Here is a 72,089-nt window from a genome sequence, read left to right on the forward strand (position 1 = left end):
TAAAAACAACAGAACATGATGATGGTCAGTCACATCACGCACCTGCAGCTATTCTGTGTATAGAGGAAATTTTATAAAATAAATAGGCATACACGAAATATGTTGCACTTAAATAATTAGCATATTAACAAAACGAATTTAAATTGATATGACGATTTTCAGTTCTTTTCTTGTGACGTGCTCCACAAACGCACAGAAACTGATTGCTGAAACACCGCACACTTGTGAATCTGATGCGCCTCATATCCAGACTTACAACGTTTCACATTAAATTACATATTTGTCCAGAACCATTGGTAATGTAAATACTGAATTTAACACTAGACACTACACTGCAAGATAGAATAGATTAGAATAAAATAGAAACTTTACTGTCATAATAAAACTATAATGAAATTTGTTTAGAAGCTCTCAAAGACCAGTAGCCTCAGAAGAATAAACAAGAAAAATAGAATTTACATAGTATATAGCAAAAAATAATATCACTGCAGAGCAGTATATATACAGTGGAATTAAATAATGCAAACAACAGTGCAAAATAGAGTTTAACCAAGCATAAGTCATTTAGCAGCAATGCTTATAAACCTACAATAATATTCCTGTTAGGAAGAAACAGGAAAACGGAGCATTGATAGAAATAGCATACATCACTTAATAGTAACTCCTAAATGTGCAAAAAAAACAAAACAAAAAACAAGTGATATATAGACTAGCCAATTATATTTAAAATATGTTTTTAAATATATGTTTAAATTTAAGTAAATCTTGCATAAGGATTAGACCTTAGTTGGTGCTAGATTGTGCATACATCTACAGTATGCATTCAAACACTGCCTGCATAACACATCCTTAAAACATATCATGATCATTGCCATAAACAAGAGCTGAGGAGGAGAAATCACCTAGGTTTCAAAATGAAAGCTGCTACTTTGTAAATATTTAAAAAGAAATCATAATAAATGTATCATAATCTTCATTCCTTTATATACTCTTCTCCTGAGGTGACGTGAAGTGCTTGCTCTGGCAAGATAATCCTAATAATATCCTTTAGTGTGTGATGCACTAGGATTTTTAATTCCTGTAGTGTGAGCATGTTTAAGATTTGAGAGAAGAATATCTGACAAGATTCTCCTTATGTGTGTGCTGCAACCAGATTTCATAATCTGCCAGGATTTAAAAAATCCTGTAGTGTGAGCCAGGCATTAGTAACTTTCAATCACAGGGCACTGCGTAATGTTACAGCAGCAAAGTCCTTGATTCATACACCAGAATGAGAGTATAGTGCTAACTGGGGCTGGGCGATATGGAGTGAAAATTATATATGCTATATCTCGATGGACGATATATATTCCAGTGGCTTTGCATGGAAAAATACCCCCCCCCCCCCCCCCCCCAAAAAAAAAAAAAAAAAAAAAAAACTACTGAAAAACAAATGTCAAAATCCACAAGGGCTTTTTTTATTGAAGTGCAAAGAGGTAGGAACAAAGTGCTTCTGCAACATTTAAAAAAATATATACAAAAATTATACTTTAACTATAAAATAAGAAAATGCATATTTTCGTCTTTTTATTCAAAAATAAAACAACTGAATTTTTTTTCTGAAAACCCTCAGGAGATAAGGGTATTTATCCTGGACTAACATAGGTTTTAGGAGTAAATGGGTTAAATATGAGAGAAAACACTGTTGTTGTTACACAGAAAACTTAAGAACAGGTGCACTTGCACACCGCATCATAGGGAGAGAGCTAGCTCTCACATCAAGAAAACGTGTGTTTGGGTCTGTGTGTGTATGTAGCACTACTGCTAACCTTTGTTTGGTCATGATAAACTAGATAAGTCGTCTTCTCTGTCAGTAACATCCGTGAAAAAAGAAAGTATACGGAGAAACGGACATTAAAGCACTGCCACCTTTTCACTGTCATTGAGAGAGAGATGCGCGCTGTCGAAGCGCCTCACGGAACGAGAGAGGTGTGCGCTGAATGTTCGCAACAATGAATTTAAGCCGTTTTAAACAGTAAAATATACATGTAAATGGGAATCATGGAAGATCTATTCGTGGTGGCCAGTGTTGATTCCATGACGGGTGCCGCCATGTTAAATGAGAAAACACGCGAGGGGAGGGGGAACAAAAGCAAGGAGGCAGGGGCGAGCACAGCACACAGAAAAGGCAAAGAAGCAAAGTGGCGAAATCAGAATTTAATATAAACATCATATCGATATATACGATATGTCAAAATCCATTTCGAGTCCCAATAATATATCGTTATAGGTCGAATATCGAGATATCGCCCACCCCTAGTGCTAACCATATCTGCCTAGAATATCACAAATTAATTTTCCGTCGGTCTTAGTACATGATGTAACTACAGAAGTTAAGTTTTACATAGGAAAAATATTGAAACTCTGGTTATTTTTAAACATGCATTGCTAATGGTCTAATCAGATTTAATGGATTATGCTAAGCTATGCTAAAAGTGGTAAAGCCAGACCCGGAGAACGGCTGAATGGATTCCAAAACTGTAAAAATCAAGTGTTTAACTCTAAGGGAGCGGGAAAATGTGGAAACTGTGTTTTTTATTTTATTTTTTTAAAGTGGAGTGTCCCTTTAAACTAATCCATTACACTTTAAAGGTGCACTCTGCAAGAGTTATTCATAGTTAGTCCTAACCCTAAATTTTAATAGTTTATTTTTTTTTAAATATTTCCTTCTTTTGTGATTTCAGATTATAGAAAAACCTGTGCTTGTGGATCTACATCGGATGACCATGGCAACCCAGGTGTGGAAATAGTAGACTGTTTTTAATCTGAAATCTGTGTAATATAAGATGGACAATTCTTCTGACACCATATGAATGCATACTGTCGTCTTGCAGAAGCTAGATAATTTTGATTATAAAGTTATTGAAGTCCATTGAGTGGAGAAAAGTCCTGAAATGTTTCCTCAATGAAATGTTTTTATTTTGCCAGTAAAACATTTTATTTGACACAATTATTTTATTAATTATCATAATGTAGCTGTTTTTTCATGGTTTGCTTGTATTTCTACTGTCCAGTTAACATTAAATACTGGTTACAATTGACTAAAATGACTGTTCTGTTTTAAAGGAGGTACCCTATACATTTTTTATAGTTTTTATTTTACTGCAAGAAATAACATTTCTTAGTTACTATACATGAGATTGGCTATATTTTAACACAAAATTAATGTTGGTAGACATGGCTGTTTTATATAACGACAACTAAATACCTTAATTTACAGATTATGTATGTAGCTACTTTTGAGGTATTTTAACATACTATGATTATTTTTCTATTGTCCAATCATTTTGTTAAAATATATTTGTAATATTTTAGTCTTTGATTTTATGTACTTATTGGGTTTCATACATTGCTCTTAGTTGTTTTGTAAAGATAAGCTATATTTAAGAGTAAACTGTTTTTTAACAATGTATTTTCACATACTTATTACATTTTTATACATGTCTTTTAATAAAATGGCTAATAAAAACCATACCTTTACAGAGATTAACCTGAAAAGTAGTTGTTTTTCATGCATTTTCACATACTGATTACGTTTTTATGAAATTTTCCTGGTTATTTTACTAAGATAAACTGTGATTTAAAAGAATATTACTTTATAAATACAGAGCAACTTAATAAAGTAACTATTAAAAGCCGTACATTTACAGAGATTAACCTGAAAAGTAGTTGTTTTTCATGTATTTTCACATACTTATTACGTTTTTATACAGGTCTTTTTAGGTATTTTAAAAGAATATTACTGTATAAATACAGAGCAACTTAATAAAGTAACTAATAAAAGCCGTATATTTACAGGGATTAACCTGAAAAGCAGTTGTTTTTCATGTATTTTCCACATACTTGCTACGTTTTTATACAGGTCTTTTTAGTTATTTTAAAAAGATAAACTGTATTTTAAAAGAATATTACTGTATAAACACAGAGCAATTTAATAAAATAACTAATAAAAGCCGTACATTTACAGGGATTGGCCTGAAAAGTAATTGTATTTCATGTATTTTCACATACTTACTACGTTTTTATACATGTCTTCTTAGTTATTTTACAAAGATAAACTGTGTTTTAAAAGAATATTACTGTATAAACACAGAGCAATTTAATAAAATAACTATTAAAAGCCGTACATTTACAGAGATTAACCTGAAAAGTAGTTGTTTTTCATGTATTTTCACATACTTATTACGTTTTTATACAGGTCTTTTTAGGTATTTTAAAAGAATATTACTGTATAAATACAGAGCAACTTAATAAAGTAACTAATAAAAGCCGTATTTTTACAGAGATTAACCTGAAAGGTAGTTGTTTTTCATGTATTTTCACATACTTTTTACGTTTTTATACAGGTTTTTTTTAGTTATTTTATAAAGATAAACTGTTTTTTAAAAGAATATTACTGTATAAATACAGAGTAACTTAATAAAGTAACTAATAAAAGCTGTATTTTTACAGAGATTAATCTGAAAAGTAGTTGTATTTTGATGTATTTTCACATACTTACTATGTTTTTATGCAGGTCTTTTTTAGTTATTTTACATAGATAAACTGTATTTAAAAAGAATATTACTGTATAAATACAGAGTAACTTAATAAAGTAACTAATAAAAGCCGTATTTTTACAGAGATTAACCTGAAAGGTAGTTGTTTTTCATGTATTTTCACATACTTTTTACGTTTTTATACAGTTTTATAACAGTTATTAACAGTAATATTCTGTAATTTAATGAATTATGACTGTAAAAGATTCTCTGTATTTTAACGGTTTTTGTATGTTATTTTGAAAAACATTTTTTTCCCGTAATTTGACAGAATTTCTCTGGCAACTTTGCTGCCAGAGATTTACCGTTTTTTTACGGATTTTTTTTTTTACAGTGTATGTAAGTATTTCCATGTTTTTATTTAATTCTTTTTTCTCTTTCATCCCCTGGCTAATGTAAAAACAATGTTGAATATGTTTGATTCAATAAAAAAAAAAAAAAAACGCCATGACGGACGGCGGAAGTGCTATGTTGTAGACGGACGGCAAGCCGAACAAGTACGTGTTTGTGTTCGTTAGGGTCATAAAATGGTTATTTCGTGTTGCTGATGCACCTACCATTACAGAAAAGTGGCATAAATACATTATTTTTACATGAATGTTATTGTTTAATGCTGCAGTGACACCATAAATCATACACTGTAAATAATTTTCGTTGTTTTCACAGTGTTTTACTGTTTTTCTCGACAGTTTCTTACTGTATAAGTTGTTTACAGTTTGTTACTATAGATTTGTTGTTTCCACAGTATTTTAATGTATTTTCAACAGTTTTTTACTGCATAAGCTTTGTACAGTAGGCTACTGTAGTTTTCCAATGCATTATGGGAAATATTACTCTGAATACAGTATTACCAACCAACTGCAAAACACAATGACAAACGTCTATTTATATCTTAAATGCTTAATTTTTTTGTGAGATATTTGGTTTAATGTCTGTTTTCACATCAGATGCTCGGTGTGTTCCTTTAACATAAATCAGGTGCCTTTTCTGAGGCTTTAATGAAATCACCAGCCAATTCAATAGACATACCATCAGTTCTTAATATTGTTGCCTCTGGGTCACAAAATGTATTTTTAAGATTAGTTTCGGCGATAATATATATGTATAATCTTCAAATAACAGTCGATTAGTTAAAAAAGCGCTAATTTTAGAATTTGATTAAACAAATGCGGAGGGTTCAGGCGCGAGTCGGTCACGTGATGTGCTCCTCAGTTCTGTCAGTAGGGGGAGTGGGAGAACGCGTGTGTGTCGTCATATCTGTTCTGCTCATCTAGCGCGTATTTCTTTATTAATATCTGCTGGGTGAATATTAATACGTATATGCTAACATTAATTTTGTTACCACAAAATGACAGCGAGCTATTATACAAGATATTGTGTCGTCGTGTTTGTCTTCACTCACTTCATCATTATCTGGTAAGTGCTATATGCAATATCTGGTATGAGACTTTATTGGCACTAACGTTAAAGGGTTCTTTCGGCTAAATTTTACTTAATTTCTGTCATAACAGCAAACAACTTCTGCAACTACACAATGATTGTCTGCCTGTGTGCAAAATAAAGCACGTTCACTGTGTAAAACCCCGCTCAGGGCATTTTCAAATTAACGGTCAGGGCAAGTCTGAGCTTATCGTGTTGTGTTGACAGAGACTTTGCTGAGGTAAGTAAGAGAAAGAAATTAATGTGTTAAATAAATAACGTTATAAACTTGAATTATGTTGTGCCAGAATACGTTGTTTAATGAATATCTGTGGAATAGGTTTAAAATAATACATTAATGACTGAACGTGAACTTGACTGAACATTATGGCAGCTAGAAGTATTGAAAAGACGTATAATAGATTTAACAATGTTTTATCTTCTTTATTAGTGTATGTAAATCTGGGCTACAGTCCACGACAAATTTTCTACGGTAGTTTTACGCCTGCATGCTGGTCCTTTCGTCTATCGCGGGGATATCATCACTTCAGCGGACATCGCACTGAAGAGATCCTGTGCTTGCGTGGCGGTGTGTTTGTGTGCTCACTTGGATTGAGACCAGCAGTGCTTTTTTAAACAGTGGGTGAGTACTAACTTATTATTGTGTAGTTTCATAAAAGCCTTACTCTTTTCAGTCACATAACTTTTGTTCATCTGCTAATAATAGGACTATCCATACACAAAGATGTATTGTGGATTTAAGTAATATCTGCGAATATTTATGTGAAAATGTATTAGTGTTCTGCTGACATGAGATCTGAAAATGTGTTCTAGGACCTGATATGGATTAATCCAATGATCAACGTATTCCTTTGTATCCCTGTTTTGTATACGCTGCCATTACATGATGGTCATATGTCCCGGATGATCGGGAGAAGTCACGTGGTTCAATTATTATTTTTTTTTTACGTGGTTCAATTATCTGTTAATAAAATTTTTTTACCATGCATTTAGCATCAGGCAAAGCCTGCAATCAATCTATTAAGACAGAAACAATATCTTACTTATTATTATGTTGTTATGACAATATCATGTGATCATCTGAGTTAGAACAAAATCTATTCATTTTCAGGTATAACTGTGCAAGTGCCCTGAATCATTCTGTTGAAATGTTATGTGTTTAAGATTCTTTATGACATCAAGATGTGGTTTAGGAAGGACCTTCATCTAAATCTGAAGACAGGACATACTGGCTCAAAAAGGTATAATTTTTTTTATACCCAATTTGAAATGTTGAACAATTACTTTACTTTACTTTACTGTACTGGACTGGTCAAGCGTTTGAACAGGAACTGCCTATACACTTGAAAAATGCACAGAACTGGAACAGCACATCAGTTCGGAGCACATTAACAAGGATGAAATTTATCCAATAATTATTTTAATATTTATAGGTAAGCAACTACTTGCTGAGTGTATTTAATGAGTGTGTATTAATCTCTTACAGCTCCCATACTTAGTACAGTATATTTTAATCAGTGTGGCAATAACTTGTGTTTTATTTTTATGTTTACACAGGTGTTTCTGATATGGAGAAAAACCCTGCACTGCTCATTTCATTTCTTCATCTTGAGAATACAGCAAGTTTACCTTTTGTCTGGAAAATGTAAGTTTTGAGTTTGGCTAACAATAGAGGTTAGATTTTGATGCAATTTATTACTCATCTCTTTAACTTGTATTTTTAGTTACTCAGTACATGTTATTTTCACAGGATTCAGCAAAGCTAACACCAACAACAATTTTTCATGGCACTTTAAACCACCTTGATGTGAGGAGCCAGCATCAGAATGGATGGTGTCAATATCCTGAAAGTGGAGGTAACAGAGGTACTGTATCTCTTTTTTGTCTCCTTCAGTGTAGCATGTCCAAACCCATCATTGCACACTAAACGTTAAACATTTTTGGTGACTACAAAAGACAGTCTATAACACTTCTAAAATTGTACAAACAATGTATTTCTATAAATTGTTTTGCCATAACAAACCTTACTTAGTGGTAATTGGTTCGTAGTTTTGTGTAAATTTGTTCATTTAACATCTTAAGTTTGGAATGGTCTATACGGAATTAGTTTTGTGTTTATTGATAATAATTATTATAGTTAACACATTTATTTATTTCATACACCAGTTATTATTTATGGGTAGGGGTGTGACGGTCATTATATAACCGTGAGACCGACGGTTATAGTTGAACACCGTCATTAGAACTCTATAACCGGCAAAACCGTGTTATTAAAATATTTTTAAAAACATTTTTTATCAAAGAATTTTAAAATACTAATTAAAAACAATTGTTAACAGTCTGTGTTACACGCCCCATCATGTTCTCACGCAGTGAAAATACAGAGCGGAGCAACACTGACAACGCGCTGACATACAGGACAAACCAGGTTACTTTTCGGTTACTTTTGAGATTAAACATATTAAACAAAGTCTCACCTTTCAAATCATCTCTTCCGTCAGTACACTCCGCTTTTCAAGTTCAAATCCTCCCATGCTAACCTACTAACTCTCCTGAACGCACATTCACTGCTTGCTGTTAATTGTAAAGAAACGTAGAGCAAGTAGCTAATCAGTGTCTTGTTTATTCAAACGCCGGGTGAGCACTGTGCAGCGCGTCTGTGGAGAGCGTTTGCTGCGCGTGGCCATTGTGCTTTTACACCGGTTGCGTTTGCAGCGCATAGTGTGCAGTTTAATAACAATCTGAAGTTCACATTACTTTCTTTTACCTGCATTTATGAGCAAAACCTCTTCAATACGCTTTAAATCCACATTGTTTTTGTGCTGTTCTGTACTGACAGATATATATAGACACAATTACAGACATAAAAAGCCCATGGCACAAATTTGTTTCTCTAAAGATTATTAAGATAGATGATAGATAGAGGATTAATTTATGCTGGGCAGAGAGTGACAGCGCAGTCTTCTTGCAATAGTGTGTTTTTTAAATATTTCATTGCTTTCTGTTAAATTGTTCAACATTATTACTGTTTGAAACACACTTGGCATAACATTCATGATTTTATGGTAAAATGACACTTTCCCGTCAATCCACGAGCATTTAAACGAGCAAAACACACCCCACCGACAGTTATGTTACGAACCGTCACATTTGACTCATGTCATAACCGACATCACCAATTCTGAAACCGGCACACCCCTATTTATGGGTAATATTTGTGTCATGTTTTAGTCACTGAAATGTGTAAAATCGTGCAAAAATATTTAATAGTCTACCTGTGGTCTATTAAATATTATTTATTCAAAATGTAATTCTACTTCGCAGTGGTGGCTGGTGACTTCTCTCCTAAGTGGTGCAAATTCAAAATATGTGTTCAGAGTGTAATGTGTGTTGCTCATCATGTCAAAGTATGCGTTCGTTGTGTCATGTTAACCATGTGCATCTTGCCTTATGTGAAAATACGTGCCTGCTGTAAAAGCGTCAGAAGGGTTTATGATTTTATGACACTCACTTTCACAAAATACTCGCAAGACACTAACTTAACACTAAACTCTGATTACACATGAGATTTAGCGAGATCGTTTATAATAAACCCCTTTGAAGCATCTGCAGCAGACACGCATTTTGACATGATGCGTGATACACATAAGTTTACATGACGCACTAAATACATGTTGTGACAAGCTTTGCATCGTGCACCCTTGAAAAAGAAGTCACCAACCAGCACTGCGACTGGGTTATTTAAGCTTTCAGTAATGTTATTGTAACATTCTCCGTAATATTTTCTCTGTTCTCTCAAGGTGGATCTCGAGACTTGGCCATGTTCTAGATTATAACTGGTGAGCTCAAAGTACATTATTGCTAAAAACAAGCATTTTAGATGATTAGTTAATTTTTTGACTTATTATTAATTTGTTTTATCATTTGTTACAGGATTATCACAAGTGCTGTCGCCCCTGCTTTATATGACGCCCCCACCACCTACACCAGGTGTAGGAAATGTCGGTCCTGGAGTGCCGTTGTCCTGCAGAGTTTTGCTCCAGCTCTAAACAAACACACCTGAACAACTAGATCTGAAGAGTCACCAGAAAACTACAGGTAGGCGAGGTTTTATCAGGGTTGGAAATGAAATCTGCAGGATTTCGGCACTCCAGGACCGACGTTGCCTACTACTGACCTACACCTTCATACTGCCACCACCACCCATACTACCTACAAAAAACTGTATTGTAATTATGCTTTTCACTGTATTGTATGATGTGGTTTTCTCATTTAGGGTAACTACACTATGGCAACAATTGGATACATTGATTGCTGACTGATTTTGTTATTTTTTCTTTACTTTTTGTTTAAAATCGAATCATTTTTTTGTTATTTTTGTTAATATTGTTACAAATATACAGTTAAAACTGCACAATAAATTTTCTGCTTTTAAAGATATAGTTGTTGTCTTTATATTTAACATCAACCAATAAAATAACATTATTTAATTTAATCTTAAAAAATACAGTAGTATATATTTTACACTGTAAAATAAATAACAGTAAAATTGGAAAATACAGTAGTATATATTTTATACTGTAAAATAAATAACAGTAACATTTCCAGTATAACAGTAAAATGCTGTATGTTGGATCTTACAAAAAACAGTATAATACTGTACTTCATTTTGCAGTATCCTTTAAACTACTGTCATTCTTTCTACAGTAATTTTACTGTTGTTTGAAATACAGGAACTACTGGATAATTGTTGCCAGTAAGTTACTGTTAATTTGACAATAAACTTTTTACAGTGTAGCTGCTAACTCCCACGCATCGCAATTGACCCCATTATCACGCCACACATCCATTTTCACGATGTAAGTAGCTAAACCAGTGCTCGCAGTACTGACACTTTTATATTTTAGCGTACCTTCACTGTCTTTTGCGTGCCACCACTTCTCATGTTGCTGGTACTTTGCTGCAAAGAGTCAAAGAGCATTTCACTTTATGTGGCGCTGCGCAGGAAGTTAGGCAGCGAGGACATCAAAGTACCGCGAGAGCAAGTCGAAATGTTACAAAAGGGTCCGCCTTTACCTTTGCTCTCGCGTTACTCTGATGTCATACGCCGATCAGTCAGCTCCGCACCAGTCGAACACACAAAGTGTCAAGGTCTGGATGAAATCATGAAAAGCAGAGACCTGCCCGGATTCCACGCACGCAGATACCCTCAGAAAACAGCAATTTTAATCAACCATTACTCGCGTGTGCATGTTTGCAAGCAGTACAAGCCTGCGTGATGTTTGCGGTGACAGGTTTTAATAAAAGAGAAAAAAGTAAATTGATTTTTGACATCTATAAACAATAATATATACAAAATATAATTATATGGTCTTGACATACACATTATCTGTTGCTTTAGTTTAATATAAACTACTCATTTGGTTTATTTGATTGTGACAGTCCCTCTATCACCAATCACAAATCATCACTTTACGCTTCTCTTTCTCAGTGGATAAACTGAATCAAGCTGCTGTTATCTGCAGTTATACATTTTACAGAGACCAGTAGCCTATTCATTAGATTTTAAGAACTTTTTTGGCACTTTTATCAGAAGGAAAGCGTAATAGAAGTGTATAAAATAATAGTAAAGACTCTAATCTCAGGCATTTAAACTCAGTAAAAGCTTTTATTTCAATTTAATTTCTAAAATATGATTCGATTTGTATTGTGAACCATTTTAACGCAGTCTTTTCCAACTATTTAACACAGAAATAGCTCAAATCCACACTATTATCAATTGGCAAATGGTTAGGACTTATATAAAAAAATATTACAACAAACCCCCACCCCCCCAAAAAAAATCTCACTCCAAGCTGAACTCAGAAGTTGGCAGCTCTGCAGACTTTTAAAAGCCTTAAGATCAGCAAAAGTGTATGGGGATATCCCGTTTACCACATAGTGGTACAAATCATGCGGGCTGAAGTCGGGCAGACTCTGCGTTTAATGGGGTCCGTGAAAATCGAAGGAGGAAGAAGGTAAGGGTCGGTATCCAGTCCCGCTATCTCTAACTTCTCTAAATAGCGCTTTTTGTGAGGACCTACCAAATGCCCTACCTCGACCGATAACGGCACAACAACTTCCTTAATATAAGAAGCCATGTATTTTAGTGTAATATATATTTAAACTGTTTAAAACTAATCAAAAATCCTGCTCGTCTATTACTAATCAACCTAGTGCGTCAGTGATTTTGCCGTCCAGCATGGCGTCGTCACGTGGTCTAGGTCACGTGTTTGCAAAGGGTCTATATAAAACACATGAAGCTATAGAAAACACATGAAGTGACCAGGTGTAAAAAGGCCCTAACTGACATAAAACCACATGTGGCCCTAGATGTCAAGCAGTCTGTTGTGAGGCACACTGCTGATGCCTTGCTAACTTTTTCCATAATTTGTTTATGAATCTTCAAAAACATTTCTGGAATTATTGTTTTTTGACAGGGTTTGCCTGCTGGGCAATATATAGGAGGGGTTTAAGGCCTTTGTGAATGTTTTGAATCCTCTGTCCTCTCCAATAGAAAAAGGCTGCAGATCCAAATCCTTGCCAGGTCCTCATCCACTGTCTTTTGTCTAAGTGGGTCAAGTGCAGAGGTGTAAAAAGTACTCAAAAATGTTACTCAAGTGAAAGCACAAGTACTGAGTGTAAATTTTACTCAATTAAAAATAAAAGTATCTGGCCAGAATCATACTTGAAAACCAGAGATTCTTGTTAAAGCTTTTAATCTCTAAAAACATGAAGTGAATAAAACACATACAAGGTTTTATCCTGCTTTACAACTGTTTGTATTTAATTGTATTTATTTATACCACGAGTCTGTTGAATGCTTGATTCTGATTGGCTGAGTGAGAAATGTTCCATGGGTGTTGATTATTTTTCTATAACCACACACCTAACTTTTAAAATGTCTTAAAAATAGGCACAAGAGCAATGTTTGTGATAACCATGGTATAAGCGGAATAAATGACTTTGGCCCTTTGAATTATTCAAAAATAATGCACACCCGCAGTGTAACGGCACTCCGTTTTGCATCGTGCCGCATTACCACCTAGGGTGTGCATTATTTTTGTATAATTCTGCTGCCCGTCGTCAGTTATTCCTTACTTATCAAACTACAGTATATGACTACCTAATTTCAGTATGCAACATGCTACTCAAAGTTGTTAAACCTCAAATTTAACTTAAGCAGAAGCTAATTTTCAAAATTCAAGCTCTATCAAGCTTTTCACAGGCAGCCAATGCAGGAAGAGGTGTATTAGACTTTGCACACTGTCATTTCAAATCCATCACATTTAGAATGTGTGAACGGCCGAAAACCACATGAAATCCGTTATTTCTAATCCGTTTCAGGCTAAATCCAGTGGTGGATTGAAATGGTTTTTCAAATCGCATTTCCGGAAATCCTTTTCAGTCTGAACGCCCTGATCACATTTGCAGAGCTGCCAACTTCTGAGTTCAGCTTGGAGTGAGATTTTTTTTTTTTGGGGGGTGGGGTGGGGGGGTTGTGGTAATAATTTTTTATATAGACCAATTTAGAGTAGACGTCACAGTTACGTCACTGCAAGATGCGCGCGCAATGCGGTTGCAGAAAAACAGTGGAAATGAATTAGACACGAGTGAAAAGAGCAAGATAACTCACTAGAAAATGTCCTGTTGTGCTGTTAAGTGTCAGAATAAGAACGCCAAAAAAGAAGGCTTTCATTTTTATAGAATACCATCGTCAAAGACATCATTTGAAGATAAACGTAGGTGTTTATGATTACAATAAGCCCTTAAACGGACAGAATGGAGCGAGGAAATCATCTGGAAATCTTTTAATAATTAGAATAGAAAATAAGTAGAGAAGATGTCCGGTGTTCTGTCGAAGTTTGTTCCCTCCATGTGTTTCTATAGCGTTTTTATCACGTTACAATTATAATTTATTAAGGAAGAAATAATAGAAAACAGGAAAATTATGAAATATTTAATAAACGCTATTATATATGATAGTATTGCTTTTATATGTACTTTTAGCGATTCAGACTGTAAAAATAATTGATTTAGCAAAAAAGAACAATACATATACATTACATACATGCATATCAGTAGCCAAGCCATTTAAACTTTTTATCTATCTAAAAAATAAACGTAACGTGATTAAAACGCTATAAGAAACATTGCACTAAAGGGAAACATAGGGGAATCAGACTTCGACAGAACACCGGATCCATAAAAATCACGGTTTAATGCTAAAACACTTCACAACCCTACTGCGGAGCAGTCACTTTCTGCAACCAGTTTGGCTCCGCCCACAAAAAACGTCATCTCTGTTTGCAAACACGAAATTGGTCTATAAGTCCTAACCATTTGCCAATTGATAATAGTGTGGATTTTAGCTATTTCTGTGTTAAATAGTTGGAAAAGACTGCGTTAAAATGGTTCAATACAAATCGAATCATATTTTAGAAATTAAATTGAAATAAAAGCTTTTACTGAGTTTAAATGCCTGAGATTAGAGTCTTTACTATTGTTTTATACACCTATGCTTTCCTTCTGATAAAAGTGCCAAAAAAGTTCTTAAAATCTAATGAATACTGGTCTCTGTAAAATGTATAACTGCAGATGACAGCAGCTTTGATTCAGTTTATCCAGTGAGAAAGAGAAGCGTAAAGTGATGATTTTTGATTGGTGATAGAGGACTGTCACAATCAAATAAACCAAATTAGTAGTTTATATTAAACTAAAGCAAGAGATAATGTGTACGTCAAGACCATATAATTATATTTCGTATATATTATTGTTTATAGATGTCAAATATAAATTGACCTTTTTCTCTTTTATTAAAACCTGTCACCGCAAACATCACGCAGGCTTGTACTGCTTGCAAACATACACACGTGACGCGAGTGATGGTTGATTAAAATTGCTGTTTTCTGAGGGTATCTGCGTGCGTGGAATCCGGGCAATTCTCTGCTTTTCATCCAGACCTTGACGCTTTGTGTGTTCGACTGGTGCGGAGCTGACTGATCGGCGTATGACATCAGAGTCACGCGATAGCAAAGGTAAAGGCGGACCCTTTTGTAACATTTCGACTTGCTCTCGCGGTACTCTGATGTCCTCGCTGCCGAACTTCCTGCGCAGCGCCACATAAAGTGAAATGCTCTTTGACTCTTTGCAGCAAAGAACCAGCACCATGAGAAGTGGTGGCACATAAGACAGTGAAGGTACGCTAAAATATAAAAGTGTCAATACTGTGAGCACTGCTTTAGCTACTTACATCGTGCGTTGCTCTTTCACCATCGCGCAGCCGCGCACTCGCTCTCTGTAGTTTGTAGCTGGCGCTTCGGCATTTGTAGACAATAACTCCACCTTCTTTGATTTGATTCGCCTTCGCATCATTTTGACTTTGACGAGCGCTTTATGCTGTTTGAGGCACGCCAGATAGAGATAGGCGTTTTACAGTATTTACAGTTAGGTATTTTTATAAAATTATTTAATGTCTTTTATTAAACTCAATGGGAATCTAAATGGTGGGCACGAGCCTGCGTGAGAAAATGGATGTGTGGCGTGAGAGCGTGAGAATGGGGTCAATTGCGTGAGTCTCACGGCGAATGCGTGAGAGTTGGCAGCTATGCATTTGTGTAGCTTTTTGGTTATGCCATGCTGTTGGGTCATGTAAACATGTCAGACGTCGAGGCAGATTGTTGTGTCAGCGTGACGTCATTGCAATAGAAACAGTGCAGAGGATCATAAAACGGCAGAATGCTACATGACATACAGATCAGAACAGTTGTGATACACATTATGGACAGCGAATCTGTCAAATTGGATATGCAGCAAAATCAGATTTGGACTGACAGTGTGAACAAGGTCTTAGGCTACGTTCACACTGCAGGGCTTAATGCTCAATTCCGATTTTTTTTTTTTTAAATTAGCTTTCTTTGCAAAGCCGTTCACATTTCCAATTAACCCTCTGGGGTCTAAGGGGTTTTTAGGGCCCTTGGGAAGTTTTGACATGCACTGACATTTGTGCTTTTTTCAGTTGCTTAAAAACATATTAATGGCAAAAGTCTCATAACACTGGGTTCATCACAAACTGGGCTACAATATTATATAATCAACATGTATTTACATGTTTGTATTTTTGAGAGAAAAATGTTTATGCGTGGTTTTTGAAAAAGCAAAATTTTTAAGTCACTGATATAGCTCCACAAAACTCATTCTAAACATGTTTTCCCAAGACTTTCCAAACTGGATCTAGTAGTCTAGAGTTTTTTCTTCAAAATGATGTGAAAATCATATGGCCTACTCAATCACATAAAGCAAGATATTGATTTACAATTTCTAAGACACTTTTGCTTGGGAAAGGCTGTATGCATGGAGGCGGGAAAGCTCCTGAATAATCAGTGATTGACAGCTGAGAGACAAAAGAGTTGAATAATGAGCCACTAATGAGCCTTGTGTGGATGTTCAACAGGAATAACTTTCTCTGTAGTAAAACCATGATAAGGTTTACTTTTCAATATAATGTAAATACACACACACATTATATATATTTATATATATTTCTATTGAAATATTTTCTATTAATTTCACAAGTATAAGTTACCTTTTAAAAACCATAGTAGCTTAATCATGGTAAAGATACTGTTTGGCCATCTTAACATGAACACACTTCAACCCAGGGTTAGTGTTTGTTTGGCCAGCGAGAGGTTTACTTTTGTGCAGTAAAAAGCTCAAAAGAACAACTGCCTATCGTTGTCTGGACTCTTATTTGTGTATTTGTAATCATTATAGTAGAAACACAACAAGGGACACGCGTGGTAAACGTATCAATGTTTGTTTACAACCGCCGCCATTACCTCACGTGTTGATCATGAAAGCAGTGAATGTGTGCACACGCGAGTGATCCTGTGTTTAATTAACTTGCTGTGCGGAGATATGCGCTTAGACGCAACTAAATAAGGATTGTACTGTTTGGAATCGCGCATTATATAAGAATACCAAAAAGCGCGTCGAGTTTCCTGACTCGCGTGTTTGTGTATGTGCGTTCCAATCGCGTGAACTGTTTGACGGAAGAACAAAGAAAACACTCGCGTCTGGAGATACTGACACACATACGCAAGGAAATAAGGATTTATGTCATGTTTGGTGCAATCGGAGGGAACAACAAGGAATGGAGAGACTGGATTGTGGATTGCATATCCATTGACTGCAGGAGGCACGAGTCATGCATATGGATGTTTCTGCTCATTCACTTCAATGGCGCGGGGGTGTGGCGATCCGATCTCATTACAGATAATGAGGTAACTGGCGAAATACGGTACTTCTCCTCCTTCTCATACAGTTTACACCGAATGACAATATCTGTTTTCAATTTCACTTATATCATTTAAAAGGAGACATTCCAAGCATTATGTAGACATTTATCTTTTGTTTCTACACCAAGTATTCGTTAAGTTACAGTTTATTTTTCTGACGCGTTTCTGAAAGGACTTCACTGAGGGAGAGAGAACAGAACGTGCATCATGTTTATTTTCTTAATTTTGCGAAAAGCACAACATTCTGTTTTTATTGGGAGTGGACAGAAAAAAACTAGACACTTTAACGTTTGAAATGATGTATAAATCATTTCTGTATGTCAAAAATCAGCAGAGTAATTTAAGTCTCTTTGCGGAGTGATTGAAAAATAAAGAGTTTGCGGCGCCCGCGCCACCGTCGACCCCAGAGTGTTAAATGCAACCTTTTGTAATCTCCTGTGTGAACATGAAATGACCCAGAAGTGACCCGCATGCGCAGAAGAGTACTCAATGGTCAACGACGTCGCTCGTTGTTTGCGGAAATAGCTAACGTTAAACATGGATGTCAACAACAGTGTAGTCAACAACGGAGCTCTTTTTGCAATATCAAAGTTATTTTCCCAACGGAGCCAGCACAATAACAATCTTCTCGTTTTAAGAAGAAAATTAAAAAGATGTAGGAGGCGTTTTGTGGAGCAGTGTAAACCGTCCGGTTCCGATAAGAGCCCTCGAGTTTGGCCTGAATAGAGCTGTCACCCCAAATATTATTTAAATCTGTGACCTCCCTTCCCTTCCATTGACTGGTCTCAGCAGTGGCGTCCGCCATGGTTGTTGTTTATCTTCTCGTTCCCACCTACTTCAACGCAGAATTATGACGTTTGTAGCGTATCAATGACGTACGGGTCGGATATATTTGGCCTCCGTTCAGACGGAGGTCGCATTACAAAAGATCAGATACGTACTGTATCGGATTCAGGACCACATACCCAAGTGGCCTGGGTCACATTTGAAAAGATCGGATCTGTGTCATTCAGACTGTCATGAAAATATCAGATACATGTCGCATATGGGCAAAAAAATCAGAATTGGGTCGTTTCAGCCTGCAGTGTGAACGTAGCCTTAGTCTTGATAGAGAGGCTGCAAATACTGTAGCAGGGAACGTGTCACGCGGGAACACACTTCATGTGTTGTCGGTTTCAAAGGAGCGAGAAAATTTTCATCATCAGATGAACTGTTAGCCAACTGTTGGTCCAAAGAATCCAGAATGAAATACATTTTAGTTAACTGGCCATCAGCACAATTCAGTTGTTTTGGTAAGAGCAAGGGAAAATCGAATGAATTGGTCTCTAAAAAAGAAGTACTTTTTGTCTGTAAATAAAATTGTAAGGAGTAAAAAGTACTTTTTTTCTTAAAAAATTTAATTAAGTAAAAGTAAAAGTATTGATTTTTAATTGTACTCAAGTTAAGTAAAAATCCCCAAAAATAATACTTAAGTACAGTAATCAAGTAAAATTACTCATGTACTTTACACCACAAAATGTGTTAGATTGATCTGCCCTGCTCGTCGTCTGTGTGGCACAGTTGTATGATAAGTGCTGGTGGCAGTTGAGATTCCAGGCTCCTCTGCTTGTTCAGTTTCCCTTTGTGTCAGCTGCTGTTGTTGGATACTTCACCTTTAGATGTCTGTTAAGGTTAGCTGTAGATCAGAGCTCTATGCTAACCTTTTTCCCAAGGAGTACATGTGCTCCTAAATGAAAAAATTTTGGAGCACACAAAGAAATATAGGAGCACAGTGAAAAAAGTTGATTAAACTGCTCAATGTATACGGATATTCTATTCCCGCGCTATATGCAGATTTTATGTAGGCCAGAGATCATGCACCAAAAGCAGCAGATATTAGCTGCATTTTATTGATCATAAGTTCAATTTTAAAATAAGCAATGGGAGAGAGCGACAGCGGCACTGATAGCCTAATATAATTTCATTTCTTTACTATTAATGAATATGTTTGTGTGCTGAGCATCTACAACAGGGCTATTCAATTAGGTTGTCATAGGGGCCAGTTCATGAAAAGCATCTCAAATGAGGGGCCAGAGATATATCAGTGATGATGACAACATTTTCCTACATTTAAACATACTCATGTTGTATTTTGAAACTGCATAACAACAAAATCAGTGCATTGTACAATAGTTTTTTCTACAAACATGTATTTTCAAACTGCATACAACAAAACTTGTGCATTGTAATATGACCAAGTAGGCTTTATCTACATCCAGACATGTTTGTATTTTGTATTTTAAAACTGCATAACAACATAAGTGCATTGTAAGATACCCGAGTAAGCTTTATTCTACATTTAAAGGGGTACATAAGAGCCATATCACACTCATTGAGAATTTAACTTATTTACTCGCTTAAGTACACATAACCAAAAGTTTATAATATGGAACATAACATTGTTTTATGCAGTTTTTTTTCAAAGCTATTTATTTCACTACCTCTATTTAAACTACAACAGCCATCTTAAAGGGACACTTCACCCATTTGCATTAAGCTTTGTATAGTTAGAACCCCAGTCATGTTTTTGAATGGTCATGCATAATTTTCTCAGTTGCTGCTAAGAATGAAGAAATACAGATTTCAATGTTGCACTTCCTTCTTTCAATGATGTAAAAATCATCATTTTGCATCATTGAAAGAAGGAAGTCCAATATCTTTGTTGAGGGAGTGAGACTACAAACACCCCTTTTCTCGGTCAAATAGGCACCAAATTCACCTACAAATATAACACACTTTCAATAAAGATTAATGTTTCTATGGGTGAAACTGTGCTCCTAAATTATTTTACAAGTTCGCACATAACTATTTTTAGGCGCAAATGCGAGTGAAATACTCACACTGTAGAGCCCTGTAGATCCTCCTTTAAATGACAGCTCTGCTTTACACATGGTACACACAACCTGTGTTGGAGACACCTCATTAAAATAACTCCATAATACACTTCTCTTTCCGGTGCCACACATTTTGAAGTCAGCCGTCAAATGCTGCTGTACTCAATGCTCAACAGATTGCCTGATGCAAATTACAATGCTAATCTGTCTGTTACATTTAACAAATAGTGCATTATTACAGTTTTCATTACAATAGTTCAGTGTAATTTGCAAATATACCAAACATGAGCACAGTTCTATCGTGCAACAATGTAATTTTTTTTCATTCACGAATGAAATGACCTTCAACTCGTACAAATGAGATCTTTCTCTCTCGTTCATTCAAAACAGCGAGCGACCCGACCCGGTCAGTGATGGGCGCATTCGTTCAATACATTAAATTCGACAACACACATGCTGCGTCACATCTTAAACTCGAAGGCTATTGGCTCCAGGTTTAATCATTCTTTGACAGGGAGGGTGAAACAGTTCACAGAGCTGACCGGTTGGTTCACTGATCTGCGCAAGTGCGCATGCGGCCATGTGCTGATTAGCACCTTGCTGCTATGAGGGGAGGAATTTCAGTGAACGAGAAATATTGAGTCAATTGATTTTGTGAACGAGAACGATTTGTTCCCCCAAAAGATTCGTTCAAAAAGAACCATTCGTTCACAAACGTAACATCACTATCATCTAGCATAGTTTTAAAATATGATCGGATCACGAGCAGCTTTAACTGATGCTCTACAAGCGATCTGTCACGACACATCAAAGAGCCACAAAACGGTATTTATTGTTTAAATTTCTTTTTAAAATGGCAAAATTTTAAAGGTGAGACTTTGTTTAATATCAAAAGTAACCAAAAGTTACCTGGTCTGCATAGGGTGAATCAACTCCAGGGTAAGGCTAAGGATTCACACAGTTTTTTTTTATTATACTTTGCATTAATTTAATTGGTTTTTCTTTATAAACACGAGCTAGAATGACGTCACCATGATTTAAATGCAGAATAGTGGACCATTCAGAAAGGTCCGGAGGTGGGGCATGCATTGCAGGTTTTCTTTGAGGTATCCTCGCATTTTGTGCTGCGCTTAAAAGCAATTCACAAGTACTCTCACGTTTAAGACGCAAACATGTGGTCTGTTCCTACAGAATCAATCTTAAAATGCAAAACAAATTATATAGTTTTTTTCCCAAAACCTCGAAGGTACCACCTGCCATAGCAACAATCTACATCCCAAGCATAAACGCTCGCCATACATTTATTTAAAAAAGCTATACGTTCAGAAAGTAATGTTACTTTTAAAATAAATAAGGTATAGTGAATAGGTGATTTGGCATGGCAGCCAATAATAATAAATAGCCATTGCCTTACTTAACCCTCTGGGGTCTAAGGGGTTTTTAGGGCCCTGGGGAAGTTTTGACCTACACAGACATTTGTGCTTTTTTCAGTTGCTTAAAAACATATTAATGGCAAAAGTCTCATAACACTGTGTTCATCACAAACTGGGCTACAATATCATATAATCAACATGTATGTACATGTTTGTATTTTTGAGAGAAAAATGTTTATGCGTGGTTTTTGAAAAAGCAAAATTTTTAAGTCACTGATATAACTCCACAAAACTCATTCTAAACATGTTTTCCCAAGACTTTCCAAACTGGATCTAGTAGTCTAGAGTTTTTTCTTCAAAATGATGTGAAAATCATATGGCCTACTCAATCACATAAAGCAAGATATTGATTTACAATTTCTAAGACACTTTTGCTTGAGAGAGGCTGTATGCGTGGAGGCGGGAAAGCTCCTGAATAATCAGTGATTGACAGCTGAGAGACAAAAGAATTGAATAATGAGCCTTGTGGGGATGTTCAACAGGAATGTAACTACCTCTGTAGTAAAACCATGATAAGGTTTACTTTTCAATATAATATATATATATATATTTCTATTGAAATATTTTCTATTCATTTCACAAGTATAAGTTACCTTTTAAAATCCATGGTAGCCTAATCCTGGTAAAGATACTGTTTGGCCATCGTAAAATGAACACACTTCAACCCAGGGTTAGTGCTTGGTTGGCCAGCGAGAGGTTTACTTTTGTGCAGTAAAAAGCTCAAAAGAACAACTGCCTATCGTTGTCTGGACTCCTATTTGTGTTTTTGTAATCATTATAGTAGAAACACAACCAGGGACACGCGTGATAAACTTATCAATGTTTGTTTACAGCCGCCGCCATTACCTCACGTGTTGATCATGAAAGCAGTGAATGTGTGCACATGCGAGTGATCCTGTGTTTAATAAACTTGCTGTGCGGCGATATGCGCTTAGACGCAACTAAATAAGGATTGTACTGTTTGCAATCGCGTATTTTATAAGAATACCAAAAAGCGCGTCGAGTTTCCTGACTCGCGTGTTTGTGTATGTGCGTTCCCGTCGCCTCGGCTGTTTGACGGAAGACAAAGAAAACACTCGCGTCTGGAGATACTGACACACATCCGCAAGTAAATAAGGATTTATATGTCGGACATCGATCCCGTCACACTGACGAAGCACACACACTCGCGTCTGTCTGGAGATTTAGGCGCGAGTAAACAAGTATGTGATGTGTGTAATCGCATCTTTTATAATGATACCACAAAGCGCTTCAAATATGAGGCATTGTGTGTTTGTGTGTGCGTTTGGACGTCGATCGAGTCACACTCGCGTCTGGAGATAACTTTAGTTACAGTCACGAGTAAACAAGTAGATGTCATGTTTCCAGCACTCGGATTAAAACTCAACACAGCAGTGAATGACTGCAGAGACGGAATGTCCATTGACTGTGGGGTTGACTAATGAATATGGATGATCTCTGCTCTTTTCTTCAATGGAGCGGGGCGTGGCTCATTATAGATAATGAAGCAACAGAAGAAAGACGGTACATCTCTCTCTTCTAATACAGTTAACAACGAATTACAATATTTGTTTTCGATTTCACTTACATCTTCCAAAAGCAGACATTCCAAGCATTATGTAGACATTTATATTTTGTTTAAATGACAAATATTCGTTAAGTTAGAGTTAATTTTTCTGACGTGTTTCTGAAAGGACTTCACTGAGGGAGAGAGAACAAAACGCGCATCATGTTTATTTTCTTAATTTTGCGAAAAGCACAACATGGTGTTTTTATTGGGAGTGGACAGAAAAAAACTACACAATTTAACGTTTTAAATGATGTATAAATCATATCTGTATGTCAAAAATCAGCAGAGTTATCTAAGTCTCTTTGGGGAGTGATCGAAAAATAAAGAGTTTGCGGCGCCCGCGCCGCAGCCGACCCCAGAGTGTTAATGAAGCAAAATCCTGCATTTGGACCATGTATCATCATATGTGTTAATGATATCTTCAAACTTTAATGCTGTTGTAAAGTCGACTGCAAACTTGAATTTCACGCGTTGTTGTTGTTCTGATCTGTCTTGGTCTTGAAATATGTGCAAATGTCCATGTTTGTACATGCTTAAAATGTTGGCTGCCTGCAAAAGTTAATATTAACTTATGCTCATTACTCATTACAAACGGCCGCTGTTTAGATTTTGGGACAGAGAAAACAGTTTTTGAGCATTTTCATGTAACAGCAGCAGAAACAGCTACCTTTCAGATAGTGATATGCGTGGAAATTTTTTTAATCTTAAATTACTTATCATGGAGTCCATGGCCAGGGGAAGGCTGAGCCTTACACACGCTCCGCCTACGTCTGTCCGGTCTTGAGAGTTTTCAGTCACCTCTCTGCTCCGTGATGTAGGCTACGAAATTTATGTTCCTCCTTCTCCGACTGGGGGTGGGTCTGTGAGTCCAAGAAGACTCAGAAGGACAAGGTATACGCGGGCCTTCCCGCATCCGAAACTGTTGTTACAGGACTCTCCACTAAACAACATTCACAATGGCAATAGACAGTGTTTGCACACAACGTTGTCTTTTTTTCTTTTATTTTCACTTTCTTCCCAGAACAGAAAGCTAAAGAACATTTCCATCACCATAATGTTTGATTAATGCTCTTTGTTTTCTTGTTGTTCATTCTAAACTTTGTTTGCAATGGTGGATCCACTACTTTCCTTCACTTACCCTGCATTTTTGAATGTCTTGTAGATGATGCGAATCTGTGCTACAGTTGTAATGCAGGACTGTAAATAGCCATTATTCAGGTGAGGATGTATCATTAGCCTAATGCTTAGCTAAAATGCTGAAAATGTTACTGTTGAAGTCAACTGTTAAGACATAAAATAAATGTACTATATATCTGTGAATTTGAGTATAATGTGGGTTTATTATCAGTAATGAACGATGGGCTCCGAAGTTTGGCCCAGATTATCCTGTAATGTGAGACGTTTAAAAATCTAAACTTTCACCTTCAGATATGCTCTCAAGCAAATGGGGGCCGCCCATTTGTCACGCAGTGTTGCATTATGGGACGTGGGCGCCATGTTTAGAGGCACCGCCAACCGATATGCCATTTAATTGTGCGTGTGTTAAGCTAAAACTAGGTAAAATTGAAGAAGAACGGAAGAAATTGAGAAGTTGAAAGAAAAAGAGAATGGACACTATTAGGAGAAACGTCTCGGTTACGGATGTAACCCTCGTTCCCTGAAGGAGGGAACGGAGACGTCACGTCGTGACCGACGAATTGGGAACTCGCTTAGAGAGACCAATCTGCTTCGAATACTACTAAAACGCCAATGAACTTGGCATTGAGATATTTGCATAATGCTGGCGCCGCCCCGCCAGGTGCGTATATAAGCAGCAGGTGCAAATAGGGAAATTAGCTTCTTTTTCGCTGAGAAAGCCGGAAAGTGTGACCGGCCGTAACAGCAGGTGGCAGCACCTGTGGCGACGGGACGTGACGTCTCCGTTCCCTCCTTCAGGGAACGAGGGTTACATCCGTAACCGAGACGTTCCCTTTCAGTCGGTCACTACGACGTCACGTCGTGACCGACGAATTGGGAATCCCTACCAAAACGCCACTAGGGGCTGACCTCTTCCAGTGTCTGCAGAAAATCCTCCAAAATCCCCTCGGGGAAAATGGAGAAATAGGATAGGGCAGAAAGGCCGAGCACTAGATGTTCCTTTAACCCACAGAAGTGCCAGCGACTGGGAAGCGCCCTACCTGAGCGGGATAGGAACGCTGCGGAAGCCACCGCCCCTCTTAAGGGCTAATGGTGGACGATAAGAAATAAAGACAGCCGTGGCTGTATAAGCAAAGCAGTGCTCTGCTAAGGGAAACGTGGGCTGGTAGGATTAACCCCACGGAAAAATACTCACAAAGGAACCCGGTGGGACACAATGTGGAGCCCGAGCCAACACGTAGGTCCGCGAGGATACAGCTAGTGAAGGCTGACAGCCAATGCTCCGCAACAAAGGCTGCCAAGGCAGCGGAGGAAGAACAATTCAAACCATTACGCATTTTTGCTCTGCAGGCCTTCCATACTGACACAGTTATGAAGCATCAGTTGGAGGCTGCAAGCCGACCTGCGAGACTGTTCTCCGTGCCCTCCCTGGTGAGGAAAGAACACGAGAGGATACAGGCTCGATACGAACACTGTAAAATCTAATGAACGTATTAGGTGTCGCCCAACCAGCAGCTCTACGGATGTCTGTTAGCGAGGATCCACGAGCTAAAGCCCAAGATGAGGCAACGCTCCGTGTGGAGTGCGCTCTCAAATTAAAGGGGCAAGGAATGCCCTGCAGATTATAAGCCAGGGCGATAGTATCAACTATCCAATGAGACATCCTCTGCTTGGTGACAGCCTTCCCTTTCTGCTGGCCACCGTAACAAACAAAGAGCTGGTCTGAGGTCCTGAGGCTTTGCGTGCGGGCCACGTAGAATCGCAGTGCGCGTACAGGGCACAACAAAGCCATGGTTGGGTCTGCGTCCTCCGGGGGCAGCGCTTGCAAGCTCACCACCTGGTCTCTGAAAGGAGTGGTGGGAACTTTGGGCACGTAGCCTGGTCTGGGCCTCAATGTTACACTCGAGGCAGCAGGACCAAACTGAAGGCACGAATCGTCAACAGAGAATGCAGGTAAATCCCCTACTCTCTTCACTGAGGCCAATGCTAGCAGGGTCAGAGCTTTCATTGACAAAAGCTTCAGACTCGCAGACTACAAAGGCTCGAACGGGGGGCCTGAAGGGCTTTCAGCACCATGGACAGGTCCCAAGGAGGAATAGAAGGAGGGCGCGAGGGGTTTAGCCTACGAGCGCCTCTAAAAATCTAATAACCAAATCATGCTTGCCAGCTGATCTGCCGTTGATAAGTGAGTGAGTGACGAGCAGAAATAGCGGCGATATCAACTTTAATGGCGAAGGGACAGCCTACCATCTAACCTATGTTGAAGATATAAAGCACAATGTTAATGGGGCATTCTCTGGTGTCCTCGCGTTGCAAAGAGCACCAGGTGACGAAAAAGGTTTCATTAAGCGCGTAAGCCCGTCTGTGGACGGTGCTCGAACCGCGTCGATGGTGTTAGATACCGTTTGCGATAAATCACCTAAACCTTGCGCGCGCTCAACGACCATACATGGAGATCCCACGGGTCGGGGCGCGAGTGCCAATGTGCCCCTTCCTAAGAAAGAAAGTCCTTCCTCAGGGGAATCCGCCAGGGAGGGCTGTCGCGAGGAGCATTAACTATGAAAAACCAATTCCCAGTCGTCCAGTACGGACGATTAATAAATAGGCTCTCCTCGTCCTGCCTGACTTTGCACAGTGTCTGTGCGATTAAGCTCACTGGAAGGAATGCGTATTTGCGCATCCCCCGAGGCCAGCTGTGTGCCAATGCGTCCACGCCGAGGCTGCCCTCGGTTAGTGAATAAAATAGGCAACAGTGGGTATCGTCCGGCGACGCAAACAGGTCTATCTGCGCACGACCGAACTTCTTCCAAATTAGCTGGACCGTCTGGGGGTGGAGTCGCCATTCACCGGGGTGCGCAGCTCGAGAAAGCGCGACCGCTGCTGTATTGAGCGAGCCCGGAATGTGAATGGCACGAAGGGACCTCAGATGCTTCTGACTCCAAAGGAGGAGATGACGAGCGAGATGCGACAGGTGACGAGAGCGCAAAACCGCCTTAACGGTAAATAACGCAACAGTCGCAATGTTGCCGGTGTCGGCTAATACATCCTTCCCTCGCATCTCCATAGCGGAGCGTACAAGTCCCAGATATACAGCGCACCGCTCGCAGCAGTTGGGGTGCTATGCACACCCCTGAGACTGCAAGCCCGTCATACGTGGCGATCATCCTGTGCTAGGGGCATACATGCTACAGAATGCCAGGAGACCCTTCAGGGCGCATTGTCTATCGGAAATGCCGGGTCTACCACGGGGAAAGTTGAAATGACATGCAGGTGTAATGTTTACACGGTGTATGCCGGTGCGCCACGCTCTCCTCGAGACTCGATCGTAAGCCAACGCTGAAGCGGTCTCATATGAAGCAGCTCGGGCGGTGTCACAGCCGCAGCATGCTGTCATATGTCCAGGAGCTTCTGAAATTGTTTCAGAGGGACCGCGTACTTCCCTCGAATTAAACCGAGGCAAGTCAGAACTGACTGGTGGCGCGCTCTTGTAAAACACGCCAATTAGTCGATCGAGTCTTATTTCCATACTGAGAAAAAGGATCCTCTGCACGGGGCAAAGTGCTCTTTCCCAGTCGACCTGAAGACAAAACGAGCGAGATGCCGAAGCATTAACTCTCTGTGTTCGCGTACGTCTGCCAAGAACGGGCTATTATAAGCCGACGTACATAAAAGCAGAATGCGAACAACGCTCTCTCTCTGATATTTTAATGCCGACTACATGGAGACACGGAGAGAGAGAGACAGCTCAAAGGGTGTACTTAGTATTAATATGCCCACCCCAGGACGCAGAGCGAAAAACGGTCTAAAGCGAGGGGAGATGGACACATAAAGTACACGTCTACAGGTCTAAGGCTGCAAACCGATCTGAATATTGAAATACGAGCCTTGGCGTTATCATCCAAAAAGGACACCTTTGTAGAGCCGGTGCGTAAATCAAACCGATCGTAACCCGCCGTGTTTTTTGGGTACTATGAGATAAAGGCTGGAAAAACCCTATCATCATCATCTCGGTAAGAGGGACCGGCTCGAACATCCTTCGCCAACAGGATATCGACTTTTGCACGCAGTACATGTGCATCGGACGCTTTCACCACAGTGAAACGAAAGCCCGAATTTGGGGTGTGCCGGATTCGTAACCGAGGCGGATCGTGCGTAAAACGAAACGGGTTGGGAACTGAAGCCAAGCACCCAGGCACCGTACGAGGAGAAATAACGACACTACCGAAGTACCCGCGGTGGGGCAGCGAAGCGAGACAGGTGGGACTGCCGGTGCGTCTGCTGTGACAGCATAAACATCTACAGTATGTGTGTGTGACACTGACCTGAGCCCGCTGAGGGTAACGGTCGTCTGGTCTCCTCTACGGAGAGCGCAGACTCCGATGAGGGTGCTGGTGGTCCGGTCTCCTCAGCGGAGAGCTCGGACTCCTCAGGTCACCCGCTGGCGATAGAGGAGAGGTAGGGGAGCTGGTGTGAACCCGCTCACGGCTCTCTCGATCCTCCGGAGACCTAGAGAGGGAAGAGGAATGCACTCTTATGTGTGGTTAAGTGGGTACCGGCCGAACAGCCGGTGGAACATATGCAAACCAAGGATTTTCCACCCGACCCTCTATCGGGGGAAGGAGCTCCATCTCCTGAAGAGTGATCTTCTGCCAATCCGGGTCACCCTTCACTGGCCACTTAAACTCCCGATTTTCACGGGAAACGGCTAAGCGGGCGGGGCGAGCTGCTGACGACCGGTTCCCCTGCGCTGCCGAGATGGGGTCCGAGGAGGGGAACGGAGGTGGTCGCCGCAGGACGCCGACGGCGAGAGGCAGACTGAGGAGCCGGCGTGGTGGACCAAGGGCAGCTCTCTTCCGCCGGGGCATGACCTAGGAGATCGCCTCTGTCTGCGCAGCGGAGCTGTACGACTCCCCTGGCTCGCCGAAGAGGCCGGTCTGTGAGACAGGAGCATTCAAGTTGTTCTCGTCTGCGTCCGTCATGTCAGCCAGACACAGCCAAAGGTGGCAATCTTGAACCACTGAGGTGGACATCGCACGACTGAAGGTTGCGGCCTCCCTGGTAAATCCTTTGTGAGCCTGCAGCAATGTTATTACGTGCAGGGCTGAAGCCGCCTCTCCGGCATGCCTGATGGGCAGCGTCCGTAACCGGACGACTGTCTACAAACACGGGAGGGAAGGGTTGGGTGGTCCCTCCAGGAACGCATCCCGCTCCACTGAAGGGGTCCCCGCCCTTAGCGGCTCCGTTGGTAAGGGAGGTGAGGGGTGAAAGCTGAACGGCCGGACGACCGCAAATCACGTCAGCTCTTCGTGCCGTCGGGGAAGAAAGGCACCGGAGGAGAGGACCGAGAGGCCCGAGCAGCTCCGAAGTACCAATCATGTGGGCGGGACGGTTCGGGCGGAGAGGGGTTAACCTTTCCAACTCTACCGTTTCCGCCGCTCGCGGGCACGGCCGCCATCTCCGGAACGACTCTGCCTCGGAGGAAAAATGGACACCCCTCTGATGCTGCAGAAGTGACGGGACCAGGAGGAGGTCCAATGGATTCGGCAGACATCGTAGAACACGACTCTGCAGTCTCCACCGGAGCCTTAACCGGCTGAGGATGAGAAGGCCGGTAGGTGGAGGACGCATCCTCCGTCCTACTCAGCGTAGTGACGCGAAGGGCGCCCTGCGAGCGCTTGACAGCCGCACCATGGCGGCGTCAGCACTGCAAAGGCGCGGACAGCGTTCCCGTAGAAACGACAGTCGTCTCCGCAATCCAAGAGGGTTATGCTCTCACAGAACTCTCCACGAACGCAGCCCCGGAGTGCTCGATGCCTGAGCACGAAGACAGCGCTCGTGACCGTCACTGGAACCCTTATACTTCTCGCATCCAAGATCGCACGGGCGAAAAGCTATCTTGAAAAGGACGCTGATCTCCGCATATATGAGAGAGTGGCTGCCTTTAACAAGGCACAAAGCTCTCTCGTATCACTCTTTTAGGGAAATTCACTCAGATGCTTAGTTGATGAGCGCACAGGAAGGCAACGCACACACTAAACTCAAAACAATAAACAGATGTAGAGCCGTGGAATAAGCGAAGCGTCCGCTGTGATACTGCTAGTTCAACCAACTTCAGCAATCAAATCCCAACAGAGTAAAGTAGCTTCTCTGTAGCAGATACTGCCGGCTTTCGAAGCGATAAAAAGCTAATTTCCCTATTTGCACCTGCTGCTTATATACGCACCTGGCGGGGCGGCGCCAGCATTATGCAAATATCTCAATGCCAAGTTCATTGGCGTTTTAGTAGTATTCAAAGCAGATTGGTCTCTCTAAGCGAGTTCCCAATTCGTCGGTCACGACGTGACGTCGTAGTGACCGACTGAAAGGGAACTAAATGCTACTGCCAAAAAACTTTATTTGGACAAACTGTCCGAGATAAACAACATAGATGCATATGATTTAGCAGCCCAAGACTGGATTACGGATCCAGACGCACTACCTCCGCTCACATATCTGGTCAATTACCTTGTTTTTGGTTGAGTGCGTACACTTTGCAGGAGTTTAAGAGCTATAAATCCCTTCAAGCTCATAGTAAGATGGCACGTCTTTTTTCGGAGTTTTATGACGGTTGGCTAAAGTTAATATGCCATTTACTGTCAACTTATTAATACCTACGTATCTAAATTGTTCTATAAAATAGATTATAAAACGGGCAGTTCTGATTCTTCATTCTGATTGGTTGAAACGCGTTCTAAGCCGTGATAAAATACACCGGTAACCTCACTGTTCAGACCACATTACATAAGTATCACTGCGCCACTGTTGCTGCGTACTGATTTATGAAAATAAACAACAGTGTCTTTAATCATATTTTTAATTTGTCTACGATTGCACAATTAATGGCGATATCCAGATAACTGTCAATATAACTGTCAATATTGTTGAGTCATCTCGTCGATAAAGAGAAAACGTTGTCTGAGGAGTTTATAACTCAAGTTCATACGTCCGCTATTATCCACTAGATGGCGATCTTACCCAACTTAAACACTGACACATTCACTCAACACTGAAAACACAGCGTGTAAGTTTTGATGGCTTTGAATCTGATCTCTTATATAAGTTATTCACATAAATGGAATTATCTCCGCTTTTAGCTAAAAAATTTGAGAGGTGATAAGAGAACAAATGAAGGTAGGATGAAACGTTTTTTTGTTTGTTTTTGTTTGAAAGCGGATGGTCTGTTCTTTCATTTGATATTTTATGTTTATTTAAAGAAGATATTTTTTCTGCAAGGCATTAAACTAAAACTGGGTGGCAACTTAAAAAAAAAAAAATGCTGACGGGGAAAGAGTTCAGCATGCTTCCAAGCATATTTGATCATCACTTCAACAGTTGCACAATATAAATGTTAATGTATAAATTAGATGAATGGTGATTTATAAAATAAACACCACAGTCTTAAATCATATTCTCATTGTGTCTTTGCTGCATCTGTGTTGGTTGGGAACTGCGCTCTGTTTCAGTCACACTTGATTCTGAAGAACTACTTTGTTTGGCGGAAGAGTAATATTTGTACTAATATAATTACAACTTATTTGTGTTTTATTTTAAAAAATCCCGCTAACGTTATGCATATGAAGTAACCGTTTTATAAACGCAATAAACCCCCTCGAAGCAGTGGTGTTACAGTGCATTTTATAACAGCTAAGGGGGTTTTAGGCACTCCGCGACGCCCCTTAGCTGTTATAAAATGCACTGGTAACCCACTCCTTCTTGGGGTTTATTGCTTTATTCTTTCTCTAGTGTATTCTGTGCAATGAATAAACATCTGTTCATAAGATGGCACTTCTGTTTTGGCAAAGTTATTAAAACAAACAAAATGCTAAATAATCAGCTAACGTTATGTTATTTTAAAGAGTCATAAGCAATGGGTTTGAGCAGTTGCATTTAATAAAAAAAATCGGCAAAACAATCGTCAAAATTGTCTAAAGATTTATTTTTATAACTCGTGTGGTTATGTTAATAAGAAGTGAATAAATACATAATTTACATTTACAAGTTAGTTTGACATTGTTAGCATAAAAACAAGACAGTTCTGCTTTTATTAATCACAAATTACGAAATGACTGAAAAATGCAACGAATACGCTATCGCTGATGCAGGGATGTTTTGAAAAGTAAACGTTTTTCTTCCATATGCGGCAGGCAAACCACGCAATCCAGCGTCTTTTCGTTAGCTCCTCCACCGGCTTTCCTTGTTGTTTTTTTTCAAGAATGAAAGCTGAAAAAACGTATTCCGCTGTTCAGATTCCTCCCTGAACGTTCGTGTGACATGCTATGGCAGTTCTTGATCGAGCAGTACTGACCGAACATATCGACGTTTATTAAAATCTCGACAGAAAATCCAAACACAACCTCTAACACACAAACTCAAATATAGCGGAATAGGACGTGATCCTGCAAATATAGCGGAGTACCCATAATGCAACACAGCATGACGACACCTCCACATTCCCTTGGGTTAAGCTAAATTAGATGCATAAAGAATTTCAAATGCAGTCTGACCACCCAAATTAAGACAAAATGTATTACCAGTTATATCAGTATAGATCATATCATATATTTAGGTGCATGAAAAACATGCTAGTAAGGCATAAATAGATTAACTTTGAATTAATATATTAAAAGTGGAGCAGGGATGTAAAAGATTACCTAAAAGATAAACACAAAACCCCTCGACAACCACTTTAAATATTTATTAACAACAGCAGTAAATACTGTCAAGAAATGTACATGAATTGTACTGTCAACTTGTTTATGCAGATTGTATTTTATATGCTTGATCGTGGTTTCTGTTAAAAGTGATTTAAGACTTTTTTTGATTTAAGACCATTATTGTTGCCCAAAGTAGCCTACATTAAAATGATGCGAGAACCTCTCAGCTTGCGGGTTTCCTTTGATTTCGTGTGCATTCAGGTAGGCTATGCCCTGAGTTTCTCTCCGCTCTTGCCCTGAGAGTGTGCATGCAATTTATATCTCTTCACTCACTTCCATGCAATCGTTTTATCTTTCCCAAAGTGTGTATGCGCTCAGACTGCGTCCTCTTGTGCATTCGCAAATCCAACAGCTTTTGCGCGCTCTCTGGAAGGTGGCGCTTTGGTCCGCAACGCTCTGCTGATCGCACGCGCGTCTCAACAAACAGTCTCTGTGCGTGGCGCTGGGTGCAGAGTGCTCATGGGAGTTGTAGTTTCCAGTGTCGCATTGCTTATCATTTAGCATAACTTTTAAGAAAACTACAATTAAAACATTCTATTCAACATGCCAAAGTGGCTAGTGGGATTGGCTGTCTTACCCGCCACAGCCGAAATCTACCCCCGTTTGGCGGGTGTTAATGTCAGCACGCACAGTTAGCTCTTGAGAGACCTGGCTGTGTGCACTGTGAGCTCCCCGTGCACTTGTTGCACTCTTCGGCCTCGCACTCTTCGAGGTGGGTGCTCAGACTCGCTCCCCTCACAGCTCTGGTCATGTTCAAAATTCAACTCTCTTCCTTAAATCAAAATGAAATAAAATAAAATACAATTATTACTTACCTAACTCTCTTTCTCAAAAAACAATATAATAAAGATCTTCAAAATAAATGGTGCGATCCCCCTACATACCTTGTCACAAGTTTGCATTGCAGCATCAGTGTCCAAACATTCTGTGGCCATTTCAATGTAGCAGCAATCCGCTCAAGCGCAGTGAAATAAGTATCTACTTCACTTTCCTGAAACAATGGTACGAGTGAAATTTGTCGGCTAGCATCAAATTCAGAATGGTTTACCTGTAGATTCCATCGAGGTGCAGGAATAGGGCTCGTGGTGGAAACATTAATGGGTATCTGCACTAGCATGGTCACACCGAGCGCATCATTAGCAGCTGAGGGTCGACCAAGTGATTTATTTCTAAACTTAAGCTTACTTAAATCTATGTCAAGTTCCTTTAATCTGATTTCCAACCGAGGTTCAGTCGGAGAAGGGAGATCGAAGGCATCCATGCTGTCCATCTCCAAGGGTTTGCGATACTCCACCCTCTCACCCATGGTAATAAGCACCTAATCTGCAACACCCGCTTCACTCCCCTCCGGCAAAACTCAATTTACCACCAAATGCTTAAGAATCACGTGCTTGAGTTTTCGTTTCACTGCACCACGAGGAACTTTAATCTGGTATAGGTCGACGATCGAAAACAACTCATCCTTACGGCAAATATCCAATTGTTTAACAAAAGAATGAAGTGCTAAATTTTCCAACACAAATTTTGAGGACATTCAGAATTATTTTATTTTTATCATCATCATCATTATTATTATTATTATATTAAACAAATTCACAAACTCTCTTTAAAAAAATGCTATCAATGTTGCTTTTTAAGACGAGCCTCCAATTTCTGTTACGACCATCGATGGGTCAGTCACAACAGAATGGGCAAATTAGACTCTTGATTCAGAGAGATTACAATTCATAATCTTTTATTCAATAGTAGAAAATGATTAAGGCTTTAGGGGAGGACAAGCTCAAAATAATAAACAAAACAATCTTCTTCAAAATACCTTTATTTTCTTTCATTTTGGTATAAGTAAGAGAAAGTACAATCATTACTTACCGAACTCTCTTTCTCAAAAAACAATAGAATAAAGAGATTCAAAATAAATGGCGTCGATCCCCCTACATATCTTGTCACAATGTGTTGGTACGTATTTAATAAAAGTGTGTATACAATTTTCTGTCTAACAAGTCAAAATCAGAGTCCGTAATCATATTCATTATCAGGCATGGGTCAAGCACAAACAAATCTATCAATTCAAAATAATAAACAAAACAAAACAAATCCACAGGCTCAACACACTCTGAACCCAAACTTACAATCTTTCATCTGATATGACAATCAACAATAAATGTAATGTATTAATACTTGTAGGATATACGAATGACCAATAAGAAAGCACAACGCAAACAAAGTAATCACGATGGCACCAAAGGCCTTAACCCTCTGGGGTCCAAAAGGTTTTTAGGGCCCTGGAGAAGTTTTGACATGCACTGACATTTGTGCTTTTTTCAGTTGCTTAAAAACATAATAATTGCAAATGTCTTATAACACTGCATTCAGCACAAACTGGGCTACTATATTATATGATTAACATGTATGTTCATGTTTATATTTTTGAGAGAAAAATTGTATGCGTGGTTTTTGAAAAAGCAACATTTTTAAGTGACTGATATAAGTCCACAAAACCCATATTAAACATGTTTTCCCAAGATTTTTCAAAACAGGATCTAGTAGTCTAGAGTTTTTTCTTTGAAATTGTAAATCAATATATTGTTTTATGTGAATGAGTAAGCAGAATGATTTTCACGTCATTTTAAAGTCACTTTTTAGTTGGGAAGGCAATATGCAAGGAGGCTGGAAGCTCTTGAATAATCTGTGATTGACAGCCGAAGAACAAAACACTTGCATAATGAGCTGCATAATGAGCCTTTAGGTAGTAAGACGACACCATTTTTGTTATGTGTTTGTTTGTGAGAGCAACACAAAAGAAATGCCTTCCCATGCGTGATCCTGCATTAAATAAACTTACTGTGCAGAGATATACGCGAATAAACAGGGTTTTTAGATGTGTTTAGATGCGTCTTAATACAAAGTGCGTCAAATATGAGGCATTGTGTGTTTGTGTGTGCGTTTGGCCGTCGATCGCGTCTGACGGAAGCACAAAGAAAACATTAGCGTCTGGAGATAACTTTTATTTACAGTCGAAAGTAAACAAGTAGATGTGATGTTTGCAATCGCATCTTTTATAAGAATACCACAATGCGTCAAATATAAGGCATCGTTTGTTTGTGTGTGCGTTTGGACATCGCTTCACACTGAGGAAGCACACACACTCGCATCTGTCCGGAGACAGTTGACTGGTTGACTAATGAATATGGATGATCTCTGCTTTTCTCTTCAATGGAGCGGGGCGTGGCTCATTATGGATAATGCAGTAACAGGAGAAAGACGGTACATCTCCCTCTTCTAATACAGTTTACAACGAATCAATATTTGTTTTCGATTTCACTTACATCAGTTAAAAGCAGACATTCCAAGCATTATGTAGACATGTATCTTTTGTTTCTATGACAAGATTCGTTAAGTTATAGTTAATTTTTCTGATGCGTTTCTGAAAGGACTTCACTGAGGGAGAGAGAACAAAATGCGCATCATGTTTATTTTCTTAATTTTGCGAAAAGCACAACATTCTGTTTTTATTGGGAGTGGACAGAAAAAAAAACTAGACACTTTAACGTTTTAAATGATGTATAAATCATATCTGTATGTCCAAAATTAGCAGAGTTATCTAAGTCTCTTTGCGGAGTGATTGAAAAATAAAGAGTTTGCGGTACCCGCGCCACAGTCGACCCCAGAGTGTTACTTAGTGATCCAGGCCGTCCTTTTATCCGGAACAGGTGGAGACAGGGCCGTGCACAGACCATTTAAGTGGCATGTGCTGAAACTAAAAAAGGGCACCCTGTCCAAATAAATATGACATAATAATCGTCTTAAAAGCTTTATATTTATTTACTATTAATGATTGAAAAATTCACTATTAATGAATGAAAAAATGACATTTTATGATAGCTTGGCATTATACAGTGCAAAGGATATCTGGCCATCTAAGTTGGCTTTAACAATTTACCTCCTGGATGGTTGTCTGTATTAGGCCTATTTGTAGTCATGTGTTTGTGAACTGCTCTTGTGTAATCGCTCTTATTTAATTGTATAATATATTAATTTTAATTTTTTCCTCTGCTTTGCATACATAAAGTTTGAAAAAAAATATGTTTGAAGAATAAAGCTATTCTGTTTGGTTTTATGAGCTAATTTGTACTATTTGGTTAACATGTTTATGTATGCCATTGAGAAGAGGGTGAAATATAGGAAATTAAAGATCAAAATAGGAGATTATACTATACTATAGCCATACCATAGCATATTCAACATGTATCTGCCTACCTGGCAAAAACTGTGCTAAGGACCAGGAACCTTGGTCTTTTGAAGGTGCACTAAGCACGGAAGGTATGGAAGGTATTTTTGGACTTTTTTAAATTAATTAATTAAATTATAAAATAATTAATTAAATTATAAAATAAAAAATAAAATCGCAAAATATGTCCCAAATTTGAAAATGAAATGCTAAAATAAAAATGAAATAATTTAATATAATGTTTTAATTTCATTTTTAACGTGATGAAGCATCATTCCGGCCAAATAAAAAAATTTAATTAAATTGATGATTTGACATTTCATTTTCAATATAATCTTGAGTCAAGACTGACAATATTAAATTAAAAAGGCAAGCTTGAAAAGTAATCTGTAAATACATTTTTTAAAAGGCTTTCAATTCATGCCCAAGCAATAATAGGGACAAAATTAAAATGTAAAGTTTAGTTTTAATTTTATGTTCTGTTTTTTTTTTTTCATTTTCGTTTTAATTTTCGTGTTCATTTTTATTTTCAACTTGTATGAAAATTCAATGTTAATCAGTGGGTGGGGCTTACTTGCTTAAAAAAAGGGGATTGGCTGAAGCAGTGTTGCCAACTCAGGGACTGTGTTGCTTGCCAACTTAGCGACCTTATTGCTACATCTAGCGACTTTTAGACCCATTTAGCCAAACTTAGCGACTGTTTGGATGAATCTTAGCTTCACATCTGTACAGATAGGCTACTGTGTCGATTGTACTGGCCCACGAGTGCCGGGTGTCGCTGTCCCGGTGAAATGTGCGTCTACCCTCTGTGCATGGAGCTGGGCAGTGAGCAACATTTAGACTGTACGAGCTCACGCGTGGATTGTTTACATTTCAAAGGAGGAACAAACATTAAAAGAAGCTGGTCCGCTGTTATGTATGTGCGTATTTTAACACATCTGATCCGGTGAGGTGTCAGTCATTCTCATATGCATACACATACAGTGTCACGCACTGTGATAATCGTGCAATACATGCGCCGAAATCCGGGAAAGACTGGTGTATCATATACTCACAAAATTGAAATTTGGCGTATAGCACGATAATCACATTGCGTGTTATTTGTATGCATTTCATGAGAATGGACATACATAGCGACCAGTAACTTACTTTTGCAGCGGGCACACCGGAGCAGACTTAAGCCTTTGTGACGGGGTTCAGCTTCGGCCCAGTTTTTAAACCCTGCATATTTGTAAGTGGTCCTCATTTGTAACGCTGATTTGTGGGCTGTGACCGTACAGGATTTTGTTTTACCGCGGTGAAGAAGCAACAAAATCACGCGGTAGGCTGTTAACAGCACAACAACCCCCCACCAGGAAAGCAGTAATCTTATATATTATTAAAACAACAAATTATATTAGCAATAACAACATGAAATAATATGTATTTCTATATGCCGTGGCATCACCGCACCGCATTTATGTGTGTAGCTCGTCTTTCACGCTTCAGCTATGGTCAGAACTGCAGCCTATGTTGTGTCCAGTGCAGTGTACAGAGTAGACCCCGAAAGACTCACATAGGGGTGATACTTGTAGGGTGGTACAGACAGCACAGATAATGTTCATTTAAAAGTAAGTGACTGTTTGTGTATGTCTGCAATTCATTGAACTGACGCCTCACGGGATCAGATTTGTGAAAAAACGCACATACATGACAGCGAACCAGCCACTTTTTAGTGTTTGTTTCTCCTTTGAAATGTTAACAATCCACGCGTGAGCTCGTACAGTCTAAATGTTGCTCACTGCCCAGCTCCATGCACAGAGGGTAGACGCACATTTCACCGGGACAGCGACACCCGGCACTCGTGGGCCAGTACAATCGACACAGTAGCCTATCTGTACAGATGTGAAGCTAAGATTCATCCAAACAGTCGCTAAGTTTGGCTAAATGGGTCTAAAAGTCGCTAGATGTAGCAATAAGTTCGCTAAGTTGGCAATCAACACAGTCACTGAGTTGGCAACACTGCTTCAGCCAATCCCCTTTTTTTAAGCAAGTAAGCCCCACCCACTGATTAACATTGAATTTTCATACAAGTTGAAAATAAAAATGAACACAAAAATTAAAACGAAAATGAAAAAGAAAAACAGAAAATAAAATTAAAAGTGAACTTTACATTTTAATTTTGTCCCTATTATTGCTTGGGCATGAATAAAAAGCCTTTTAAAAAAATTATTTACAGATTCCTTTTCAAGCTTGCCTTTTTATTTTTTGTGGTGTATTTAATACTGTTAAATATGTGCATTACAAGTGGTCCCTAACGGCTTGCCGTTAGTTTAGTGGGTGTGCCCTTCTGCGCATGTCTTGACAAATAGTTGAGCCTGTATACCCTCATGTGTGAGTTGTATGTTATGCTGAGAGACCTCTTATAAAGTTAAGAAACGCGTGCCTTGCCTCGTTATTAAAGTACATCACAATTTTAGCCTCTTACACTCTGAGGCTATTTTGGGGATTTCCCCCTGGATTTGGCCTACCCAATTTAAAAAGCTTCTCATACCCACAAGCAGAGGTGCACATACAAAAGTTTGGTATCATTTTACAGGAAACCCTTTGAAATTACATAAAACACTGTTAAAAGTGCTCTCAACAATGTGTTGTCAGTCCTCTAATAAACACAAAAATAAATAGGCGCTTTTTGATGTTTTTTTTCTAAAGTCTGTATTTAAAAGTGTATAACTCTGGCCCTGAGTGGTAACGAAACCTGCAGACAGTTTTGTTTGATTTCAGCAATTGCCAGCTTACAGAGGAAAAAGGAATTTTTTCTATATCATAATCTATGCAAAAGGTATTTTACTCTAACTGATGGGAGGAATAATACCCTTTTTGTATTTAATTTCAGCCTAAATAAGCTATAAGCTGGTGTGTGGTGGGCGTTCTGGCGCAATATGGCTGCCGTCGCATCATCCAGGTGGATGCTGCACATTGGTGGTGGTTGAGGAGATTCCCGCATTCATAGGTAAAGCGCTTTGAGTACTGAGAAAAGCGCTATATAAATGTAAGGAATTATTATTATTATTATTATTATTAAACATATTTTAAGTGCTCCCATACCCACATACAGTGGAATAAATGCAATATCTTTATATAATTTTGCAGAAAACCCTTTGAAGTTACAGAAGAAGCTGCTGTTTGTGACAAATAGTGTTATTTATGTTGTTTTTCATATGATAAAACACCAAATTTTCTTTTTTTATGTTGTAAATCCTGTCTTTGATAGTGTATAACTCTGGTTCTGTGTGCTCTAGCAGACTGCAGACAGTTCTGGTTGTTACCAGCAGCAGACAGTAAACACCCTTTTACTGAAGGGTGCGAAAATACATTTTTCATATAAATATTATTTTTTTGTTTTGCACATATAATAAATAGCAAGGGATTATTCATGCACACAACCAAAGAAAATGCTGTGAATGGACTCATTTTTTGAGTAGGACCTAAGAGAAAAGATGGTGTATCATTTGTGGCTATCTGTGCTATCTGAGGCAGTTCACACTCAAGTTTCCCATATGTTTACAAAAGACCATTTTTTACCTTATTATTCATTCGACGATTGTTGGATATGTGATGAAAATAGAACAAAAATAACGCTGCCTTATTCCTGAGAGTGAGAGCTTTCATTTGATATAAGACTTGTCAGGACTCTGCCTTGAAGTCTTGTTATATTTGTATTTTGTCATGGTGGTAGAGTTCTGGCAGTCCCTGGCCTTGTGTGGAGGTTCATGCCTTGTTTTTGTGTTTGGCATGTACCTCCGGTGTCTTGTCATTTGTCCCCGCTCCCTCGTCCTCCTGCTTATTGTTAATTATCACTTATTCCCATCACCTGTTCCCGCTCGTTATCTTGTTTGCTTTCTTCTATTTAATGTCAGTGTATCTTTAGTTCTGTGCAGGTTCATTGTGTTCTGTTTCCCGTGTTGGTGTTTAAGAGAAGTCTAGTTATCCTGTCAGAGTTTAGTGTTTCATGTTTTGTACCTGTGATGTATTGAATGTTTCAAGTTTTGCATTTTGACTCAGTATCTTCCCGTAGCTAAGGGGGGCGTGGTCAGTGTACGTTGTACGAGTGTTTTGGTTCAAGCTGTTAGTAAAAAGTGAGCTGAGCAATGAGATTGACGGCCTCTCGTGTGTTTTCTCAAACTGATACATCACAGTAAAAATTGGCGACGAGGATAAAGTTTAAATAATGGCGCTGGTTGGAAACTTAGGCGAGTTTGTCCCGAAAGTGGAGTCTTGGTCGGCGTATATCGAACGGCTAGAGCAGTTCTTCGTGGCAAACGATATAAGCCAGGAGAAACAGGTTGCGACCCTGCTGAGTGTGATGGGAGCATCCACCTACGGTTTACTGAGAAACTTGGTACAACCTGAAAAGCCAAAAGATAAGTCGTACAAGGACATTGTGGACATTTTAAAGAGCCATTTCGAGCCGAAACCGTTGCTGATTGCGGAAAGATTTCGTTTCAATCACTGCAACCAAAAAGCTGATGAATCTGTGACGGAATATGCAGCGGAGCTGAAACAATGTGCTGTGAGCTGTGAGTTCGGTGCAACATTGGACGAGTCATTGCGTGACCGTTTTGTAAGTGGAATCCGCAACGAAGCCTGTCAGAGACGACTGTTGTCAGAATCGAATCTGACGTTTGCACGTGCGTTTGAAATCGCATTGAGCATGGAGACGGCAGAAAAAGACACGCAGCAGCTGAGAGGGTATGACTCGCGCCCAGGGGAAGTGCATAAAGTGGAGGCGCGTGCAGCACGACATCCCGATCACAGAGGAAAGACGTGTTACAGATGTCATGGCAAAGATCATAGCCCGCAGGTGTGTCGTTTCAAAAGTGCACAGTGCCATAATTGTGGGAAAATTGGTCACATTAAAAGAGCATGCAGAGGAAAAAGGGGAAAAAGTAATCGTTTTGCTGACAAAAACACTAAGTATGTAGAGGCAGAGGAAGCTGAGTTGCCCATGTTTTCGCTGTTAAGTGATGAGAAGGAAAAAAAGTCATTCACAGAGACATTTAAGGTAAATGGCAAAGAAATAATGATGGAAATTGATACTGGAGCAGCCGTGAGTATCATATCGGAGGAAATGTTCCAAGCAGCATTCGCAACTGAGCCACTAGAGGTCGCAGGAGTCAAACTTAAGACTTATACAGGAGAGATTATGCCTGTATTGGGACAGTTTAAAGCACAAGTGAGCTATGAGGGACAAAATGAACAGCTACCCTTAATTGTAGTAAAAGGGGAGGGGCCAGCTCTGTGTGGCAGAAATTGGCTACAAAAGCTTACCTTGAATTGGAAAAAAATTAAACATGTCAGTCAAGTGCATCAACCAAAGACACTTCAAGAGGTGTTAGATTCGTGTCCAGATGTGTTCAAAGATGAACTAGGCACACTCAGTGGGCTTAAGGCAAAGATACTGGTAAATCCTGAAGTCCCCCCACGTTTTTGTAAAGCTCGCCCACTGCCTTTTGCCATGAAGGCCCAGGTTGATGCAGAATTGGACAGACTGGAGAAAGCTGGAATAATCTCACCTGTAAAACACAGTGAATGGGCGGCACCTATTGTACCGGTAATAAAAAAAGACAAAACCATAAGACTGTGTGGGGACTATAAATTGACAGTGAATCAAGCAGCTATCACAGAAACATACCCATTACCCCGGGTTGAAGAGTTGATGGCTACGCTCAGTGGAGGAACGGTGTTTTCTAAAATAGACCTAGCATCAGCGTACCAGCAGGTTCTTGTTGAGGATGAGTGCAAACTGCTGTTGACCATTAACACACACAGAGGATTATTTGTCTACAATAGATTACCATTTGGTGTCAGTTCAGCTCCCTCGATTTTTCAAAGAATCATGGAGAACATAATGAAAGATCTGGATGTTGTCGTATATCTTGATGACTTACTGGTTACTGGAAGGACAGAACAGGAACATCTGCTGAGGCTACAAGCAGTGTTGAAAAGACTCCAGGAGAATGGTTTGAGAGTGAAGAAGTCAAAATGTGAGTTTGGAAAAAAACAAATTGAGTATCTGGGATTTGTGTTAGACAGTAAGGGGCTTCATCCATCACCAGACAAGGTTACAGCGATCAAGGACGCTCCTGCACCTACCTGTGTAAAGGAGCTAAGAGCATTTCTGGGTTTGGTAAATTACTATGGACGTTTTTTGCCTAACCAAAGTACCATGGCAGCTCCTCTCTATAGGCTGTTGAGAGATAATGTAACCTGGGATTGGAAACAGTCAGAACAAAGTGCGTTTGAAAAATGCAAAGATCTGCTGACGGACGAAAGCGTTCTAGTGCATTACGATCCCAGTCTTCCACTCACTTTAGCCTGCGATTCGTCAGCATATGGTATTGGAGCAGTTTTACAACACACCATGCCCACTGGGGAGGAACGTCCTGTGGCTTATGCCTCACGAACACTTGCGCCAGCTGAGAAAAAGTACTCCCAAATTGAGAAAGAGGGACTGGCGCTCATTTTTGGAGTTAAAAAGTTTCACCAGTATCTGTGGGGAAGGAAGTTCAAGATGGTAACTGACCATAAACCTCTGTTGACTTTGTTCGGAGAACATAAAAGTCTACCCACCATGGCAGCAGCCCGGATTCAGAGGTGGGCGATCATTCTTTCAGCGTATGATTATCATATTGAATACTGTCCTTCTGAGAAACACAGTAATGCGGATGGACTTTCACGGGTTCCCTTACCTGACACGACAGATGTCGGCACAGCGGCTTTGTCAGAGAATGTTCATGCTTTAATGGCCGAACATTTTGAACAAGCTCCTCTGGATGCTGATCAGGTGGCACGCGTCACACGTAGAGACAAGGTGTTATCCAAAGTCCTGAAGTATGTAATGGATGGTTGGCCAATGAGTGTGGACGAGAGTTTGAAAGCTTATCACTCACGCAGGGATGAATTGTCTACAGAAAGAGGATGTGTGCTCTGGGGCACCAGAGTGATAATTCCAGATAAACTGAGAAAAATTGTGCTTAAAGAAATACATGTGGGTCACCCAGGGATCGTTAGGATGAAAGCTCTCACTCGCAAATATGTGTGGTGGCCTAAAGTAGATGCAGATCTGGAACAAGTCAGTAAAGTATGCGAGGCGTGCCAGATGGAACAGAAAACTCCCCGTCAAGTTCCATTACACCCATGGGAATTTCCGGGTCAAAGCTGGAAAAGACTACACATAGACTTTGCTGGTCCGTTCCAGGGACACACATTCATGATACTTGTTGATGCTTATTCGAAGTGGTTGGAGGTGTTTAAAATGCCTAGCCTTACCTCACAAGCGACCATCACAAGACTAAAGAGGTTGTTTGCAGCATACGGACTGCCGGAGCACATTGTGACAGACAATGGAACCCAATTTACATCTGTGGATTTCAAAAACTTTATGCAGCTAAATGGTATTCTCCATTCAACGAGTGCCCCGGGTCATCCTGCTACCAATGGTCTGGCAGAAAGGTATGTGCAGACTTTTAAAAATGGAATGAAGAAACTTGCACATTTGACAATGGACTTGGAAGATAAGATCTCGCTTTTCCTGATGCAGTACCGCACGACCCCAAACTGTACTACCGGTCAATCACCAGCGGATCTTTTCCTGAACCGCCATGTACGCACTCGTCTGGATTTTGTTCATCCAGATGTCACTGTCACTGTTCGTAGGAAGCAGTATTTACAGAAGTTCTATCATGACCAACGTGCAGTGGAGAGGTCTTTTTCTGAAAAAGAGGCGGTTTATCTTCGTAACACCACAGGAGGAGGGAACAAATGGGTTCCAGGTGTGATAGTAAAGCAAACTGGTCCAGTGTCTTACCAGGTTCAGGGACGAGACACTGATGTCACTTTCAGGAGACATAGTGATCAGTTGAGACCCAGGTTTGTAGAGGATGAACTTGTTAAAGAGACTGATGACTCTGAGGTGGACACTTCTGTTCAACCCTGTGCATCAGAAGAAGAGAAACAAGCAGTTTCTGAGTTTCCTCAAAAGGACTGTGGGGGGGTTACGGGGGTTTCTCAGAGTCCACGTCGTTCTTCCAGAATTAGAAAACCACCAAAACGTTTGGACTTGTAATACATGAAACTGACATTTTTGCAATAGCTACAGTATAGGACTGTTAGTGTCTTAAATGTAGTTTGGCATTTTACTGTTATAAAAAAAAAAAATTTTTTATTATTGTTGTTTAGTTGAAACAATGATAATTGTGTTGGGGTTTGCTATGTGCAGTTTCTGATGAAGCCGAGTGTACCTTTGTTTTAAAGGGAGGGTAAATGTGATGTATTGAATGTTTCAAGTTTTGCATTTTGACTCAGTATCTTCCCGTAGCTAAGGGGGGCGTGGTCAGTGTACGTTGTACGAGTGTTTTGGTTCAAGCTGTTAGTAAAAAGTGAGCTGAGCAATGAGATTGACGGCCTCTCGTGTGTTTTCTCAAACTGATACATCACAGTACCCCCTCGTGGGTTTTTGTTTTTGTGAAAGATTAAAAGTGTTTTCTGTTTGTCCCCGACATCGTCTGCTCTTGGGTTCATTTGTCCTACAATTCCTCACAAGACTTGCCCATGTTTGTCATACTTGAAAAATATGAAATATGTGAATATTAAATCATATAAAAAATTGTGGGGGGTGATAGTGTAAATTAAGTGTAAATAACTTTCTTACAGTAAAACATATCACAAAGTGATGCATATCTCCAGAAAGTAGAGTCTAAGCTTTTAAACAGTATCTCATATGCGGTACTGGGTCCATGACAGACCATTAAAAATTAAAGGAATGTTTTATATTAAGTACAAAATAAAATTATTCTGGACCCGGTACAGGGTCCACAGAATCAAACAAGTAAATATTGTCAGTCTTGACTCAAGATTATATTGAAAATGAAATGTCAAATCATCAATTTGATTACATTATTCTATTTGGCCGGAATGATGCTTCATCATGTTAAAAATGAAAATGAAATAATTTAATATAATGTTTTAATTTTTATTTTAGCATTTCATTTTCAAATTTGGGACATACTTGCGATTTTATTTTTTATTTTATAATTTAATTAATTTAAAAAAGTCCAAAATACCTTCCATATAAAATAAGCCAGCAATGAAGATGTATAAAAATGTATTCTAGTCATTCAGGGATAACTTTTTGTTATTAGGAGCACTGTAGCCCATGGGCGTAGATTTAGGGTGGGACGCTAGGGACATGTCCCTAGCAATATTCAGGGAAGACTGAATTGTCCCTAGCAATAATTTCGACCAAACAATTCATCTGTATTTATATATAACCACTAATGTCCTTCTTATTCTTGTGTTTTCTATTTTTTACTTATTATATTTTTTTTTTCAGGAATCATTTAAATGAGACTAGAAATCTTTTGCAATCCTGTTCTGTAAAAATGACGCTCTATGTGGTACACAAACGGTTAACAGCTTTCGTTCTCTGCAATGCCCGCCTCCGTAACTCACATCGCTAATATGATTGGCTTTGCATTTCTTTAGTCCCGCCTCTCTAATATTATTGCTAATATGATTGGATTAGCATTTCTTGAGTCCCGCCTCTCTATTTCACATCACTTTATGATGGGCTTACTCGCTACGTGTGATAGGATGGTTTCACTTTGTACAACGCGCCAAAGTTCACTCAACAAGACGCGCGTGATTATTCGGGCTACAGGTAAGCGAGGAAGAAAGTATTATTACACCCACTGTAACTGTTTCATGCACAAAATACGGAACAAGTTGTGTCACATAATGATTCAAGGACAGTGTTTTAACCAATACACGACAATCCCATGTTAACCTGAGGAGTTGCAAACTTGTGTCAACCTTTTATAAATGGGGTAGCAAGGTTATTTAGGGGGTCCCTAATCCATGAAAGAAAATTACCCCAACATGGTAAAAACACGAATTCATGTCATGATTGCTGAATATTTTACATTACTGCACTGTGGTAATTACTTGCACAGATGTAGACATGATGTAAGGTTGCATTTTAAACTTAAAATTATTTTTTTCACACTGATTAACTGTCTGTTAATGAAAAGAAGATTTAATGTGAACTACAGAAACGTTAATAAACGTTGTTCAGGAAACAGCATGATATACATACCTACTTCAACACTGGGATTTTTTTGGCAAAATTAAAATAAGATTTAAATATTAATTGCATATTCTTCATTGTTATAAAGCAAATATGGTTATATCTTACAATGTGATTTTCTTTTTTTTTTGACAAAGACTTAAACAGTTACTGTTTATTAGGCTCTAGGACATAACGAATTGTTTATTATAAATTTGGGATGGCCGGGGGTGGCGAGTCAGATGTTACTGAGTAAAGTGCATACTGAGTTGTCTGTTGTTTGTGTCAAGTAAACGGTGATAAACAGTTTTTGCAATGCAACCATTTTATTTATGTCCCCACCAATGCCAGAATCAAACCTACGCCCTTGCTGTAGCCCCTGACTGAAAATGTTAGGAGCGCGAGCAGAGCACACCTTAAATCAGCCTTCACATTTTCCCAAAAATAACTGCATTACTAGAAAAATACTAAATAGACTTAACTCTGCAGTTTATTTCAGAATAAAAAAGTTATGAACCAAATACAGTAATCATACAACCCCCTTGACTAATTCAAGGCATAAGTTCCATACATATAAGTTATATCCAGATAGCATATTGTAATGAAATGAGTGGCAGGGCAATTTACTACTTGTATCCTTTACTTGTTTCTCATCTTCTATCCAGTTTTCCTTAACTGGGCATTCAATGTCCAAGACCTTTCTAATCTGTAATGTTTTTTGTGTTAATTTTCCCTCTCTCTCTCTTTCTCTCGCTCTCTCTCAAAAGCGGTAAAAACCCGACCCTGCATTCCGTATCGTTGTCACGGGTGCCCTTCACATGCGTGAACACTTGTTAAAAAAAAACTGCTTGCCCTCGCGCTGTGTCAAAAATCCGGCTCTATTCAAATGTATAAAACATGCCGTTATAGACATACTAGTGTTTATTTCATAATGAGACAGCATTTTACTCAAAAAAGAAGATATTTATTTACCGTTGCAAGACGTTCAACTGCTCTCTGACTGCTGTAGAACTTCAGCTCACTGCACTCAGGGGACGGAGTTAAGAGGTTTGACTGACAAGTTTTAGCATATCCAAAAAGATTTTTTTTTTTAATAATCTAGAGGCAGTTTGTGATTCCACTGCTATGCAGGCACGTCTCTCGTCTGCACATATTGATGCAATCATAGCAGCCACAGAAATGATAAAGCTGGGCCAGTTACACACTGTAAAGCATGCTAGGTCTTATGGCAGCTGCTTCCAACGTGATTCCTGCTGGTCTGCTGAATATGAGACCTTTACAGATGGTGGCTAAAGACCGAGAGATACTCCTAGAGGGGAAACCTGTTTAGCATGATCAGATTCAGGCACTGTTGTCTGCGTGCTCTGATGATGTGGGAAAGCCATGGTTTATGTCCCAAGGTCCTGTGTTGGTTGCGTGTGACAGACACGTTCCTCACAGGTTGGTTTGCGATTATGGAAGGCAGAGACGGTCAAAATTACTGGTAAAGTAGTTTATCAACAGGAGCCTTCAGTAACGTGTAAGTGTCTTTGTTTATAGTCTTATGAAGTTTTAGCACTGTGCCATTGCTAAAAAACGCTGTCTTGTTAACCTTTGTTTCCCATGTTGAAATCACGTTTGCTCTTGTGCGTTCTCGCAGTAGTTTTGGTTGTTTGTTGTGAATAGCGGTGGGCGTGTCCTGCTGAATTCAGATACACAATTCAAGCAGTTGTATAAACAGTCAGTCCATCGCGTCAGCGGTCGCGGCAGCCTCATCTCGTGCAGCCATCATCGTGTGAAGTCTAAAGAGCGTAAAGACCAACAACTCTATCACTGAGTAGGGACACCAACAGGGCACTTGAGTATTGCACTTTTTGTACTAACTTTTTATATTTGTCTATTTATCTATCTTTTTCTCTCTTGCACATTTCCTATTCTTCTATTTTACTGTGTGTTTTCAAATCTTTACAGTCACTACAACTTGTAAATCAGTTGTATCATGTCACTGCCGACGCAATGTTAACTCTTTCGCCGCCATTGACGAGATATCTCGTCAATCAAGAGAAAATGCTTCCCTGCCAATGACGAGAATTTCCAGCTTTCCGCAATACCGCTATTATCCACCAGGTGGTGCCCTTCTGCAACTTTTTAAACCCGGAAGTATTGCCCTATGGCAAGCGCCTGCATGTCCGTGTCTGTTTTAAAAATCGCTCAGAATGGGATCTCTATGAGAAGTCCGTCACAAAAATGGAATTATCTCTGCTTTTTGCTCAAAATGTGGTGTTTTTGCAGAAACCTACCCATATTCAAAAGCTGATTACAAAAGAACTACTGAAGGTAGGGTGAAACGTTTTTTTTTTTTTTTGAAAGCAGAGGGTCTGTTCTTTCATTTGGAATATTGTATGTTTATATATTTAAAGAAGAACATTTTCTGGAAGGCATAAAATTTATGTGAAAATCATGAAAAACGCTGGCGCTGGCTGGCAACTTTTTAAAAAAATGCTGGCGGCGAAAGAGTTAATAATCTCTGCACTCTCTCAGCATCCACCACTGTCTCACTGACTTCCTATTGGCTTATAACTGCCAATCTACTGTAAACAAAGCAGATTTTATTACAGTTATTGCTTTACATTCTGGTCTTTCTGTTCTAGCACTTACCTCATAAAACCTGGATCAAACCAGAGGACACTCCAGACTGAGGGCTGCAGAGAGGAAGTGGCGCAGATCGAAAGATCCTGCTGAACTCTGTCTCTTTCAATCTCTTCTTGCCTCTTTCTCCACGGATGTCTCCTCTGCTAAGACCCAATACTATCGCTCAAAAATCTTCAAGACCTTCTCTACTATTCTCTGTCTGCCCCCCCCACACTTTATTTGACTTAACGGCTGATGATTTTGCTTCCTTTTTTGTGAAGAAAACAAATACTATCAGCAGTCAGTTCTCCGAGCTGCTGCCTCTTGCGGATGGTCAAGCCCCTGAGGCATGCTCCCTTCCCTCCTTCTCTCTCCTACAGAGCCGGCGCCAGACCATAACTAATAGGGGGGCACTTGGCTTCCAACAGGGGGGCACGCAATAGCAACAATAACTTGCAAAAACAAGACAATAAAACAACAAATACAGTGCAAGCACACACTCATACAACAGGTACAGACTCTCAGCTCATTTCCCGTATAAAGTGCAAAAGACCACAAACTATGCGCAAAACTATTGAACTTCGACTGCGGTGTGAGCGCAAGCTGAGCTCCGCTGCGCTCGCGCTTTGCTCGACGCAACAACAAACCACCCTCGTGCGGCGCAAACCATTGAAATGAATGGGTTTCATAGCGCAGCGCACACCACATCCTAGCTTTAAAAAAGCCGCTTTACCATAATCACGTCGTAATGCTGTTAACGGTCTATAGCTACACTTCACATTTAAGCTTACGTAATTTAAAACAACGCTAACTTACCTTTAAAATAGCTGAAGATGGCGTGTACGAACATTAAACTTCCTTAAAACAGTGTCCTGTAGATTTGTAAATTCCACCTCGACCTCTAATCTCTGAGTTTGAGCCAGTCTGTGTTTGCATGAAGTCAGATGAAGCAGGCGGTGCTGGTTCATTCTAAATGTTCTAATATCCATATTTTACACGATCCATAAAATGCCGCGAAAAAACACGTTGCTAGTATCAAGTCACAAATATGCTAAAGACGTAAGATGGGTGAGACGCGGCAATACATCCAATCAGAGAAACTGGTCTATTTTAATTAAAGAAAACATATATCAACTATATTTTCCTCATTTGATTACATTACAGGTCATGAAACATTCAATGTTTAATTTATTTTAATTATTCTTGAAATATATTAAATTAATAAAAAACTTTGTAGGGGGGCACAACAACCTTTTTGGGGGGTAACTGCCCGCGAATGCCCCCCCTTGACGCCGGCCCTGCTCTCCTATCTGAAGTGGATGTTTCCAAGATCTTTGCTTCTAACTATCTGACTACCTGCCCACTAGATCCCATATCCACTCATCCCTTTTAGGCCATCTCTCCATTGGTTATCCCTGCTCTCACCCACATTATCAGTTAATCTCTTTCCACTTGTACCTTTCCCGCAGCTTTTAAAGAGGCACGTATAACCCTGCTGTTGAAGAAACCAAAGCTTTGAACCGGTTCACAGAAAACCAGAAACTTTTGAAGTTTTACAAGGAACAGAAACGAAACCAGAAACTTTCAAAAAATTTATGTTCCATCACAGAAACGTTTAATTAAAATAATAGTAACCAGTTAACACGGTTATTTTTTCGTTCTTTGACAAGATTTCTGTGTATTACATTTTTTATACTAATTAGTGGTGTAACAGATCGCAGTTGATTCGTGATCCGTATAAATCACGTTCCACAGTTCAGCTCGCATGCGATTTGCGGATAAAAACGCAAATTTAAATAGGGTGAAAGTTGATAATTTGCACATGTTTCAAAGGCTTGCAGATGTTAACACTTAAGTGATTTTAAGATAGATTTTGATAGAGACTTAAGGAAAATTATGTAGAGTAGACTAATAATTTAAGTTTAATGTCCTAATGATCAGCCTACTTATTTGTATGTCCCACAGCTGAAATGGAACGTTATTAACCGGTTCGGGAACCGTTTTTTTTTTTTTTGTTTTTTTTTGTTCTAACCGGTCCAGGAATGTCAATTTTAGGGTTGAACCGAAAACTGGAAATGTTAAAATATGGTTTCTGTTCGGAACGAACCAATTGGGAAAAAAATCTGGTTCAAAGCCCTGGAATAAACCCACACTTAATTCTGCTATGCTAGAAAACAGCAGACCTGTTTTACACGAAATTGTTTCAAAGAGGATGCACATGTAGGCTATGATAATCCTTGCAAATCGTGCCATATAGGTTATATTTTAGGTGTCGTGATCTTACTGTATACTGTGGTTTCGGCGACAAACCTTAAATTTAAGGTTTTTTGGGTTAATTTAACCCAACTAATTGCCCAGTCAGGCCGTCGAGTCAACTTTAATGTTACATAGTTTTAATTTAGGAGGCTTTTCTTTACCTCACTGCTCCAAGCATGTTTACTCCCTTTTCACTTAAATAGGCTCTCTACTGCACTACACTCTAACCTAACGCGCTCTCCAGATAACAACAGCAATTGACAGATGGAAAGAAAGAAATTACCGTAAACCATATATTGCCAAAAGCACAATTTTCTTCTTTTAGGAACGCAGACAATTTTTTGATAGCGCAGATGGTTGCGGAGTTATGGTTAAATAAATAGTGCTTGATAGAATCAGAGCCCTTTAGCGGATAATGTTAGCAACACATAACAAACCACAAACAGCCTTTTAATGGTACATTTCAAAACATGTTAACAAGGCACATACCAGCAGCTGACCATACTAATCTTCCTGAATTAGTGGATTTTATTTGTCAAAACCATTGTTGATGTAACTACACAAAAACACTACCTACACATATTGGTGTGATATATAAATATTGATCAATATAAAAAGGAAAGATCACTGCTCTTTGCCTCAAACTCAATGTATTTCAATAGCTTACTATGAGCTTCCAGGAAAAATCAAAGTCTTGATGAATCACTTAAAGGCCTAGCTTTTTGGCCGAGCAGCTGCCCATGTTATATATATACACTGTAAAAAATGCTTGTGAAATCTACAGTAATTAACTGTGTTCATGCACAGCAAATAACTGTAATAAAGTTCACAGTGGATTACAGTGCATTCAGTGTGAAATCACAGTAGTGTTTTTAAACTGTAAAAATCACAGTAAAAAGTTATGTGCTGTAGAAAATCACAGTAAATAAAATATCCTGCAAAGATTCACAGTAACCAGCAATGTACTGTAGATACTCACAGTAACCAACATTGTACTGTAGAGACTCACAGTAACCAACATTGTACTGTAGAGACTCACAGTAGGGGTGAGCAGGGGCGAAAGTACAATTTTTCAGAAAAACGTAATTTTAAAAGATAAAGTTTTAGACAGATATATTTTTGCTGTGATCAGTAACTCAAGTGTGGACTATGAATTCCAGGTGAAATTTTGGAAACAAAATGGCCTTAGACTCTGTCAGCAGGGACGAAAGTAACACATAGGTGGCTCAAAAGCAGAACAGAACAAGATAGATTTTTGTGTTACACTTGTTTTTAGTAAATAAACATGACTATGATCTTGTTTATATGTATTTTCGGTTAAATTTTGGTTTTATCAAATGTTTCTAAAGCAACCTGACAGTACAAACTTGAATTGTTGAAAAAAAAAACATTTTAACAGTTTGAACACAATAAAATTAAATCAAACAAAAAAATATACATTTTCAACATAATGCAACAGTATTGGCAGTAGGAGAAGAGTAACAAGTGTTACTTTCATCCCGACAGGAACTCCTGACATTTGAACCCGAGTTTTATTTTTAAAAACTCTGAGAAATCAAACTTCATGATGTGTTACAGCACATTTTACAGTAAATGTATTTAAGTCCAGTCAACAACAATTTTTGTTAGCAACATGCTGATGTCTAATCTTATTCAGGATACTCAAAATAAACTGAAGAAAATTTTTTCTTCAATAATCTTTGTTGGGAATTCCTTTTTAAAGTATATTTATTATATTATATTTGAGTATTATGCTAGTAATGACAAATTAGATTTATTTTCTATTTCTTTAAAGGAGAAAGTCACTATGATTATTGTTTTGTCTACAATATGGTACACACAACATTCCATAAAATATGCTACCACACTGAAATAAATTGTAGGTTACACTTAATACTTATACAACTATAAATACATTTTCAACAATGTTGAAGTTGCCTGATGAAGATCAGTTGATCGAAACGTTGCAACGCAACTTTCATTAAATAAATTTTTTCAGCAAGCAGATAGTGTTCGGGAATTGTTCTTTGTATACTTTAGAAAATATAACACATTGATGCAGATTAAACTATCCAACAGTATGTAAAATTCACCAACCTTAGAAATATACAAAAGCAAAATGCAACACACAACATTGCAGCAATAATATTAATTTACATCACTAAAACATCATTTATAATAGTAAAACAGACACAAGGACCTTTAATTAGCAAAATATACAATTTTATTTAACTACAGTTTTGAATGTTTATTTCAAAATACCCAGACTTCATATTGAATTTTGGGATAGCCAAGGCTGTGAAGGATACATCTATGGATCCTCGGTAGGGCTGTAACGATTTATCGTGCAAATGCGCGTTTTCTCAATTAATGAATTTGCATGAATTACGGTGAAATGCCGCCACATCCAAAAGCCAGGGGGCGCTCTCGTGCAGAAACTAACTTTGTGCCACAGAAGAAGTAGGCTAGCATTGCAAACGCTGTTCCAGGAAATGTCTACAAGAATATTTATATTGCTGTTCTTCAAATAGTTTCAGGTATTTTCATGATAATAAAGAATATTTTGAATGATTTTGAATGATTTTGTTTTATTTTGAATGATTATGATTTTTGATGCATAATCAGGCAGGTCTTTATAATGGGACAAGCTATATAGCGTTACAGCCCTAACTCGGAATCAGTGGGGAAAAGGCCACAGTAAGAGGCTTTTATATGAATGAGCCTTCGAATTGTGACAGCCTTCGTCACAGCCCGGTGATGTCATTTGCCTTCAGATACGGCCTTGGAAGGCCACAGCCCCTAAATTGGGATGCACCCAGTGTGTCAGTTTAAAGGGCGATTTATAGTCGTGCATAGGTCCGTAGCCTGTGCATAGCTCTGCGTAGCCTGACGCGCACCTCACAAAATGTTTAACAGCGCATCAGATCTACTGACGCGCGTCTATCTACAGCGCGTCAGATTGGTCCACCAGAGCCCCTCCCGTCAGGTAAAAAAAACTGTGTCATAGGTATTTCCGTTTGTGACGGTGAAAACAAAAATGAGCCAAGTTGAGGAGTGATTTAACTCAAATTGCATCAAAAGTCGATGTTTATTTACTTCCATCATTACTGGTCTTCTCAAATTATACACAACACGTTGCTGTTTCTTCTTTGTTTGTGGGTTAACTTGCTTAGCTTCTTCTTCTGTGACTTCTTTTGCTGCTAAAATATTTAATTTTAGAGAAAATTCACATGGTAGGCTAATAGATACTTTAAACAGTATTACACTGAAATCATCTTGGCCATATGCTGGTGAGACATGAAAACACATAAGCCATCTGAATGGAGAGCAGTCATGCCCATTAGAGTTTTACCAGTGGCTAAACCTGCACACAGGAAATAAAATTGCACAGTTTCATCAAAGTGAAGTGTGTATAAATAACTTAATAAATAACTTTGTTCACATATATGATACATAATCTATTGGAAAAGGTCCATTGTTTGGAGTCATGTTTTGGTGATTCACTTAAACATCTGATAACTAGTCCACTCAAAGCTGATATTATTTTGTACTTAAATGTCAATACAGGCACGTTTAATGTAAATTAAACAATAATGTGTTTAAGCATGTTGAATAGAATTAAACATAAATTCTAACTTTTAGTAAATCTTGCAAATATGTTTATTCATACTGTAGGATCCAGTAGATTACTAGCAATTTAAATGAAAACAGCTTTTCAATCTCTTAACATTGTCTGTTGTGGTATGGTTTCACTGACCTTTTTGGGCATATTTTAATGTTACTTATACACTGTAAAATTAGGATTCTGAATTTAGAATCATTTTTAGAATCAATGGTTGTGTTGTGCACTAGAACTATTTATTTTGGAGTGAAAATATTGTAGACATAAATTTGTTTTGCATTTCAGTTATTATACTTCACAGTAATATTGTGTTTAATAAAAATTGGAGGAAACTTTAACAGTTTACTTGAAGTGTACTTTTGATTTATAATTAATGATTTTGTTTTATTTACAGATTGTACTGAATTATATTTAGATATTTTTAGATTGTAACAAAAGTTTAAGATGTTTTAAGATACATTTCTTGGGAATTCATACTTTTTCATCCAAATTAAAATGTTATTTTACAAATGTTAGCATGCATTTATTGAATGTATTTGACTGTAAAAAATTTTTTTTAATTTAGTACATATCTGTGAAATAGTAGCATTTTCCCTCAAATCAGAAAACTTATTGTATTGTTTTGTAATTTAGCATATTTAAATTAGATAATTAACGTTGTGACATGATCACACAAGATACATGTTTTACCACTCATTATATTGTGACTTATGTATATTTGAGTTTAAATTAGTTTTACGTGTTTTCTTAGCCATTTTATCCTTTTGCTATTTTATGTGTGTATGTCTTTTATTTTGCTTCGTCTGCCTGTCATGTGAGGGGTCACATGACATGGAACTTTGTATAAAAGGAAGGAGCAGGAGCACATGGTTAGCTGACGCTATAGCTAAAACAAGCGGTTGCTGGTGTGTGGAGTTTGTGTATTTGGGCTTACCTGTCCAGTTACGTTTTATGGACTTTGGATATCACTTTCTTGGATTATATATACACAGTGGAAACTTTGCACATTTGGACTTTTAACACGCTTGGACTTTTATATTGTTTTAGATTTGTTTTTTGTATTTCCTTCTTTTAACAGTCTTGAGTTTTTAAATAATTGTAACTCAACCTTTAAGGCTGGCCGTTACAACTTTATTTTAACATTGATGAATGTTTACAGAAAATAACTAACCAATCAAATGCTGTAGGGAAAACCACAATGAACTATATATTAAAAACATATAATCTCTGCTTAGTTACTTGTCAATGACTGCCAGTAAATTACTGTGGAAAAAAATCACAGTAGTTACCTGGCAGCCATTGACAATAGTAATTTACTGTAGAAAAGAAATCACAGTAGTTAACTGGCAGCCATTGACAAGTAACTTACTGTGGAAAAGAAATCACAGTATTTAACTGGCAGCCATTGACAAGTAACTTACTGTATGGAAAAATCACAGTAGTTAACTGGCAGCAATTGACAAGTAACTTACTGTACGGAAAAATCACAGTAGTTAACTGGCAGCAATTGACAAGTAACTTACTGTACGGAAAAATCACAGTAGTTAACTGGCAGCAATTGACAAGTAACTTACTGTACAGAAAAATCACAGTAGTTAACTGGCAGCCATTGACAAGTAACTTACAGTACGGCAAAATCACAGTATTTAACTGGCAGCAATTGACAAGTAACTTACTATAGAAAAAAAACACAGTAGTTAACTGGCAGCAATTGACAAGTAACTTACTGTGCTTTTTCTAAAGTAAGTTACTTGTCAATTGCTGCCAGTTAATTACTGTGAATTTCACAATATGTTTTTTACAGTGTACTGTATATATCATTTTCAAGTGGACTAAAGGGAAAATACAGAAGCACAATGCTGTCAAAATAAATGCAAATGCGTCTTTGTAAAGGCATCCCTTATATTCTGTATGTGTTTAGATGTTGAATTATTTAAAAAACACTGTGTTTTTTCCATTTCATGAAAAAGCAGTGTTTTAAAGGTACAAGGTTTAAATCCGACAGTGACAATATGCATAACAAGATAAGTCTGCCCATCCACAGAATGGCACTTTTTGAGGAAAAAAATGGGAAAAGATAAAAAAGCAAGTCTATGTACAATCCCTCACTTATTACAGTGTAGATATAAGGTTCCAAAATGTTTTTATCTCATATGGCAATATACCATAATACCAGCCTGATCTCATGAGAATTGGTACATATTTTACAAGTTGGCTAATGCTTATGAATTCATAGAGGTTATTGTGCAAAAACGTACGATTCTCATGAAAAAAACAGCAATGAAACCAAACCCCTAACCCCAACGTCACAGGGGTCAAGGCAAATCATACAAAAACTTACGAATTAGCCAACTCATAAAATATGTACGAATTCTTATGAGATAGCGCTGGTAATGCCACTGTACCGGTTGGAGAGAGGAAAATCCTTTGATATGAATTTTATCTCATACCGCCCACCCCTATGACAAGCCTACTTTCATCTGACTCAGATTCAGTAACTTCCCCATCATCTGATCCATCATCTCTGGATGTAAGATTGATCAGATTGAGTTGAGCAAGAGCTATAAAGTGTGCATCTACCTCAGACTCTGTTGTTCTCATGTGCTCCATGATTTCCTGATAATCTTTTATAAAAACAAAACTTTGTATGCTGTAGGTTAGAAAGAACTGGTGGAAAATGTGCCCTGATACACCTTTATTCTTATGTGGTTTATTATAATTGGTGAACTGTCTTTGTAGTGTTAAGAAATGGAAAGGTGACAATAGGCGACTTTGTTGAACCTCCATTGTTCCGGGTGGTTCTTAAACATTACAGGTAGTTTACTTTCTCAGCCGGTTGACGTAGACACGACGGTCATTATCATACTTCCGCATGCTTCTGACTGACAGCCTGTGAGTAGCCTATGTTTTCATATTTACAGAATTTGTAAGCCGTTTTATTAGGCAGGTCTGGATCAGCGATCTCTTTAGAGTTTTGACTGAGCTTTGTAAGTGTGCTGATCTTATACATGCATAAATAGGCAAATTAACCACTATATCAGAGGTGGGGAATAGCCACACATGGTCAAGTCCAAGCAAGTCTCAATTCTTAACCATCAAGTCTTGAGTCACAGTTCAAATTAATCAAGCAAGTCAAGTCAAGGGTTCACCCTAAGCAAGTCAAGTCGAGTCCTGAGAAGTTTAAAGTCAAGTCAAGTCACACTACTAAAATAAATAGGGGTAAAAAAACTGGACAGAACATGTGCAAATGACTCATGACCATGAATCAACTGCAAGCTGAATGCTTTTAATTTTCCACACGCAGTCCACACAAACACTTGAAAATGTGAACATTTAATACAGACATTATAGCCTAATATAGAGCGACTCACTCATTTTAAGATGCCCAAGATAAAAATTCAGGCTATGCCATTGTTATAGCAAATTCCCCAATACATCTATTTATAAGAACTTATCAGTAATGATAATAGTCACATTTCTAATAAGAAAAAAAAACATAATATGCAACAAAGGCCAAATTATGACTAACAATAAAGATTCATTTATTACATTAGTAATCTTTATAAAATGAAACTGACTATACTGCCCTACAAAGGCTAAGTGCAGTAACTACGCAAACACTGAAACAGAGAAAAATGCACTTAAAGTTTTTTACACCAGCCAGTCAAATATGTTATTGCAATTTTGGCACACACGTTGCATCCAGCATCTCTGTACAAAACAACAAGTTTTAAGCACACGCTCTGGACGTCTATCCCTCACAGCCTTGTTTTGGAATCAACATGGCGGAATAAGGCACCCCACCCAAAAAAGCTCATATAATTTTACATACATACATACATACATACTAAAAACATTGTCTATTAAAGTGTTATAAGCATACCTGCAAACTCACAAGAAAGGTGAATAAAATCTGTGTTTGGAATAAACTAGGGGTGTGACGGTCATTATATAACCGTGAGACCGACGGTTATAGTTGAACACCGTCATTAGAACCCTATAACCGCCAAAACCGTGTTATTAAAATATTTTTTAAAACATTTTTTATCATAAAGAATTTTTAAATACTATTTAAAACAATTGTTAACAGTCTGTGTTACACGCCCCCTCACGTTCTCACGCAGTGAAAAATACAGAGCGGAGCAGACACTGACAACGCGCTGACATCCAGGACAGACCAGGTTACTTTTCGGTTACTTTTGAGATTTAACATATTAAACAAAGTCTCACCTTTCCAATCATCTCTTCCTTCTAGTTAATTTATAGCATCAAATAAACATGAATGACCATGAGAAGGAATGTTGTTTTAACCGCGGAAAGGCGTCAGTACACTCCGCTTTTCAAGTTCAAATCCTCCCATGCTAATCTACTAACTCTCTTGAACGCACATTCACTGCTAGTTGTCTTGCTGTTAATTTTAAAGAAACGTAGAGCAAGTAGCTAATCAGTGTCTAGTTTATTCAAACGCCGGGTGAGCATTGTGCAGCGCGTCTGCGGAGAGCGTTTGCTGCGCGTGGCCATTGTGCTTTTACACCGGCTGCGTTTAATAACAATCTCAAGTTCATATTACTTTCTTTTACCTGCGCATTTATGAGCAAAACCTCTTCAATACGCTTTTAATCCACATTGTTTTCGTGCTGTTCTGGTCCATGTAATGACAGATATAGACACAATTACAGACATAAAAAAGCCCAATGCACAAATCTGTTTCTCTGAAGATTATTAAAATAGATGATAGATAGAGGATTAATTTATGCTGGGCAGAGAGTGACAGCGCAGTCTACTGGCAACAGTGTGTTTTTTTTTAATATTTCATTGCTTTCTGTTAAATTGTTCAAAGTTATTACTGTTTAAAACACACTTGGCATCACATTCATGATTTTATGGTAAAATGACACTTTCCCGTCAATCCACGAGCATTTAAACGAGCAAAACGCCCCCCACAGACGGTTATGTGATGAACCGTCACATTTGACTCACGTCATAACCGTCATCACCAATTCTGAAACCGGCACACCCCTAGAATAAACATGATGGCGGACTGAATAAGGCATATAGGGTTTCACATTTTCACAAGTATCGTCTCTAGACATCCCTTTTAGGAAGTGCTGATGATTAAATGCTATTTTGAGACAATGGCTGAATTCGAAAGCGCATACTGCCATACTATATAGTAGGCAAAAAGCAGTAGGCGAATTAATAGTATGTCCGAAACCTCAGTATACATAAAAGGGTAGGCGAGAATTATCTGGATTTTAGACTATTTCTTGCGAGATTCAGAGGCACGTGTTCTTAAATATTATCTGAAACCGCCTACTTACTGAAAATGTAGTAGGGGAAACAGTACGTGAACAGATTCGCATCCTCAGTATTCATTAAATCAGTAGGCGAGAAATCCCCGGATGCCCTACAGATTCTGAAGCATGCATTGGATGAACACTTCTATCCCAGCATTCCCATGATGCCACAGGAAAGCAAAGCAATTGACCGGAGACCAGCCAATCGGGTGATTTCGATAAGTTACACGGGGCTGTACCTCAGCACCCTGACTTCACGCACAGAGCCAGGATATACCACAAAGTGCTCAGCTGATTCATGTAAATAAAGCTTGTAGAATGTAGCATGTAGAATTGTCACAGCTGTGTTGAGATGGCAGTAGTGATGAGCGAGTCACCCGAAACTCGGATCATTTAACCCGATCCCTAAAATGACTCGAGAACCATGAGTCCTTAGTGACCATTAACCCGAGTCAGTTGAGTCCTCTCAGATTTTGCATTAAAAATGAGAAATTGTATCAAACACAAAGCTCTTCAAATGTTTACAACAGAATTACAACAAATAACTCTACATAAGCTGACATAGGTTCTATAACTTGCAACAACGAGTTAATTTACATCACCAAATGTCGACTGGGGGTACCGAGTGAACCAAAAGCTGCTATTCCGGATCATTATTTCTTGCAGCTCCGAGTCCGAGTACAAAGGGATGCGTGCGCGCGACAATGAGTTGGTCGGCGGCTCGGGGATTCACACAGAGAGTGACTCAACTCATGGAGCTTGAATCCTGGGCTAGGAGAAACCTTGCTCGTGTTGTTAACCCACTGACTCATGTAGGCTAATCTGTTGAAATATTTGACTGGCACAATGTTTTGGGTAGAAGCTGCAAATGTTTAACATTTTTAAATACGAGGACTGCTGCAGCAGTGCTGCTGGAAAGATCCGCCACCGACAGACGTACACGGCTCCTCTTGTTGACTGAGTCACTCAGAGTGACGTGAGTGGTTCACTCACAGGACCCGTGCAGGAGCGGGCGAGCGGCTCTGCCTGGGACTCACTCACAAGATTAACCGAAGCCTATCGTGGATCTTTTAAGTCAATCTGAAACAGGACACGTTCCTCTCACGTCCAAGTCAACCAAGCCTGACATCTTCTAAATGTGGTGTTGATATATTTGTCGTTATGAAATGAAACTAAACACACCAAACTTTTACAATTATCTTATTGATAATGTTACCATTAGTATGACTTGTCGATTGGAATTGGGAGATTTTGACCAAGGGACTCAAGTGACTCGAGTGACTCGCACAACCCGGATCATATTAGTGAGTGACTCAGAATAACCCGAATCCTTAAAAAGATCCGGGTTGACCATCACTAGATGGCAGTAAAAATGTGAGTTTGTTAGAAAAATACATTTGAATAAAGTTTTGTTTTTATATGGTATTCACTTATATACATTCTCATTTATTGTTTATTAATTTTTTATTCATGTTTCCTGTTGTTTTAAGTAAAGAAAAGAGCATCATTGCTTCACTAACGTTTATATAATCACCTGTCATCTGACAATACATATTAAATTACAGGCTGCTTGTTTTACTTATTTTTGTCCACTTAAAAATAATGTGTAATATAACATCTGTAACACTGACAGAGAACGTAGTAGAGTTGTCAAGTCACTGATGCAATCAGAGGGCTATTTCATAAAACTCACTTGGAAAAGCGAGGATTAAAGTTACAAACTCCACTTGAATTAACCTAACAAATGAGGCGAGGCTAAAGCGGTTTCAAAAAAGGCAAATGAAGCTTACGCAATCCAACTAATATGATCCAGATTTCCCTAGTCAAGATAATTGTGCGTGCACGCTATTCTTGAGCAGCCCTAGAGGTCGAGCGTGGAACAAATCGATCAAAGTTAAAGAGAAAGGGGTAATTTTTGATAAAAATGTATGAAAAATGTACTACTGACTGAAAATTATAGTACTGCTGCAATAAACAAACCCATAAAATAGTTGGAAAGTCCTTATGGATTACATCCGTTCTTGCAGAAACTAAATTTAAATATATTGTCTTATTTTAAAGCGATCACATGAAAGCGTGATACACCGTCAGAAATTATGGCCTAGTGCAGGGGTGGCGAACCTTTTCAGCATGATGAGCCAATAAAAAGAAACATTCACTTTTAAGAGCCACACAACAGATGTCTCTCACACTTGTCTGGCTTGTATTCAGTTGTGGCTGCTCGTAGTAATTCTTTCACATGTGTATCTGTCAGGACAGAGCGATGCTTTGATTTCACGTGTTTCAGTGTTGAAAAAAGTGATTCACAAATGTAAGTTGACCCAAACATAGACAATAGTTTTAGTGCTTCCTTTTTAACATTGGGATATTTTTCAATTGGCACAATCTTCCAAAACTCCACAGTTCCTTCCTTTAGAACACTTTTAAGTCTGTCATCCTCAGAAAGTTCAATCATTTCAAGCTGACATGCTGCTTCATCTTCCACTAAAGGGGCTTTTAAACAGTCTGATTCAGCAGTGAATGGGTTGATGAGAAATGCAATTTGTGGTCTTTTTTGGTGTAGGCTAGAGAATCTGTCCTCAAAACTCTGTTTGAGATTTTCAAGCAGTGTTGCATACCGTGCAGTACTCTCGTTAACAACCTCTGCTGCTTGTCCACTTGCCTTCAACAGGGATGGAAAATGTGTTAACTCTCTCTTTTGTAGATGCATTTTGAACAGCTTGAGTTTGTTGATAAATGTGAAAACACTCTGCACCAGGTCAGGCACCATCTTTAACTTTCCTTGCAGATCCACAATCAGGCTATTCAGATGATGCAGTATGTCAACCAAAAAAGCCAAATCTGAAATCCACTTGGGATCACACAGCTCAGGGTAGTCTTTTTGTTTTTCTGTGAGGAACAGCTTCACTGGATTTAAAAGCTCAAAAAAACGAGAAAGCACATTACCTTTTGACAGCCATCTCACAGCACAGTGAAGAAGCAGATCAGATGGAAGATCTTCATCAAGCTCAGCAATGAGATTTTTGAACTGCCTGTGATTGAGAGCATGTGTGCGTATAAAATTGACAATTTCCAGCACAGGTTTCATGATTTGATCCAAGTTCAGCTTTTTAGACACCAAGTGCTCTTGGTGGATAATACAATGAAACGTCCAAAATTCAGGAAAACGGTCATCAGCTTTACACAGTCCTATAAGGCCTTTCCCAGACCCCAACATGGCTGGAGCTCTGTCAGTGGCTATATTGCTGATAGTTTTGATAACTGCAGATCTGCTTTCTCAACAACAGCCACTGTCTCTTTCAGGTCGATGCCACGGGTTCTGTCCTTCAGTGGCACAATGTCAAGCAGCTCTTCCTTAATTGTGCAGTCGTCCAGGGCTGGACTGGGACAAAAATTCGGCCCTGGCATTTTGGCCCTAACCGGCCCACACTAAATACACTGTAAAAAATGATTTTCAAGAAAAAAATTTCTTAGTATTTTTGTCTTGTTTTCAGTAAAAATATCTAACAATTCTTAAATTAAGACGCTTTTTCTTGATGAACAAAATGACCCAAGAAAATAAGTCTAGTGATTTTGTGCATAAAACAAGCAAAATAATTTGCCAAAATGGGTAAGCAAAAAATCTTGAAAATTTTTCTTAAACACTAAATATAAGACAATACATTGGCAGATTTTTTTGCACAAATTAACTTAAATTTAAAAATGTTGGTCTAAAAACTAGACTTATTTTCTTGGGTCATTTTGCTCATCAAGAAAAAGCATCCTCTTTTAAGAATTTTTAGATATTTTTACTGAAAACAAGACAAAAATCCTAAGAGTTCACTACATTCACTGAACTAAACTTGTGTGATTAGTAATAGAGATTTTTAACATTATCTGTCAAGTGTATTGTTATATACAATAAAAATCTCCTGGATTTTTTGATTTTGCTTGAAGAGAAATGATACGTTTTGGAACAGATAATCAACGAAAAATCTACGAATCAGATACACTCTCGTAGTGACAGAGCAAAGAGTGCAATTATTTTATTGCAGCTTTATCAACATAATTTTGTGTTTTTGACTCAGTTTTATCAAGGGGTATCTATCTAAACTTTGTTTTGAAAGCGTTCTGCTTACAGCAGGCACTACACTCACTCCTCCCTCGTCTCTCTCCCTCTCCTCACCGACACTTTGCGTGCTGGTGCTGCCAGTGCCACCACCGCCACCATCATCATCATCACCAGCGACGCGAATTGGAGCTCCTGCTGCCGCAGAAAACATTTGTGTTATTTAACAGGCTCTTCAGGCAGACGCTGCAAAATGTGCATTTTGCAGCGTCTGCCTGAAGAGCCTGTTTCTTTTTGTCGCGCAGTTTTTCTGCGCCTCCCTTGCGTTTTTCTCCATCTCTCTCTCTCTATTTTGACACGTGAACTGACCGATGATGCACGCTCACTTGCACAGAGACTAAAGCGGTGATTGGGCCAGCTTAATGTCATTAAAAAAAAAAGACCAATGGGCTGCTGCTTAAATATGTAGCAATAGCAACTCCAATTCCATAAAACAACTAAACCCAATTAATAGCAGGTAGAAAAAAGTGAGAGTTGACACAACAAACACTTCTAGAACATGTTATTTATTAATGCAATAAAACTGTATAATTAACTGCCAGCTCAACCAAACGGTTGAGCACATTTTGAGTCCCTATATTTTATTGAGAGGAGTACCTAACTTAACTCAAGCTGATTGAGCCATCTCTACTATTTGTGTAAGATATGTTTTGCCAAAAAAATCCACTAGATATCAATCAACAGCACTTGTCACAACACATCTTGTTATGTGGATTTTAGAAATAAAAAAATCACTTCTGTTATATGAACTGTTCTTGTTGAAATTTTGCAAGGAAACCATATTTTTTTGACATATTACACTGTAAGAGCCCTAACTTTAAAAAATTATGTTACTTGGTCCCATGAAAAAACTTTCATATGTTTTGAATAATTTTTCAAAATCATGCTCAACCAAACGGTTGATTTGTCACTTAATGGTAAAAGTAGAAAAGCTAGGGTAATGTTTTCAGATCATCCAATTCTGCAGTCAGAGTGTACTATTTGCTATGAAATATACATTTCTGATCATTCACAGCTATGAATATGACACAGCTATTGTTATTTCTTATTTAATATATTGAGATCATTTCTTAAGTATGTATTTTTGCCACTTCTGGATATTTTTTTGAAATAACTATAATGAATTCATATAATTAATTTATGGAAATCATAATTACTGATTAATTAATCAATAATTACTTCTTAAATTATGTTTTAAATTGTTTGAAGGATTGTCTGCAATGTTGGCTTACTCTACACAGCATTGCTGGTTTACAAATAAATGTTAAAGGGGCCATGTCACAAGACTTTTTTAAGATGTCAAATAAATTTTTGGTGTCCCCAGAGCACATATGTGATGTTTTAGCTCAAAATATCATATAAATAATTTATTATAGCATGTTAAAATTGCCACTTTGCAGGTGTGAGCAAAAATGTGCAGTTTTGGGTGTGTCCTTTAAAATGCAAATGAGCGGATGAAGTGCAAACACCGATCACAATGATGGTGGTTTGTTGAAATTGAAACTTAGTTGTGCTGTGAATTATTTTCTCTGTCTCTCCCTCTCTGGATTAAAACACTGGAAATGGCAGTGCTGTGGTTGGAAAGTGCAAATTAAGGGGTGGTATTATTATAATAAGGGCTCCTTCTGACATCACAAGGGGAGCCACATTTCAATTACCTGTTTTTTCACATGCTTACAGAGAATGGTTTACCAAAACTAAGTTACTGGGTTGATCTTTCTCACATTTGCTAGGTTGATAGAAGCACTGGGGACCCAATCATAGCACTTAAACATGGAAAATCTCAGATTTTCATGCCGTGACCCCTTTAATTTATCTAAAAAAAGACAAAAAAAAATTATTTTGCACTACCAAACTTGACAGTGTGTTTCTTAAATCATAAAATACTAATATGCCATTGTATTACTATCTTTGGCCTTCTTTTATTTTAGGTTTTAAATGCAGAATATCCTTATTTTTGTTAATTTTGGTCATTTTTATTGCAAAAAACATGAAAACATGTCATGTCCTGCGTTAAAATGAAAACCTGAAATATTTTAATATGTTATACTTCAATAAATAAAGAAGATTTAATATACAAAACCATTTTATTTGGATTATGTTTGTAAAAAATTAGTATTATAGTTCATATTTTCTTATTTCCATAGTATGTGTTTGAATTCCTTTAAAGCAACACTATGTAGTTTTTTTAACTTTAAATAATGTCTCTAAAATTATTTCAGTGATAGAACAACTTTAAACTGGACAAATTGTACTGTTGCTGCAACCTGAGCAGCCTCCTAGCTGCTACAAGCACACTCTGAAAGTGGCGGTGGAGGGTAGGAAACACAGCCCCGGCCCTCCCCCTGCCTGCAGAAGAGTGTCTGATACCAGGCACTGTTGCGCTTTTCAACCACATGGGGGAGCTGTAAGTCATTTTTACATGGAAACTACATAGTGTGGCTTTAAGTGACATATCAACCGTTTGGTAGAGGCCGATTTTTTAAAAATTATGGGATGTGTTGAAAAAAAATACATTGATTGTGTTAAGTGGTGACATAAGGAGATAAGAAATGCAAACAAATTTTTTTTCAAATGCCTTTTTCTTGGTGTGGCAGTTAAAGGGATAATTTATTAATCCTAAAACAAGCTTCATGCAATTGGCAAAATTTGCCATTGAATTGCTGACTTTTTACAAAATACAAGTGCTGCTTACAGTAATATTGAAAACTGATTATTACTTGCAGTACTTACAGGAAAGTATTCACTACATTCACTGAACTAAACTAGTGTGATTACAGTAATAGAGATTTTTAAAATTATCTGTCAAGTGTGTTGTTATATACAATAAACATATATTTTCTGTAAGCAGATCTCCTGGATTGTTTGATTTTGCTTGAAGAGAAATGATACGTTTTGAAACAGGCAATCAACGAAAAACCTACGAATCAGATACACTCTCGTAGTCACAGAGCAAAGAGTGCAATTATTTTATTGCAGCTTTATCACCATAATTTTGTGTTTTTGACTCATTTTTATCAAGGGGTATCTATCTACACTTGTTTTTGAAAGCAGTTCTGCTTACCGCAGGCACTACACTCACTTCTCCCTCGTCTCTCTCCCTCTCCTCACTGACTTTGCGTGCTGGTGCTGCCAGTGCCGCCACCATCATCATCATCATCACCAGCGACGCGAGTGAAGGTCCTGCTGCCGCAGAAAACATTTGTGTTATTTTAACACATTTTGCAGCGTCTACCTGAAGAGTCTGCATCTTTTTGTTTTGCAGTTTTTCTGCACCTCCCTTGCGTTTTTTTCTCCATCTCTCTCTCTCTCTCTCTCTCTCTATTTTGACACGTGAACTGACCGACGATGCACGCTCGCTTGCACAGAGATGAAAGCGGTGATTGGGCCAGCTCAGGGCCGGAGTGGGGCCACTTTTCAGCCCGGGAGTTTCAGGCCCAAGACCGGCCCACTTTTTCCATAGTGTTATTCCAAATTAGCACTTTTTTCAAATTGGATAAATAAAGCAACAGTTCAGCTCTTACCATAGTTTTTATTAATATCATGGTTCAACAAATAAGGTAAAAGTTAAATAATATTTCACTTAAGAAGTTAACAAAAATATTCCTCTACACTCTAAAAAAGGCTGGGTTACTTTTTAACCATAATGGGTAAATATTGGACAGAACACATGCTGGGTTAAAAATAACCCAATGTTAGGTTGTTGTTATGCAACCATGGATTATAATAACCCAACAGGTGGGTTAAAACAACCCAGCACTGGGTCAATTTTAACCCAGCAGCGTGTTCTGTCCAATATATAAAATATATAAATAACCCAGCCCTTTTTAGAGTGTATTCCACAAGGAAAGGTTGATAAATTATTAGCATTGCTAATGCTATGAGGCCGATGATTAATGCAAATAGAAATATAAAAGTCCTAATTAAAAAAGAAAACAATTTGACAAAAATATTGAATACAATATTGGTTAAATAGCATAACAAGTGATTTATAAGCTTTTTTAGGCTGGTCATTTTTGACTGGAAAAACAAAAGGTGTTATAGGGTTCTGAACACAACCTGAGGGTTAAATAACTTTAATTCATATTGTTTACTCACGGCCTCCTCATTTTCAGCGGGGGACTGCTCAGAAGCTGCTTGCATAATATTTGCAAAGTCTATGAATCGCCATGTATACACAAAAGGGTAATATTTTAACAAAAAAAATTTTTGGCATGTAAATAGTTTGACAACGGTATTTGCCGAATAATTACGTTGCTAATGCTAATCATTACTAGGCTTATTTCTCTTTAAGTTACCTGTTGTCACATTTGTTTGTCCTCTTGAAAATAAATCTGTAAGTTTGGCACATTTGGCAGCATCCTCCTCCAATGGATTTTTTCTTCAACCTGTTTTTTACGCCCTCCTCCTCTCAGACGCGTATTGTTACGGTAGGGCCGGCCCAGACTACCGGAGAAAAGTTTTCTTGGACGTGCTATGGACCGAACCAACTCTATGGGAGGGGAGGGGAAAACTCCTTCACATGGTACAACCCATGCAGAGGCTGCGCGCTGCAGTGTCAATGCGAAACGTGTGAAGTTTCATTTAAGAGAAGATAGACTCACTAACGTGAAAAAAAAAAAAAAAAACTCGACCGGCCCAAAAGTGAAGCGGCCCACCGGGAATTCTCCCGGTTCTCCCGATTACCCACCCCGGGCCTGGGCCAGCTTAATGTCATAAAAAAAAACAATGGGCTGCTGCTTAAATGTGATTGGGCCGGTCTGTCTAGAAAACAAGACGCTAACTGGGCTGCTCAGACAAAGATATTATGAGATGTATCGGCCCAAAAAGTACTTCGGCCCACCGGGAAACTGCCCGGTGTGCCAGATGTCCAGTCCGCCCCTGTCTATGGGTAAGACAAAAAGTTTAATTTTTGCTACTTGTTTATCGACTTATTAATAACATATAGCTAAAGAATATTTGCCGGTCGGGTCTGTGTCTTCCCGGACGTGTTCGGGTCGGGTCGAGGTCGGTTCCGGGTCCAGCTTTCAAAATAACAGACGGGTCCGGGTCGGTTCAGTCTTGTGATGAAAAAGGGAGGACTCAAAACCTGAAGATTGCAGTTAGTGAACACTTTATTGTAGCTGACCACAGGATAGAATAACAGCATCAACCAATACGTGTCTGCAAGGTCTGACAATCCGACAAAGACAGGGCAAGATAGATAAAGCCAAAGTTAATGAGAGCGTGCCAGTGTGTATGTGTGAGTGTGTAAGTAGAGAGAGAGAGAGAAAGAGACAAGATCATGACAAGTCTAGCACATTTATGGGTCTCTTCGGGTTCGGGTAGGAATTTTTGGACCCGTGTAGACCTTTAGTCTGTGCATGTTTTATTAATTTATAAAGTATACATTGCCGGTGACCTGAAAGGTGTAGTGACCGATGTAATGGGGACTCAGCTTACGACAGGGCTGGCGGAGGCAGATGTCCTTGGTGGATAACCACACTTTCTGTCCGGGTTTGTACAGTGTTGTCTCATTGCGACTGCGGTTAGCCTGGTCCTGGTGCCTTCGCACAGCCTGTTGGAATTGTACATAGACCGAGTCCCAGACCCCCTCGCTCTGGTGGAACCAGTAATCGACAGCTGGAACCGCGGAGGGTTCGCCTGACCAGGGGAACAAAGGAGGTTGATAGCCCAGGGTGCACAGAAAGGGAGTGAGTCCGGTGGTGGATTGAGAAAGTGAATTCTGGGCGTATTCTGCCCAGGGGTCCAGCTGTCTTGGTACTGATGGCAGTAGGTACGTAGATATCTTCCTTTTATTGGATTTTACGCTCAGCCTGGCCATTGATTTGCGGGTGATATCCTAAGGACAGATTCACAGTTACACCAAGAAGTTTGAAGAAGGCTCTCCATACCTTCAATATAAACTGTGGTCCTTGATCTAACACAATGTCCTCAGGGATATCAAAATTATGAAATACATGGTTGAAGAGGGATACTGCAGTTTCGAAGGCAGTAGGGAGTTTAGGGAGAGGAATGAGTTTGCATCCTTTCCAGAATCGATCCACCACAACTAAAATGCAGGTTTGATTCTGGGATTTGGGTAGGTCAGTCTTGAAATCAATGCCTTAATGGGACCAGGGTCGTTGAGGTATGGGAAGTGGTACTAATTTACCTATGGGTAGCCTTCTGAGGGTGTTGGTGATGGCACAGACTTTGTATCCTCGGACATACCGAGAAACATCCTGGGTAAGTGTTGGCCACCAGTACTTGAGGAGCGATAGGGTCCGCCTGCTACCTGGATATCCAGAGCCCGGAGCACAGTGAGCAGAACTCAGAAGTTCGGTGCGGAGGTGTTTCGGGCACAAAGATGAGACCAGAGCAAATAATAGGGTAATTGTATAGACCAAAAATTAAAAAAAAAAACAGAAACTTCCACAAAGAAAACCAATCTCACCAAAAAGCATCTGATCTTCAGTACACTTTCTTTGTCACAGTCAAGGCACACACCAGCTTTACTGTGCAGTTACCAAATCAGCTTTTTTCACTTCGAAAGCCAGCAGTAATCTGCAACTGAGAAGCTCTCTCGTTCCTGCTCTGAAAGACTCTCTGTGTGTCGAAGTTGATTGGGATACACTGCATGAAAAGTGGGATTTTCGTCCCCGTAAGCGCCTGTAGGCTCCCGAAAATCTCCCTAATTTTCGGCAGCTTTCCTCAATCTACAGGCAGCGAGCGTCGCATTTGTCTGTGTCACAAACTGTCATA

At 38.8% G+C, this 72,089-nt stretch overlaps 1 long non-coding RNA gene across 4 annotated transcripts; it reads left to right on the forward strand.

The window, feature by feature from the left end:
- Positions 1-5,241: 5,241 nt before the first annotated feature.
- Positions 5,242-10,485, forward strand: LOC135737374 (uncharacterized). Of its 4 annotated transcripts, none has more exons than XR_012335332.1 (6): positions 5,242-6,639; positions 7,182-7,258; positions 7,575-7,662; positions 7,768-7,882; positions 9,818-9,856; positions 9,951-10,485. It is a non-coding gene; the product is annotated as an uncharacterized lncRNA (long non-coding RNA). The 4 variants fall into 4 exon arrangements; XR_012335331.1 differs by having other exon boundaries at positions 5,242-6,237; positions 6,448-7,258; XR_012335330.1 differs by having other exon boundaries at positions 5,242-5,993; positions 6,089-7,258.
- Positions 10,486-72,089: the final 61,604 nt, after the last annotated feature.

The sequence above is a fragment of the Paramisgurnus dabryanus genome, chromosome 17 (genome assembly GCF_030506205.2).
Source record: "Paramisgurnus dabryanus chromosome 17, PD_genome_1.1, whole genome shotgun sequence".
Lineage (NCBI taxonomy): Eukaryota > Metazoa > Chordata > Actinopteri > Cypriniformes > Cobitidae > Paramisgurnus > Paramisgurnus dabryanus.